This window comes from Muscardinus avellanarius (genome assembly GCF_963383645.1).
Source record: "Muscardinus avellanarius genome assembly, chromosome: X".
Taxonomy (NCBI): domain Eukaryota; kingdom Metazoa; phylum Chordata; class Mammalia; order Rodentia; family Gliridae; genus Muscardinus; species Muscardinus avellanarius.
This window is the reverse complement of record NC_137792.1, coordinates 91,956,465-92,028,553: the sequence shown is the minus strand read 5'-3', so window position 1 is coordinate 92,028,553 and position 72,089 is coordinate 91,956,465.

Here is a 72,089-nt window from a genome sequence, read left to right as displayed (position 1 = left end):
CTATGTATAAAAGAATACTTTTGGAAGAGTCCTTCTGCATTTTTGAGAAGACTTTTGAAAAGTATTCTTCATACTTTTGTAAAACTCATAATTGTCTCTTATCAAAATTCTAGAAACATTGCCTGAATTTCATATTCCAATCTTGCCACTTCCCAAATTTCAGATGGAGAGAAGATTAAAATCTTTTCCTCCCTCCTCACAAGGTTTTTGGTTGACACCCCTATAACAAAAGCTTTTATTGTGTGTGTGTGTGTGTGTGTGTGTGTGTGTGTGTGTGTGTTGTTGCGGTTGAAATGTGTTTGGTGTGTGAGAGGAGAAGTAATTCCCCCACTACAACCACACAAACAGGAAAACAGAGAAAAACCACGGATTCTTGTTCTGAGCTAAGTATGAATACACATTAGCCCGAACTCTTGCTGAAGATTTAAAGAAGTTTGTTAAAAGATGGAAATACAGAGAACAGGAACAGCTCCATACTAGACTGACTAGACTGACATGGAGGGGTGACTCGAATGAGTACACCAAAAGAATTACACATGGACTCGGCCTTTTATACCCATGATCTCCATCTTTTCACGTAATTCTTTTTTTTTTTTTTTTTTTTTTTTTTTTTGGTGGTGCTGGGGTTCCTGGAAGCCCTTCTACCTCAGGGCTACACTCCCAGACCTATTTTATTTTTTGTAGACAGGGTCACCTAAGCCAGTGAAGCTGGCTTCGAACCTGCGCGATCCTCCTGTCTCCGCCTCCCAAGCGCAGGGATTACAAGCGTGCGCCACCACGCCCGGCTTTTCACGTAATTCTGACGTAGTGAATGTCCCTGTAAGGTACCTCCCCTTAACCCTGTAAGGTACCTCCCCCAACCAGGTGTGGCAAGGCCTCTCCTTTCCTGAAGGGCAAGGTCAAACCCTGGCCCATCCTCCCTAGATCATCAGGTAGATCTCTTTAGAAAGCAGAATTCCTAGCTCTCCTCTACTGACTTGTTAATTATTTTGAGCTAGGTTAATTTACATTGGAATAGTTGCCTGTTTTAGACAGAGATCAAGTCCTTGCACAGATCTGCCCTCACCCATGTCTGCCACCATTTTGATACAACTATTTTTGAAATATCAATTATTTTCTTTTGAAATATATTAATAATGAAGGGTCCGAGAATTGCCCACCAACCCAAATATCGAAGGACTCACAAGAGATGTAAAATGCAAGCGAGGTTTCTTGTGCTGCAGCTGTCCCGGCTAGCCAGGGGTCCAGACCAAGACACTATGGCTGAGGTTCGACCCCTCCCCACTCCACGCTCTGAATTTTATAACCCTAGGAGGGAGTGGTTACACACATCAGAGTCCGCCAAAAGTTCGAGCCCGCCAACCTTAGAATACAACCAATCGGATACAAGGACAAATAAGTACAACCAAGAATTTTAAAACATGCATCCACACACGTCAGAGCCTGCTCTGCCTTTCCCACCCACCTTGGCTGGGCCAGGCTTATCTCTGCACTGAATAATCTGCCTGGAGAGCAGATTATCCTGGCCTTGTTTGCTGATCTAGCTCAGAGATATGGGGATGGGGTCCCATTTACAAAGACCTTGGCCAGCAAGCTGGAGATTAGAGGCTTTGACCTTCTGGGTCCCCTGCCCTCGTCCTTGAATCCTGTAACCTGGGCAGCTGGGCTTATGGATCTTCATTCTATTTCCAATCCTACCTTACTTCTATATCTTAACTCTATATTTTAATATCCTATTTCTAATCCTAATATGGAAGAAGACTTCTCTAGTTAACCTCTCATACTGGGGGGAAAGCACTTCTTCCAGCCTGCTTTCCAGCACCCCTACAATAATCAGAGCTTTCCCAAATCTTCCTAGGCCGCTCCCAATACTGGTACATGTGTGGTGCTGGGGATTGAACCCAGGGGCATTCTACCACAGAGCTATACCCCTAGCTCAATTTTTTATCCTTTATTTTTATAAACAGGGTTTCACTAAGTTGTGGAGAGCCTCACTAAGTAGCTGAGACTGGCCACAAACCCAGATCCTCCTGTGTCAGCCTCCGAAATACTAGGATTACAAGTATGCACCACCATGCCCAGATTTAGTTCTATTTTTCTATTATTTTGAAACAGGTTCTCACTAAGTTGATGAGTCTCACTGTTGTGAGTGGAGTTACCACTGCTGATTTCTGATGTCCAAAGATTGGCAAGCCATAACTTCTGTGAGATTCTTGGCTTCCCTGGTGAAAAGAATTTCAACACAAACCAGGCAAAAATAAATGCAGAAGTTTTTTTTGTTTTTTTTTTTTTTTACCAGTATTGGAAACGGCTTAGGAAGATTTGAGAAAGCTCTGATTATTAATATCTTTCAAAAATAATTGTGTCAAAATGGCGGCAGGCCTGGGTAAAGAAAGGACTTGATTTCTGCCTAAAAGTAGGCAGCTATTCCAATGTAAATTAATCTAGCTAACAGTAATTAACAAGTCAATAGAGGAGAGCTAGGGATTCCTCTTCCTAAAGACAGATCTACATGATAGTCTAGGGAGGATGGAGCAGGGGGTTGACCTTTCTACCATAGTGAAAGGAGACACCTTTCCACACCTTGCTGGGGGAGGTACCTTACAGGGATGTTCACTAGGTCAGAATTACATAAACAAGATGGAGGTCATGGGTATAAAAAGTCCTGTCCACATGCTGCATCTTGGGGGTGGTGAATTGGCTCCGACCACCCTCCCAAATGCCATTCTGGCATGGGGCTGTAACTATCTTCTGTATTTCTATCTTTTTAATAAACTTCTTTAAATCTTCAGTAAGTGTTCAAGCTATGTATATGTATTCTTAGCTCAGGACAAGAACCTGCGGTTTTTTTTTGTTTTTCTGTTTATTGGGTTTTGTTGTGGTTTGAGGGAAATTGTGTCCGGGACCCTAACAGGGGTCCTCGGGGACAGTTTCCCCACAACCATATTCTCCGAATCCGTAACAGTTTTAATTCAAGAAAAGTAAAGATACACATTTAGGGAGAACATGGGCCAGCTCGAGAGTGTGAGACACCCTGGCGGTCATTGTGATACTTCCTTTATAGGGGCACAAGACTGGACTAGGGTCTGAACTTTCACCTCCTGGAATTGGTAGGGCCTGGGTGGTATCTGATTTTGTCCCTCTTTTACTAGGCAGTTCAAAAATCATGGGTGGGGAAAAAGGGCCATTTATTAAGGGTGTGGTTTCTTGGAGGCTTCTGCCTAAGAAACACTCTATAGGAGTTATAGAATATGACCTTTCCAGATTTTAAAACTATATTTTCCTTTCCTTCCCAATTTGTCTCCTAATATTTTATTTCTTCTATCCTACCTCTTCACTACTTCCTGAGGCTGTCCTCAAACCTGTGATTTTCCTTTTTCAGCTTTCTATGTACTAAGATTACAAGTATGGGCCACCACACCTGGCTGAAATCTTTCTTTTGGGGTGACAAGAACCAACAGAAACTCCCTGCTGCACTGTAATGATAAGTAAAATAAAAAATTATGCGAGTAAAATAAAAAATAATGTGAGTATAGCGGAGTGTGAAAAACACGAGAGAGGTCTGGTACACGTGGCATGTAAAGTTTTAATTGCACGGGTCTCCTGGGGATCAGGGTGAGGCAATGTGGGGCTATGTGCCTGTCTGAAGCTAGAGGATGAGGATTCTCCTTTCCAAGGTATGCATCTCGCGAGATGGGGGGTTTACTCGCAGGAACGCCCAATTCTCGCAGGGGTTTCAGCCCCCCCTTGCCCGTGCAGAGGTCATGTGATGCAAAGTCACATGAGTGCAGGACCCAACTTATCATGTATGATTTATGATTACTTGTTTATATTGGTAAGCATAGAAAAAACTAAGATGAATAACAGAAAATAGCAGTGACCTTTGAAAATTGAACTCAGATTGAATGGATTAAGGGGTCTGCGTTTTATCTTTGAATTCTGACCAATTGTGCAACTCTGCCTCTAAGGGCGTTAACTCCCTGTTATTGAACAAGATTGTGGAGAGGCCAGATAAATACTTGATAAGAATGTTTCAGATTGAACTCAGCACTAAATGACTTCACAATTCTTTCTTACCAGGTGAATTTCTGCTTGGATAATTCAAATTCACAGCCCATGCCAATAAAAGTTGATTTCTCAGGTGGTATCTCTTTATAAATGGAGGAGTGGAGGGGCTAATGTTTTTCCTTTCTTCTCTTCAATATTCCTTTCCTCCAAGGCCATCTGAGAAGACTCATACTGTAAAACAGTTTAGAAACTAACACCTTTAAAGGTCTCTGGGAATTTGAATAGATTGAAATTGCCTGAGGGAATGTGTTTTCTGAATGGTTTTTGATAAGCCACTCAAAGAAAAGAGTCTTTCAAATGACTCTGTACAAGAAGTTTCCCCTAGATGCAACAAGTATTTGCAGATATTCTTCTTAACCATTTATTGAAGGCCTAATGAAGAAAAAAAATAAAAGAACTTTTAAAAATAGAAAAATAGACTATTATATTTAGAGAACCTGGAAACTACCTCAGGAGAGCTACCAGGAGGATAAAGTGTTTCAGTGTCCCAACAGAATCAAGGAGTTTTTTTTTTGTTGTTGTTACTAGATCGAGAATATGCCAAAATGCATCATTTCTCTATATAGAAAGACAATATTTTTCATAGGCAAATTTTATTGCTCAGAATAACTTCTTAACAATAAACCAATCAAGGAAACAAAATGGAATTTATTTTACTCTTTATATACTATATGTCTGAATAGAGACATCTAAGTGCATCAAAAATCTGCAAATTTGGTTGCCGCAATGCAGCTTGCTATTCCTATTTACTTGTTTTTCTACAGTGCTGAGGATGGAGCCCAGGAATAGTTTCCAACAAAATGGAGGATGGGTCAAACATTAAGTGTTATGGATTGGGAGAATATGGTTTGTGGAAACTGTTTCCCGGGAACCCCTGCGAGGGTCCCGGACACACTTTCCCCCAACCCATAACAAAACCCAAAATGACCCCAAAAAGAAGAAAAACCCTGGATTCTTGTCCTAAGCTAAGAATAAATATGCATAGCTTGGACATTTGCTGAAGATTTAAAGTTTATTAAAAGATGGAAATACAGAAAATAGAAATACAGCCCCATGCCAAAATGGCATGGGAGTGTGACTCGAAATGAATACACCAAATGGCTTACAAGTGGACTCAGCCTTTTATACCCATGACCTCCATCTTGTTTGCATGACTCTGAAGTAGTGAACATCCCTGTAAAGTACCTCCCCTTAACCCTGTAAGGTACCTCCCCCAACCAGGTGTGGGAAGGAGTCTCCTTTCCTGAAGGGCAAGGTCAAACCCTGCCCTATCCTCCCTAGATCATCAAGTAGATCTCTTTAGAAAGCAGAAGTCCTAGCTCTTCTCTATTGACTGGTTAATTACTTTGAGCTAGGTTGATTTACATTGGAATAGCTGCCTGTTTTAGGAAGAAATCAAGTCCTTTCTTTACCCATGTCTGCCGCCATTTTGACAGGACTATTTTGAAATATACCAATTATTTTCTTTTGAAATATATTTAATCAGAGCTTTCCCAAATCTTCCTAGGCCGTTCCCAATACTGGTACATTAAGGAGTAGTTAATTCCCTGTTGTTGAACATGATTATGAGGAGGCCAGAGAAATACCACTCTATGACTGAGCCAAATCCCAGGCCTTGAAATGCAGCCAGCCTTGAAGTCTCATTGTCAAGGTGAGTGCAGTGGTGCACACCTGTAATCTTTATACTTTGAAGACTGAGAAAGGAGGATTACAGATTTTAAGCCAGCCATACCAATTTAGTAAGACCCTATTTCTTTTTTTTATTTTTATTGTAGCATTACATCGTAATGGAGTAGAAAATGGTACAGGCATACATGCACACATCACTTATTTAGCCCTTCTCCAATAAGGAATGTCCCTCTTCCCTACTCAGGTCAATTTACTTGCTTATCTATGGTTTCTCCTTCCTCATCTAGAGTTCCTTCTATGACCCCCTTTCTCCCTAGCTTCTGCATATTAGGAAGAGCATCCAATTTTTTACTTTTTGTGACTGACAAATCTCACTTAGCATAATGTTCTCTTGAGGTTACAACTTGGAGATAGAATGCCCGGGAGTTTAATTTCTAGTTCTCTGTTCTCTCTCTCTCTTTCTCTCTCTCTCTCTCTCTCTCTCTCTCTCTCTCTCTCTCTCTCTCACACACACACACACACACACACACACACACACACACACAAACACACACAAAAAAAAAAGAAAAAAGAAAAAGAAAATCATCACTGAATTCAACCCAAGCAAATTTTCTTTCTTTCTTTGGCACTAGAGGTTGAACCCGAAGGTATTCTACTTTCAAGCTACACTCTGAGCCCTTTTTATTTTTTACTTTGAAACAGGGTCTCACTATGTTACTGAGCTTCCAAGTAAATTGCTGACACTATTCTCAAACCTGTGATCCTTCAATCTCAGCCTTCCAAGTACTGGGATTACAGGTGTGTTTCTGAGAACCAGCTCATGAGCAGTTTTTCAATTGCCTCTAGTTTGGAAGTATATTCATGACTTCTTTTGTCCTAGAGATAGGTATTATTTACTTTCTGCCAATAGCAAGCAAAAAAAAAAAAAAAGTTTAGTATATAGTCAAAATAAGGACCCTGGGTCATATTTCCTGGTATTTGAGAGTCATTTGATTAGTATTCTAGGAAAGAAAACAAATCTTTCATAGATTCAAAGAATTGTTTCCAACATTTTGTCAGTCTCTCTTCTTCCAAAGGCTAAATGTTAGAGTAGGAAGGCTGCCCTTGGGTCATATCATATTATACAATGTTTTTCATTTTCTAACTCTGAAACCTCCTCAGAATTAAGCAGATTTCCAATGGCTGAGAAACAAAAATGAGTGGGACAAAGCGAGCAAGGCTGAGAACCAAGGGGGAAGAGGTGGTAACAGCAGCAGGCAGCAATGCCCTGAGGAAACAGTATCTAACAGGAAATTGCCAATTAAAACCTAAAGTCAGAATTGCAGATTTTTCTAAACAGGTGATATTTTTTCTGACAAGTTTTTGTGGCTGTGCAGAACCAGACTCAAATCTCTGAATTGGATGGCATGTGGGAAAATATAATTTGCAAGGAGAAGTTACATTTGTTTCCCATTTAAAATTTCACAGGACCTGGAAATGATTAGTCCTTTCTTAATGGAAAAAAAGAAAATGAGAAAAATCAAGGCGATGATCCTTAGTGAAATGCTACCCACATTAGTATTCTGTAACCAACCCAGACACAGGTGATTAATCATTAAGGCAATCACTTATTCTTTACTATTTTTAGGAATCTCAAATATTTCATTATAAATGCACAATAATGAAAGCGCCTGTTTAGAAGCAGTTGATTGTGAAACGGTTTACGAGCTAAACAAAATACAAATCAGCTAACATTTTCAATTAACTATCATTTTTCTCTAAAATGAATGCATTGGATATATGTGTGTGTATGTATATATATATATATATATATATATATATATATATATATAGAGAGAGAGAGAGAGAGAGAGAGAGAAAGCTAGGCATCGCTATAAGTAAATGGCTTGTTTCTGTTCAAAATTTAATTGTCTACAGTCATTAAAAGAAGGATAATTTAATTAAAGTAGACAGAGAAATAGACGTGGAAATCAACAGCACTCAAAACTTAGAAAGTAATTCCTAGTACTAGCCATTAGAGAAAAAGATATATTAAAAATCTCAGTGTTTTCTAGTAGTCAAACATTAGAACTTTCAATTCTTAAATATATGGTAGTTACCATTGGGAATATTAGTGAAAAAATGTAAGAGTATTTTACTAGCTCCACTATATGAAGAAATGCTGAGTGATAAATGAAGAATCATAATTACAAGATGGGATTCATGACAGGAAAGGTAAAATTATACACTATTTTATCAAATAGTTCATTTTCACGTGTTTTGTTTCTTCCATGTTCTCATTATAATAATGGAAAAATATATATGGGGGCCATCTAGTGGCCATTGTAATACAGATTTTCCCCTTTGGCCCTGAAGCAAATTGCTGTTTTTCCAGAATTGTATTATATAATTTTTTGCTATCAAAAAAGGGGACAGATGTAATGTTATTTATTTATTTATTTATTTATTTATTTATTTATGGTATTGAGGATTGAACCCAGGGACATTCTCCTCTGAGCTACAACCCCAGCCCTACTTTCTATTTTGAAACAGTCTTGCTAAGTTGCAGAGGATGGCCTTGAACCTGAAATCCTCCTATCTCAGTCTTCCAAGTACTGGGATCACAAGCTTGTAACACTATGCCCAACTATATGTCTTTCATGATAGAAATCTCTTAGTAGATGTTTCCTTCATTGAAGTATTTAATTATTATTATTATTATTATTATTATTATTATTATCATTATCAGTCTTATTATTATTTGGCACTGGGAATTGAACCCAGAGACTTTCTACCTCTGAGGTAAAATCCAAGATCTCTTTTATTTTTATTTTAAAACATGGTATTTCTAAATTTCTGAAGTTCTCTCTAAATTTCTGAGGCTGGCTTTGAACCTGTGATCCTTCTGTATCAGGATTCCAGATACTGGGATTAGAGGCATGTACCACCATGCCATGCTAAGCATGTCTACTTTAATGCCCAGTATATAGCAAGCATCAGTTCATCGCTTGGAATATATTTGTGCTCAATGAATACTTATTGAGTTAATCATGCTATAGTTAATTTAAAAGGAGACCTAAATTTTTACATTTGAATTTAATTGTGATAAGTAGTGCTTACAGTAAGTTAAATCAATTACCATTGTACCCACCAGAACACAGACCATCTCAATTTAAATGTGATTAAATCAGCCTAATATACATACAGTAAAAATTTTAATTGATGGATAATGCAGAGGAAGTGGTATCAGATTATTTTGCCACATCAGTTTTCTTGTACAAATATAGTCTTCCTTAGCTGTGTTATGAATAATAAATTAGCAATGAGATATTACTGTGAAAAATATTGGAAACTGGTTTAAAGTTGCTATAATACTTAATCACAATGGTTATAATTTGGGGGCATTTATTATGTGCCAGTGACTAGGTGGGGTACTTATTTAAAAATCTCATAGTCAAGCTGGGCATGGTGTCACACACTTGTAATCCTAGCAGTTGGGAGGCCGAGACAGGAGGATTATGCAGGTTCAAAACCATCCTCAGCTACTTAGTGAGGTGCTCAGCAACTTAGACCCTGTTTCCAAATAAAATATAAAATAGGTCTGGGGATGTAGCCTGGGGGTAGAAAGCCCCTGAATTCTATCTCCAGTGCCCCCCCACACAAACATAGCCAGATGTGGTGGTATGCACTTGTAATCTCAGTACTTGGGAGGCTAAGACCAGGAGATCACAGGTTCAAGACCAGTCTCAGCAATTTAGAGTGACTCTCAACAACCTAGGGAGACCCTGTTTCAAGACAAAAAGTAAAAAGGGCCATGGTATAGCTCAGAGGTAGATGCCTCTGGGCTCAATCCTCACTATCACACACACACACACACACACACACACACACACACACACACACACATTCAAGCACTATTTAATTCTCAGAAGAATCCTATGAGATTTGCAATTGGTTCCATTTTAAGGATAAAGTAACTGAGGCTTATAGATGTTAAATAGCATTCTCAACCTTAGATATTACAGTAACAAAAGAATTAAAACTTAGATCTATTTTCAAAGACTGTGTTTCTGACTACTATGCAGTTGCACCACAGGATGTCAAACTGGAAAAAACGGGTGGGACAGAGAAGATTTTTTTTCCTTTTTTATGGTATAGTATCTCACTAAATTGCTGAGGATCTCATTAAGTTGCAGAGGCTGGCCTCAGTCTACCATGTAGGTGAGATTATAGGCATACCCCACCATACTTGGCGAAATGTTTTCGTTTAAGAGTCATCAAGTTTAGTAGAAAACTTTAAGAATATAATTGAACTAGTAGTCTTAGGAAGCTTTCAAATGTCAGGCTTATAACATGATACTCCAAATTATGGTGTTTTTGCATACTGAGAACTTTGAAATGAAAGAATTTGAAGGCACCTTAAAAGACTGTTCATTCTCCCCTTTTCTTACCTTCCTTTTCCTGTACCCTTTTTCCTCAAAGACAAGCCATAAAAACTAGAACTCATCTCTCCCAAAGACAACCATAAAATCTAGAAATTAATTTACTCTCCTTTCCCTTCAAGACCCTCATTGCAGAGAGGTCCTGCTGTATCCCTAGGAGAAATGGATGCTACACAGTGAGTTGAAGAAGAATCTAGACAGACAGGCCTTGCTGTGTTTCCCCTCTTAGTCTAATACTGAAACAGACATTTTCCTTACTGGGGTTCTTGTCTCTGAAGTACAACGAATGACCCTTACAAACAACACAAAAGAGAGCAGGGAGTTTATTGGAAAGAGATCTGGAAAGGGAAAAGAGGCAGAACACCCTTGTGGCAATAGGGACCATGGAGTGAGGCATCTGCCTTCTGGACACTACTTGGAAGTATCCAAAGCCTTGTGCCTTCAATTGCAAACTGTTTTCCCCCAAATTCCATGTGATCCACTGAAGAGAGTAGGTACAGGCCACCCCTAGGAACCTTGATCTGTCTTGATGTCCAGCAGGGGTCTTCTACTCACTACCTGGGAGTTGCACAGGCCAAGTGCTCTCAATTACACTCTACTTTCTCCCCAAACCAACGTGACCTGTGAGAAAGAAGAAAGCTCAAAAAATGGAGGGGTTCCCAAGTGGGATAAAATGACTAGAGTGGTTTATCTAGAGGTTTACATACTTCTGAGTCTCCTTTTCCAGTTGGAGTCTCAGAGGCAGTTTCCTGGGATTTGCAGAGTGTATTTGCATAGTGTCTTTCTTTGAGCCTCCTTCTTTCATTTGAGTTCCAGACCCTGTTTCCTGCACTCTCTTGGAAATCTCCTGGGATTGTTCATCAGCAGCAACAATTGGAGTTTTGTGCAGCTCTAGTAACTCTCAGGAGGATGTTGATCTCATTATCACTTGACATTTGGGAGGTCAGGTCTTTTCACGAGTTTTGGAAGTTAGTTAGCCTCTCATGGAATGACATTTTTCCACTGTGGCCCTCTGGCCCTATCTGCCTACTTCTTTCTACCTCCTCATTACCATTAGTTTATACCCTTTTTAGCAATCACATTTCTACCCTGCTGTCTATTTGTCACCAACTTTAAGCAGAAAACCAGTTTTCTCTGGGTGTTGAGATCTTTATTTTTCATGGCTCTGGTGTCACATGCAAGTTTTATTAAGTAAAGCGGTATGCTTTCTCCTCTTTTTTTCAGCGGTAGGGAACTAGAGATTCAACCTTGGGGGTTTCTACTTTAGAAGTATTCCCCCAGCCCTTTTTATTCTTTATTTTGAAATAGGGTCTCAAAAAGTTACTGAAGATCTCGCTAAATTGCTGAGGCTGGCCTTCAGCCTGTGAGTCTCCTGTCTCAGTCAGCTTCCCAAGTACTGGAATAAAACTAAATTTTAGCTTAGGAGCCTATCACCATTTTTCCTTTTTTCTTCCTTCTTTCCTTCCTTCCTTTGTTTCTTTTTCCTTTTTTTTCTTTTCTTTTTTTTTTTTTTTTGCAGTACTGAGGATTGAGAATGGAACTCAGGGACATTCTACCTCTGAGCTACACCTCCAGCCCTGTTTTTTATTATTTATTTTTGAAACAGGGTCACACTGAGTTGAAAAAAAGCCTCACTAAGTAGCTGAGGCTGTTCCCGAACCATGATCCTCCTGTCTCAGCCTCCCAAATGCTGGAATTAGAAGCATGCACCACCATGCCTGGCCTTTTTCTTTTTCGTTTTTTTTATGTTTCATTAAAACCTGGAATTGAGGATACTGAGGAATAATATTGACTTTCCCTGTAAATATGAGTCTTTTTTATGACTGAAACAGGGGTGTCTCCTTTCATAGGGTTCTTGTCCAGTGGATTTTGACAAAGTCTAAGGATAAAAGAAGGGTATAGAAATGTGAAAGTTTAAGTCAAGGAAAAATAGAAGACAATAACAGCTCCCCTGACACACAAAGACAAACACATAGAGAGAGAAGCCCCCAAATGATAGTAACCTCCAAAGTTCTTGAGAGGTGGACTTTTAAACCTTATTGAGGTTTCCTATCTCCTAATGACTGGTGAGAATTGGGCCTTAAGGGACCAGTGTCCTTTGAGCAATTTCAATCTTTAATTTGAATTGCTATGTTATTGTCTGGTGGGCCCTGATCTCCTGGTGCCCATCAGACTCTCACCTCCCTGCTTACTTTCTCCCATCTCACAAGAGGCGATGCAGATGGCCATTTAAATCCCTCCTGTCCCCAGGCCCTCTACCTTGCCTTACTTATATAAAAACATATAAATGTTCTCAACCAAGCCCTTTGCTTTTTCTGCTGTGAATAACGCTGCTTTGCAAATTAACTCCATTGAGTTCTCCTTCTTTGCTGGAAGTAATAATCTCTTTCCACTCCTTTATCTGGTCATACTTGTCAGCTTGACACTCACCAAGATGTGAATCCATTGCCTTCAGTCACTAATAGGTAAAGCAGGCACACGAAACATGGAGATCCAGACTCCAGTGTCTAAACATTTAAGCACTGGATTTCTGTTGCTTTTGAACAACTGAATGCACAAAAATATCTCTAAGAAGCTTGTGTCTTTGTGATACTGGGGGTTAAACCCAGAGGAATTCTACTCTGGGAATTCTACCTCTAAGCTACATACCCAGCCCTTTTTAGTTTTTTTTTTTTTTTTTTTTTTTTTGTTCCTATTACTGAGGATCGATCCTATGGTTATTACACCTCTGAGCTATACTCCCAGCCCTTTCTACATTTTGAGTTGAAACAGGGTTTTACTATGTTAATGTGAATCGCACTACTTGCTGAAGCTGTTCTCAAACTTGCTATCCTCCTGTCTCAGCCTCCAAAATTTTGGAATTACAAGCATGGGTCACCATGCCTAGCTAGTGTTTTTCATTTTAAAACAGGGCCACTCTAAGTTACAGTGTGCTGGCCTGGAACTGTGATTCTTATATCCCAAGTACTGGGATGATAGGTATGTGCCACCACATCTGGTTTCTAAGAAATTTTGAAAGGAGCACTTACAATGATAATTTGAAAGAAGCACTTGCAATGATAGAAAAGGCTACCTCTGTACTGACTGAAAAAACTTAAAAGAAAGAACAACAGGATGTGTAAAGAGAAGCTTTTTATACATATGCATATATTTTCTGTGTGTGTGTGTGTGTGTGTGTGTGTGTGTGTGTGTGTTTTACTGAGATTGAACATAGGGGTATTTTTTTTTCTGTGAGCTACATGACCAGTGCTATTTTATCTTATATTTGGAAACAAAGCCTAAGTTGCAGAGGGCCTTGCTAAGTTGCTTAGGCTGGCCTTGACCCTGTAATTCTCCTGTCTCAGCCTTCCGAGTACTGGAATTACAGGTGTACACCACCATACTTGGCTGAAAAGTAGTATTTGGTATTAGCTACGGAGAAGAAAATGCCATTCCTTACACCCTTCTAGGTTTGTAGGTTGTTCTATGAATTAAATTGACATAAGACAAATTAACAGAAAACATATTTAGTTATAAATATACACTTGGAAATCCCATGTACATATGAGTCTCCAGGAAAGGACAAGATGATAGAAGCATATATAGCATCCTAAGCTACAGGAAGGAGTAGAACTTGGGATTTCTTGGGAGGGAGAATGGGCAAAGAAGCTACGGGCGAATGATAGGTAGACGTAGGATAATTAAAAAAACTTTCTTTTTTATGCAAATAAAAGATGCTTAGGTAATAAGAAGTATTTGTTAGTAGGTCTTTTTCTGTTAGGATATTGCCACTAATGTAAATTTCTCTTATAGTTGTAGATTTCTGTTACCAAACGGCACCATTTTAGAGCCACTCCTCTGCCCTGAAGTTTCTCAAAATAACACCTTAAAAGAAGCAATATATCCCCAAAACATATTTTATTCTCATACAGTCATATTTTTCAGGTGATGTGTCCTGAACACCAAAAAATTAAACATATTCCTCCTGTTGAAATATTTGAATAAGGAGAAATGAAGAACCAGGCAAGGTATTTGTTCTCCAGTGAGGAAAAGTAAAAATTGAAATAACTAATTGTTATCTCAGAAAGGTAGCTAGAGGATATTCAATGAAAAAAGTTAATTTGGCCAGGGAGGTAGTTCAGTGGTAGAGAGCTTGCCTAGCATGCTTGAGACTCAGAGTCTATTCGTAGCACAAAAAGAAAATTAAAAAGAGCCAATTATTTCAATTTGCTACTCAATAAATAATTTATTTTTTTCTTTCATCAAGTACTTATTGAGGACCTACAAAATGCCAGGCATTGTGAAGTTATTGTACTAAATTATATTACACTGTACTCCACTATTGTGTGTGTGTGTGTGTGTGTGTGTGTGTGTGTGTGTATGTATGTGTTGTGTTTTACTCGGGATTAAATTCAGGAGCATTCAAGATATACCCCCATCCCTTTATATTTTCTATTTTAAAGCAGGGTCTTGCTAGGTTGCTGAGATCCTTTCTACATTTGCTGAGGCTGTCCTTGAACTTGTGGTCCATCTGTGTTAGCCTCCCAAGTATTATAGACATGTGCCACCTGGGATGATAGGTGTGTGCCCCATGCCCAGCTTATCATCTATAAATAATGGAAACTACCTCCGTACAGCTCTTTTCATTATATAACACAATTTCATATAAATTCTGCTCCATTAGATTTTCAGAATCAATCTATGAAGTAATTTAAGTAGATACTTTTAATCATCATTGTATAATAAGACTTAAAAGCTGCTTCTGCTGAAAGCACTGATTCTTCACTAGGACCTAAAGATCAATGGATGACTAAAAGCAGAATAAAGTTTGGTATCTTTGCCTTCATCTTGTATCTGTCTTCACATTCCTGCTCAGCCCAGCCTGTAGACATGATCATCATTTAAGGAGTATGTTTCTGTCAGCATTCTCACTGTTGTGACTCAATACCACCAAAAACTTAGAGGACGGAATATTTATTTGTTCACAGTCTTGGAGATTCAGGGTTCAGTCCATGTCAGGTAGCATCTGCAGAGCTCAGAGCATGACAGTGGGGAACAGAGAAAGGGAAGTAGCAAGGACTTTGCTCTCACATCATGAATGCCAGAAGCAAGAAAAGAGCAAGGGGAGGAACTTATATTTATATAATTCTAAGGATTATATAACACGGCTTCCTTGCTTCCATGAAGTATGAGGGACATTCTAAATTCAAAATATAATAGTGTTAATAAAAAAAAAATTGGTAATAGCCGGGCATGGTGGCGCACGCTTGTAATCCCTGCACTTGGGAGGTAGAGGCAGGAGGATCCTGTAGGTTCGAAGCCAGCCGTGCTGGCTTAAGAGGCCCTGTTTCCTAATTTTAAAAAGTATACAAAGTAGGTCTGGTAGTGTAGCCCGGAGGCAGAAGGGCTTCCAGGAACCCCAGTACCACCAAAAAAATTTGGTAATAAAAGATTTACTAGTCCTAAATTTACGTAATCTATCTCATCTTACTTCAAGACTAAGGATGCTGAGATAAAAGTAAAAAAGGTATTTTCAACATTATTAGCAATCAGAGAGATACAAATCAAAACTACCCTGAGATTTCACCTAACTCCAACTAGAATGGCAATCATTCAAAACACAAATAACAAATGCTAGAGAGGATGTGGAGAAGTGTGAACTCTAATACATTGTTGGTGGGATTGCAAATTAGTGCAATCACTTTGGAAAACAGTATGGAGGATCCTCAGAAGAATGGGAACAAATTTACCATTTGATCCAGCAGTACCACTTCTGGGTATCTACTAAAAATAAAGGAAACCAAACTACCAAACTAATGCATGTGTATCTATGTTAATATCTGCACAATGCACAATGCCAAACTATGGAACCAGCCACTATGTTCATCAACATTATCTGGATTATCTTGTAATCCAGATAAATACAAAACTATGGGATATGTACACGATGGAATTTTACTCAGCCATAAAGAAAATATAATTACATCATTTACAAGGAAATGGATGGAATTGGAGAACATTATGCTAAGTGAGATTAGTCAGTCATAAAAAATAAGAAAATAAAATGTGAAATAAAATATGTGAAAGCTAGGGAGAAAATGGGTCAGAGGAAGAACTTTAGATGAAGAAAGAGATACAATAGATTTGCAAACAAGGCAACCTACCTGAGGGGATGGGAGGGAAAAAGAGGGAAATACTCTAATGTACATGATGTACATTCACAGACATATCAAAATCAATCACTAAGCAAACATGAGAAGGAGGAAGGGGGAGGGAATTGGGCGGGAATTGGGTAAGGGCTAATCGGGTGATGTATGCTTTTATGCTTCTACCATCTTGTACTCTATTAAGATGTATAACTGCAATGACCAATAAAAGTTAAAAAAATAATTGCAGGGACTTTTTTGGGCGGGTACTGGGGTTACACCCAGGAGTATTCTACCTCTAAGATACATTCTCAGCTTTTATTTTTGTTTGAAGCAGAATCTCCCTAAATTGCTGAAGTTGGCTTCAAACCTGTTTCCAAATAAAAGATAAAATAGGGCTGGGGGCATAGCTCAGAGATAGAATGCCCCTGGGTTCAATACTCAGTACCAAAACCCAAGCAAACAATAAAATACCCATCGCCAAACATGGTGGCACACGCTTGCAATCCCTGTGCTTGGGATGCTGGATTGCATGAAGCAAACCTCAGCTACTTAGTGAGACAATGTTTCCAAATAATATATAAAATAGGTCTGGTAGTGTAGATGGAGGGGTGGGTAGAAAGCCTCTGGTTTCCATTTCCAGTAACACACACACACACACACACACACACACACACACACACACACACATACACGAAATCAACATAAAGCTTATATCAGAAGTCTGAAGACAGAGTTAAGAAAATTGATCTCACTTTGCATCTCAAAATGAATTTAAAAATCTACCTTTGCATCTAAAAAATATGGAAACATCCTAGATCTCCATCAACAGATGAATGGATTGCAAAGTTATGGAAAATACACACAATGGAATTCTATTCAGCTATAAAGAGGAACAAAATCATGTCATTTGTAAGAAGATGGAAAGTGCTGGAAAGCATTATGTTAAGTGAGATCAGCCAAACACAAAAAGAGATGTCCCCAAACTAGTGAGCATTGGGGATACCAGAGGGACCCCAGATAATGGAAGGGAAATCTCAGCAAAGTTTGAATGGAAAACTAAGAGAGGAAGGAGGCTGAACTTGATTGATGAGGGGCTGCTTCCAAATAGGTGTAAAAGTATGAATATAGCAAGGTTAGCCTGGGTATTAATTGTCGGGAGGTGGGAAGGGAAAATGAGGGGGAGAGGGCACCAAATACAGATTAAATATATAACATTTACTTTCAATAAAAATGTATAAAAATAAAAATGGCTGTACTGATTAAAGTTTATTTCCTGCTTTTCACCATTACATTTTTTCATTCCTTGTTTATTTACAGTGGGTGGCAAGACCTGATTTATTAGAACTCCCAACTCAGGCCTCTGTCCCAGGACTCTGCTAATAATTAGAGGAAAAAAACCCTGAGAATTAACCAGGTTGAATGTCCTATTCAAGTTTGTCTTCATTTTGTTGTTTTTGTTGTTGTTTTGCGGGTCTGGGGATGGAACCCAGGGGCTTTCAACCTCTGAGCTACACCCCCTGCCCTATTTTTTATTCTTTATTTTAAAATAGGGTCTCACTAAGTTGCAGAGGGCCTCACTAAGTAGTAGCTGATGCTGTCCATGAACCACGATCCTCAGGTCTCAGCCTCCTGAAATGCTGGGATTACAAGCATGCGCCACCATGCCTGGCTAAACTTACATCTTTTGTTTCCAGTGTTATGGCTGAGAAAACAATACTCTACAATAAGCCTGTAGGCAACAGAATATGCTACCACAAAATTTATTTTTTAGCATATTTTGAGTTGCTTATTCTTAGAAGCTAGACACAGAAGTAGCCATGTAAAGCTGTTCTTTGTAAAACAAATTTATATCTATAAAGGAAACCTACATCAATGAAATACCTTTATAAGGAAGGGGGCTACTCTTAGAAAAGTTTTATTAACTTCAGAGACTTTTTGTGTATATAACAAGGTAATCTTTAGTACTATTTATTTATTTATTTTTATTTGGTATTGGGGATTGAACTCAGAAACATTCTACTTCTGAGCTACATCTCAAGCCCTTTCTATTTTTATTTTGAAACAAGGTCCCATTAAGATGCTGGGAGCCTCTCTAAGATCTGTCATCTGGCCGTTTTTCAAGTCTTATATTTTGTAAGATTCTTAAACATACATATATAATTAAATATGGTTCCTTTCCTGTTAATATTTCTTATATCAATTTAATTTATAGCTGAACCAAATAATCTAGGAAAATGAACAGAAGTCATTTTATCCTCTTTGACAGTTAATTTTTCTAGCACCTTACTTTTGCCCTTTTAAAACACTTAGATACTTTTAATGTATAAGGCAAAGGTGTTCTGCTAGATGCTAGGAATGTAAAATAGTCTAAGACAGGAGGGTCTATTCATAAAATTTTGGATATTATTGGAGGAACACTATGGCCATTGTTTTTGTGGTACAGGGACTGAACCCAGAGATATTCTCCCTCTGAGCTACACCCCTTGGTTATTTTTATTTTGAAACAGAATCTCACTAGGCTGTCTGGAGTCTTGCTAAATTGATTAGGCTGGCTGCAAACCTGCAATCCTCCTGTCTTAGCTTCCACAGTACTGGGATTATAAGTGTGCACCACCATACCCGACCAATATGGGCACTTCTAAAAATAAAGAAACAAAGTGGTTTATGCCTTATAATTCAAGGATAATACAGGGAATATAAAGTCAGAGAAAGTTAGAGAAGAAAAACATTGTGTCTGAACAGTTTGGGGAAATTGATAAGATTTGAATTAGTCTCTGAAGTAGGGCACAGTTTAGATGTAAGGTAAATAGAGGGGACATATTCAGGAAAAATAGTCTAAAGATATGCTGGCAATTGAAAGGTACATGGCACGTTTTGCAGGATAAAACTTGGGTCAATTCAGGATAGTGACACATTGATAGCAGTAAATTCAAGAAAAGAACAAATCATACTTCAAAAGTTAGAAATATTTTGCTACAAAGTTATTCTAAGCTAAAGCCAGGTCAGCAGTCAACAAAAGATTAAAACATTAATATTGAATCACAGCAACCCCAAGCTCTCTTATCTAATCTATTTTTTGTAGTACTAGAGATTAAGATTGGGGCATTCTACCTCTGAGCTACAACCTCAGTCCTTTTTATTTTTGAAACAGGGTCTGGCTAAGTTGCTGAGGATGGCATCAAACCTGTGATCCACCCAAATACTGGAATTACAGGCATGTGCCACCATATCTGAAAATCTATACCTAATATCATTTTAAGTATTATTGTTATTATATTGGTGATGAATGTGGACCCAGAGATGGTCTACTCTGGATATACCCCAATCACTTTTAACTTTGTCATGTTTGTGTGTGTGTGGCACTGGAAATTAAATGTAGGGTCTCACACATGCCAGGTAAGTTCTCTACCACTGAGCTACGTCCCTAGCCCCTATTTTAATGTTTATTTATTTATTTACTTACTTATTTGCAGTGCTGGGGAACAAACTCAGGACCTAGTACATGCTAGGCAAGCACTAACCGGAGCTACATCACCAGACCTCTATTTTTTATTTGGAAATATAGTTCTCTAAATTGCTTAGGCTGGTGGCCTTGAACCTGTGATCTTCCTGTCTCAGCCTCTCAAGTACTGGGATTAGAGGTGCACACACCCAGCTCTAGTGCCTAGCAATTTAAAGTATTATTTTATGGTCATTTCTCTATGTTCAAGGAATGTACAAATTACTAACTTTTACCACTTTGATATTATAAATTCTTCAGAGGGATCATCCAGTCATCACCCTATTGAATATCATGTACTAAAGTCACTAAGTTGAATAAGACATTCACCTTGTCCTTGAAGAGGATAATCTTTGTGTCTCCCATTCTGAGATGATTTGAATGTGTCCCCAGAGCTCATGTATTGGAAACTCAATCTGCAATGCAGCAGTATGGAGAGGTTAGACTATTAAGAGGTGTTTAGGAGTGTGGTGTGGTAGTGTATACCTATAATTCCGGTACTTGAGAGTCTGAGACAGGAGAATCAAAGTTTTGAGGGCAGCTTCAACAACTTAGTGAGACTCATTAGCAATCTAGCAATGAAGGCTTACTTCTTATTTTGAAATGTCTGACAGACAAAAAAAACCAAAAATTATACAAATAAATATAATATAAAATATAAATATATTTTGTTTTGTTTTGTTGTTTTGTTGTTGTTGGGTTTTTTGTGTGTGGTACTGGGGTTCCTGGAAGCCCTTCTTCTTCCGGGCTACACTCCCAGACCTATTTTATATTTTGAAACAGGGTCTCTTAAACCAGCGCGGTTGGCTTCGAACCTGCGCGATCCTCCTGTCTCCGCCTCCCAAGCGCAGGGATTACAAGCATGCGCAACCACGCCCGGCTTCTACAAATAAATATATAATCCTTACTGAAATTCCTCAGTATTATATATTTACCTTATTGCATTTGTTTACTCTCTAAACACACACACATACACACACATTTTTTCCAGGACCATGTAAGCAAAGTTATTATTATTATTTTTTTTTTTGGTGGTACTGGGAGTGGAACACAGGGGCTTTCTACCTCTGGCTATACTCCCAGACCAATTTTATACTTTATTTGGAAACAGCGTCCCACTAATTTGCTGACAGCCTCACTAAGTAGCTGAGGTTGGCTTTGAACCTGTGCTATCCTCCTGTCTCAGCCTCCCAAGTGCAGGGATTACAGGTGTGCCCAGCTAAAGGTTATTTCTAAATGATCCAACAGTTATTTCCTTAAAACATGTGTATTCCATTACATAAACACAGCATACACACAAAATCAGGACCTCAAAATGATATAAATAGGCAAGGCATGGTGGTACATGCCTCTAATCCCAGTACTTGGGAGGCTAGGACAGGAAGATCACAGGTTTGAGGCCAGCCTCACCACCTTAGCCAGACCCTGTTTCAAAAATAAAATATAAAAAAGGGCTTGGGGTGTAACCTGAAATAGAAAGACCCTGGGTTCAATCTCTAGTACCACAAAAAAAAAAGCATGATAAAAAAGAATATCATGCAATTTTGAGTCCTATTCAATTTTACCAATAATCATACTACTGTTTTCCATATGAAAAGAAAGAAAAACTCTGGTCCAGGGTCCAGTACTGAGATCACATGTTGTCTTTAAGACATTTCTTTCAGTTACTTTTTTTTCACAGCCTTGATATTTTTAAACATTACGGGCCAGTTATTTTGTCAAAAGTCCCTCCGTTTGGTTTGGCCCCATATTTCCTTTTGATTAGATTCAGCTTACACGTTTTTGACAGCATATCACAGAATTAATATCTCTAGTTCTCACAGTACCTCATGAAGTCCACGATGGCAATCTGTCCCATTACTGAGGATGTTCACTTTGATCATTGCTTAAAGGGGTGTCTGCCAGGTTTCTCTCCCACAACGTTACTCATTTTCCCCTTTGGAATTAAGAAGTCTTTTGTGGATAGAAACTTTAAGACTAATTAAATATCTTATTTCCCACCATTCACAACTTTGCTGTCCACTGAAGATTTTTTCCGTAGCAATTATTGCTATGGTAGTAGCTCACTTCTCTCGCATTACTGGCCATTAATTCTCAGGGTCTTTTGCTAACAACTTCCAAGCCTCTATCTCTGTCCTGTTCTATATGAATTCCTTCTTCTATATTATTTCTGTATAGTAATCCACAGGTAACCTAAATCTGTATCCTAACTTTCTGATGAAAGAAGGGAAAACATGAGAAGAGCCTTTCCCCAACTCCATCCTCCCTGCTGTAGGTCACACATATTATTTTCAAATTTACATAGACAATTTTTTTTAGTACTGGGGATTGAACCCAGGGGCATTCTACCTCTGACCTACAACCCTAGCTCGCTTTAATTTGTATTTGGAAACAGGGTCTCACTAGTTTGATGAGAGCCTCATGATTTGGTGAGGCTATCCTCAGACCTGTGTTCCTTCTGTCTCACTTCCCAGGTACTGATATTACAAGAGTGCCCCACCAATACCCCAGCTCTATTTTACTATTTTTATGTTGAAACAGGATCTAAGTTATTGCCAGTCTTGCTGAGTTGCTGAAGCTGGCCTCAGACCAGTGACCTTCCTGTTTTAGTATCCCAAGTACTTTGTGACAATTATGTGGCGTGGGGATCCTCTTCTCCGATCCTGTCTAAAGGGAGTTCTATAAGTTTCCTGGACCTGTGTATTGACCTCTTGCTCTGTGTTTGGAAAATTTTCTACTATTATTTCCTTGAAAAGATTGTTAATCCCTTTGGTTTCACCTTCTTTTCCCTCCTCTATTCCAATTATTCTTAGGTTAGCTCTCTTAAAATGGGCCCATATTGCTTCAATGTCAGATTCCTGCTGTCGGATTTTTTTTCTAAATTAGAAACTATGCGTTCATTTTTTGAATGATCATCTTCTAGGAGCGATATTCTATTGACCATGTGGTCTAATTGGTTGTTTGTACTTTGCATTGAGGCCTTTACTTCATTAATTGCATCCTTTATCTCTCTTTGGCTTTCTCTGAATTCTTTTCGAAACACCTCTATTATTTCTACAGTTATTTTCCTGATTTGATCTTCTAGAAATCTCTGAATTTCTGTTTTATCGGGTTCTGATGTGGGGTTGTGGGCATTCATTGCTCCATTGTTATTCCTCTTTCCCATGATTTTGGAAGTTTGTGACTTCTCTGGGTTCTCCCCTGGGTCACTATGACTTCACTTAAGGTGCTCTAGATCTCAAGTCTATGGTATCTCAGTTCCCACTATTCCTTTACTGGGTTGTATCGCAGAGTCTCAGACCCTGGGAGTCAATCGAGGCTGCTTTAGCCCATGGGGGGTGCCAGATTGGGCGTTCTCCTATGGTGCAATATCTCTGCCACCACCACTCCCCCACGGGGTCAAGTCCCTAGGAGTACAGTACTGGGATTTCTCCTCTAGGGGCCCCAATTTGACTCACTGTTGAGTGCGCAGATGGAGCTGTCGTGGACTCGGTGAATTCGTTGCTGCTGCCGCAGGTAGCAATATGGCACCGCTGCCGCGCCCTTGGCCATGAGGCTGGCGTATTTCTTTTCTGTTTTTGAACTCCACTCTGAGTCCCTTCAGGGTGCGCTGAGCCCAGCCCCTGGGAGCTTTAGATGCTCCCTGCGCCGAGAAATCTACAAATCTCGCCAGGCTGTTCCACAGCGGCTCACCTCTGCTCGCTGTCCACCGCTCCTCTCTGGAGCTTAGTGGGCTGTTGAGTGCGTTGGTCTGGTGCCATCCAGTGAACTCACCGCTACCGCCAGCAGTAAGGCGCTGCTGCCGCGTTCTTGGGCATGAGGCCGGCGTATCTCCTCTCTGGTTTCTGAGCTCCGTTATGAGTTCCCTTCCTCTCTGGAGCCTGGTGCCGCAAGGCAAAAATGACGCCCGCCACTTCATGCCGCGGCTCCAGCTGCAGCACTGCGGTCTGGTTTCTGGTGTCTCATTTTTCCAGCCCTCTTTTTCTCTGTCCCTTAAAATTACATTTTTTATTTCTCTGCTGATGGTGTTTTCTGGCTATGAAAGGCGCTGATTTTGTGGTAATAGAGATTGGTTGTTAGCAGGGCTCGTAAGCCCCGTTTTGCTCCGTCGGCATCTTCCCAGAAGTCCTTCGCACATTTTAAAATAGCTTTTGTTGCCAGGCTCCTTTGTGGTGGCTCATGCTTGTCATCCCAGCACTCAGGAGGCAGAGACTGGAGGATTGTGTTTTGAGGACAGCCTCAGCTACATAGGCCCTTTGCAACTCAGTGAGACACTTTTTTAAAAAGTAAAAGGACTAAAAATAGGACTGGGATATAGCTCAGAAGTAGAATACCACCAGGTTCCATCCCCTGTACCGCAAAAAAAAAAAAAAAAAAAAAAAGCTTTTGTTGTTGAAAACTAGTCATTTTAAATAATATAATGTGGCAGCTCGGGAAATTAGATTTTTTTTTTTTTGGTGGTACTGGGGTTCCTGGAAGCTCTTCTACCCCCGGGCTATACTCCCATACCTATATTTTATATTTTTATTTGGAAACAAGGTCTCTTAAGTCGGCGCCCGAGGCTGGCTTCGAAACTGCGCCATCCTCCTGTCTCTGCCTCCCAAGGGTGGGGATTACAAGTGTGTGCCACCATGCTGGGCAGAAATTAGATTTTCTAATCTCTATAATTTACTGTTGCTCGTGTGTGTGTTGGGGGGGGGATACTGGAAATTGAGCCCAGGGGTATTCTGCCACTGATCTATACCCTCAACCCTTTTTATTTTTTATTCTTAAAGCAGCGTCTTGCTAAGTTGCTGAGGCTGGCTTTGAACTTGCAATTCTCCTCCCTCGGCTTCTCAAATACTGGGATTACAGGTGTATACCACCAGGCCCAGAGAGCATATGCTTTTGATGTTGTTTTTGTGATACTGGGGATTGAACTCAGGGTCATTCTACCTCTGAGTTATACTCCAAGTCCTTTATAATTTTTGTTCAGAAACAGGATCTTGCTAGGTTGCTGAGTCTTAACTATTTGCAGAAGCTAGCCTTGAACCTAACATCGTCCTATTTCAGACTCCCAAGTACTAATATTACAGGAATGTGCCACCACACCCTGTGAAAGTAGACACTTTTAACTACTGATTTACCGTTTTCTTTCCTTCGCAAAGTGAAGCTTAGCTTACAAACCAATTTTTATGACCTTTTTTTCGGTATTGGGGATGGAACCCAGGGACATTCTACCTCCGAGCTATACCCCCAACCCTATTTTTTATTATTTATTTTCAAACAGGGTCTCACTGAGTTGCGAAGGGCCTCACAAAGTAGCTGAGGCTGTCCATGAACTGAGATCCTCCAGTCTCCACCTTCTGAATGCTGGGATTACAAGAATGCGCCACCATGCACGACTGGCCTTCTTATGCCCTACGAAAACATCGTATGTCTTATTTATCTTTAACAATAAGTAAGCAAGCGGGAAGTAGTAGTGCATGCCTAAAATCTTAGTACTTGGGAGGCTGAGACAAGAGGATCGCAGGTTTCAGACTAGCCTTAACAACTTCACAAGACCCAGTCTTTCTTTCTCTCACTTTCCTTCCTTATTTTTTGTATGTGGTACTAGGGATTGAATCCAGGGTAATTTTACCTCCCAACTACACCTTAGTCCTGCTTTATTTTTATTTTGAAACAGGGTCTTGCTAGGTTGATGAGGTCCACCACTTGCTGAGGCTGTCCTTGAACCTTGAACCTTCAATCCTCCTGTTTCAGCCTCCCATGTACTAGGATTACAAACATGAACCACCATGCCTGGCTTCAAGACCCCATTTCAAAATAAAAAGGGGTGGGGTTGTAGCTCGGAGGTAGCATATCCTGGAGTTCAATTCCCAGTATTAAAAAAGGAGAAAGAAACAAAGTAGTAAGTAAGCAGACAGTTGCACTATGATGTGATCTCTCTCCCATGCCTTACACTCTCTTGAGAACAGGGAGCAAAATCTCTCTTGAAATATAACACACTGATGAGGTGAAATGAATGTAGAACAATCTGCTTTATTCTGAATTTTTAAAAGCCATCAGGTAAAAGTAACAAAAGCAAACTTGAAACTGGAAATGAATCAAATTCACTTTCTAAAAACAATTCCCTCAAGAAAAACTCCCATTTCACTTATCCTTGTTACTAAATTAATTGCCATTCTTAATCCTTTTCTAATCCATGCAGAAGGTTCTCAACTGACCCAAAGGCATTTGATTTATTAGCAGATGAGTCATTTGGAAGAATAATAAATATGTGTGAAGTGCTTTATCCTCTCTTGATGATTGCTATGACTATAAAGCAGTGTTTTTCCATAGGCAAACACAACAAATTCATCTCTAATTAAATTTGTTCATACCAGCCTTGTGAAGCAGAAAAAGAGGAAAAATCTTAAAGATGAAGAGTTTCATTCTACCACATCCTTTGTGGGAGAAAATAATTCACAAAAAGCTTTCCTACAACAATAAGAAATATTTCAGATCCTAAACTTTGCTATGAAAATCTCCAGCCTCATCTCCACACTGCTCAGCTAAGTGAAATGTAATAATTGCTCTGCTGTTTCAGCCTGCAAAGCGACCTCCCAGTTCTGTGCTCTCTGCCTTATCTTACTGGTCCTGTTGCTTGCTGTTGAGAACAGCTGGGGAATTTGAAAGAGCTACTTTACAAAAAGAAATTGGGGAAATGTGAAACGCAAAGGGTAAGAAATGACAGGAATAGCTGGGAAGAATGGAAATGATGGTTGGAGAAGGAAAGTGGGGAGTGGTAATTGGGCTATAAAGGTTACAAGGGAAGACAGACACATGAGCTAGATGTGGAATTAGAACTCCCATTTGCTGTTTGTGTCTCAGCAGTCTGAAAGGGGCATTTCTTGTCAGGAAATACTAATTAACATATAATCAAAATAAACCAAGCAACTTTGGTTTGTTTAGATTTTTTTTTCTGTTTGGATTTGCTCTGCTTTTCTACTTTTAATTTGGACATCGTTTTAGAAAATAGCTGGCTTTGAGAAGACAGTTTTATATAGCATTTTGGTTAAAGGTAAAGCCAGTGGAGCCCCCAATTAAATAGAAAATAATTTTGATAATGTTTGTAGTACTAGGCATGGAACCCAGGGGATTTCTACCTTTGAGTAACATTTACAGCCTTATTTTTTATTATTTATTTTGAAATACGGTCTCACTAAGTTGTGGAAGGCCTCACTAAGTAGCTGAGGCTATCAACAAACAGTGATCCTCCTCTCTCAGCCTCCCAAATGCTAGGATTACAAGCGTGTGCCACCACTCCCAGCTCTAAATGTTATAATTTAATAAATCTATAAATATTTCAGTAACTGAAAGCAGCATTTTCTTAAAGGACCAGAAAGGCTAGTTTCCAATTTAGAATAACATATCAATATTCAAGTTGTACCTACCTACTCTGTCAAATTTGTTATTCTATGGCATGGTTCTGTGATTTTGTATCTTGCTTTCTCTCTGTCTAAAATATTTTTCTCCAACCTGGAATACATAAAAGTTTCACAATGCATTCCCCAATACCAAAGAAAACACTTTATGCTTTAAATTTTGTTTCCTTAAAGTTTACTGAGGCTCTTAGCTACTTAATGAGACTCTTCCAAATTAAAAAAATAGGGCTGGGGGTGTAGTTCAAAGGTGGGACGCCCCTGGGTTCATTCCTCGGCACCACAAAATAGTAAAGTTGAACCTGGTGTGGTGGTACACACCTGTAATCCCAATACTTTGGAGGCTGAGACAAGGAGGATATCTGGTTAAAGACTAGCCCCAAGACCCTATTGAGACTCTCAGCAACTTAGCGGGAACTTGTTTCAAAACAATGCCTTTGGGTTCAATTTCTAGTACCAACCAAAATAAAGTAAAATAGTAAGCAAACAAACAAACAAATAAATGTTGATAAGTATGTGTAAACTTTCTGGAGCCAGACTGCCAGCTTTGCTACTTTAAAGACGTGAGAAAGCTAGGAATGGTGGCACATTGCTGTAATCCTAGTACTTGAAAGGCTGAGACACAAAGATAACAGGCTCAAGGTCAGCCCAGGATAACTTAGTGAGACCTGTTTTAAAATAAAAAAATAAAATAAAAAGGGATGGGGTGGAGCTTAGATGTATAATACCCTGTGTTCAATCCCAGCAGGAGCAGCAAAAAAAAAAAAATCTGTGCTTTCAGGCAAGTCACTTAAGCTCTCTGTACCTTAGTCAATGCATCTGTAATATAAGGATGACAGTCCAAATGTTTCTCAGTAAAGAGACTGGGGGCTTACGTTCTATATATGAAATGGTTTGCTATTTGCCTATCACCAACATATATCCTCCTGTATATTTTAAATCACCTTCAGATCACTTATAATACCCAATAAAATGATACACATTACTTGATTTGCATGGGTAAAGGGTAGTATTGTGCACATAGCAAATTCAAGTTTTGCTTCTTGAGACTTTTTGGATCATCTATTTTCATTGGTTGAATCCATGGATGTAAATAAAGCCTATTGGTATAGAGAGCTGACAATCTCTGCTTCAAAATGTACTTTTGTGGGCTTACTAAATAATCACAAGAAGCCTTTATTACTAACTAATTGATTATCCTTTTGGTACTGGAGACTGAATCCAGGAGTATTCTACCTCTGGGCTATACCCCCAGCCTTATGATGTATTTTTCTTTTTGAAACAGGTAATCTCTACATTGCTGAGTCTGGCCTGGAACCTATAGTCCTGTCTCAGCCTCCAAAGTACTAGTATTATGGGCCTGAATGACCTTGTTCCACTCTTTTTTATTAATTTATATTGTGTGAGTGTTAGAGATCAAACCCAGGGCCTTGAGCTTGCTAGCTACTTTTTCTAGCACTGAGCCACCTCCCCAGTACTATGTGAAGCCTTTGAGCATTACTAAGTACCTGTCAAAAGTGCTCTATGGGAACCAGGCACGGTGGCTCAAGCTCGTAATTCCAGTACTTGAGAGGCCAAGACAGGAGGATGGCAGGTTCAAGGACAGTCTCGGCAAGTAATGAAACTCTCATCAACCTAGTGAGATGCTGTATCAAAATGAAAATCAAAATAAAATAGAGTTGCAGATGTAGTTTGGTGGTAGAATGTTCCTGAGTTTAATCTTCAGTGCCACAACAGTGATGTATGGATGTGTCTGCTTTGTCACGAAGGTTTATTATCATATTTATTGCAAGTAGTTGCCAAGACAACTGTTGGACTAACTGTGAGCTTGAGGGCAGAAAAAGTATTTGAGCCATCTTTGTATTCACAACATTTAAAAATGGACCAGATACCCATTGTGTGTTCAAATTACCTTTCCATCTTTCTTTCTGTGATGGCTCCACTTTTTACTGCTCCACTCTTTACTCTAGGCTCCTGAGTCCAGTCTGCTGTCAGCGTGTCTGTCTATACATTAACTCCCTGAGACATGACCGTTCTTTGCGGCTGATAACCGTCCTATTTACTTTCCAGCCACAAATTCCCTCCAACCTTCTGATTGCTGGCTCACTATTACTGCTTGAAACGCTCTCTTCTGAAATGCTGCCACCACCTTAAATAAACTCTGTCCCCAAACTCAACATTGCATCTTCTCCCTGAAACTACCTCTTTTCTGGCCAACGTTGGGATTGAATTGCCGAGGCAAAACTGCTTTCATCAGAGTAAATTATCCTATGCTGGTTTTCATATTGTTGGAGTTCAAAATGCTGGAGATGAGAGATCTGTAGTTCTGAACATCAATACAAATATGCACAGCAAATTATAGATCATTTTTCCTATAATCCAAATAATAAGAAAAATAATATTGATTGAAAATGCAATCACTCAATGCCTAGTTTAGCTCTTACTATAGCTCTCCTCTAATTGTTTAATTTCTTCTTGTTCCAAATCCTTTGCTGTATTTTATTCTCCACTCTGTGTGTGTGTGTGTGTGTGTGTGTGTGTGTGTGTGTGTGTGTGTGTGTGGTATTAGGGCTCGAACCCAGGTGCGTTCTATTTCCTACCTACACCCATCACTTTTTATTTTTTGTTTTCAAACAGTATCTCACTGAGGCTGGCCTTAAAACTGTGATATTCCTGTTTCAACCTCCCAAGTTCTGGCATTACAGTACGATCACACCGAGGTCTTTTTACTTCTCCTTATATCTTCCTAAGTTTTCTTTTCATATTTTGTGACAGCTTTAGCTTCATCTTTTCAATTTGTCTTTTTTATCTTGTTCATTTTCTTGTTTATACAAAGCTTGTTTAAAAAGTTTATATTCCTTCACCTAGCATAACCTTCCTAGCATTCCATTTCCCTACCTCATCCTGCAACATAAAAATAAACATAAGCAATTTAAAGTCAATTTGACATTTCAGGGATGCTTTCTGTGCTTTGTATATGTAGATAAGGGTGAGAAGGATTGTTTTGTTTAGCACAGATAATGAGGTTGAGGTGTAGGAGAAATGGTTTCAAATATTTCAGAGGAGGTAAAGGTCTTTTATGTTAAGCTTAACTGGGAATCTGTATTTTTTTAAAGAACATAAGAAAATGAATGGAGATCACTGCACTTTCTCAATCACTTTGAATGTTGCTATAAGGTTATTCAAGAGATTATTCATACTCAAGTTACTCAAAACTAATTTGACAGATTTCTTTTCTGCAGCCAAGAAACACAATTTAACAAACCAAATCGATGTAGTTATTAGGAAAATTAGCATTGACAGTACTTATTGCATCTGATTCTTAAAATCAGAAAAGATAGTATTATTTAACTAGAATGCCAGAAGAGCTGACATATTTTCTATTTTTCATACATATATAGCTCTCTGGGAGTCCACAAGGCATTCTAGGATTACAAATTCAACCATCAAAATGAGCACAAATTGGATGTGATGGTCTGTAATCCCAGTACTTGAGAGGCTGAGACAAAAGCATTACAGGTTCAGAGATAATCTCAGCCATTTAAGACCCTCTGCAACTTAATGAGACCCTGTTTCAAAATTAAAAAATAAATAGGACTGGGGGTTTTCTCAGAGGTAGAAAACACCTGGATTCAATCCCCAGTACCTCCCCCAAATTAGCACAAGAAATAGTAAGAAAATTTCTGGGGATGACATAGATGAAACTGGTGGTATTCAAACAAGCACATCTGGCGTATTCCTTTCCTTGAAACTCCAGGAAAGGAAGAGAGAGGATTAAGTGCATTGGCCTTCCAGGAGACAGATAAAGAAAGATGGAGAAGAATAGTTCTATAAAGTAGGATTAAGTATTGAAAATCAACCTCAACCAAACTTGAATGGAACTGAGACATCTTTATTATACCAGTCAAGTAGAATAGAAATATGTAGAAGAAATTATTATTAAAGCCTGGTAAACATAGAATTCTAACATTAAGTAGGACATGGTGACACACACCTATGATCCTAATATTTAGGAGGCTGAGACTGTAGAATGGGCAGGTTTCCAAGACAGCCTCAGCAACTTACAAAGATGCTCAGCAACTTAGTGAGTCCATTATTTAAACTAAAAAATAAATAGTGCTGGGGATATAACTCATAGGTAGAATGCTCCTAGCTGGATTTAATCCCAGTACCAACCAACCAACAAATAAAATCTAATATTAATTAAAAACAAATTCCATGGGTCTAGAAATGGATGTGGAGTATATTAATATGTATCATTTAATATATCCAATATATTTTTATTTGGTGGTACTGGGGGTAGAACCCAGGGGCTTTTCTACCTCCAGGATATACTCCCAGACCTATTTTATATTTTATTTGGAAACAGGGTCTCACAAAGTTGCTGAGAGCCTCACTGAGTAGCTGAGGCTGGCTTCGAACCCATGCGATCCTGCTGTCTCAGCCTCCCAAGCGCTGGGATTACAAGTGTGCGCCACTACTCCCTGCTAATATACTCAACATCTTAACATCAAGGAGAGCTTGACATATCCACAGAAATTATGGCTGATACTGATGCAAATAAAAGAAGCAGGGGATCTGACTGCTTCCAGTTAGCTTCCCCACCCAATCTTTTCTATTTCCTCATCACCCTACTATGTTTTCTTTTCTATTTCATACATCCATCCAAATAGTCCCACTAAGTATCATACAGAGGGCCTTTGAGAAAGGCTTTCCTGTTGACTATAATCCTAATGTAGAAAAACACAGGCTGTGAGGAGGGAGGATGCTAGAAAACAATTCCTGACCAATTCTACTGTCTTCTGAATCTCACCAAGCCAGTGTGTGTGTATGCGTGTGTGTACCCGCACACAGGTGAGGCCCATAGCGTTTATGGGGTACATATTGTTACTCTCCAATCATCTTATATTTTTCTTTCTCAAAAGCAACAAGAAAAAAAAATGCAGAAGAGAAAACAAATTTTTCTCTCTTCATGAATGATACCCAGCTCACACAGGCCTCGCATTTTCTTCATGCTGCACCCATGCTTATCCTGCAATAGCAATAGCGTTCTTATCAGTTGTGATGCCCTTGAGAAGCCCACATGTTCTTCTTTTCTTCTGTTGTTTTCAGGGATAATTCAGAAACATACTCAACTGACTATAGAGACCCATTTGGTACTCAGATACATATATCCTGTAGTACTTATAGTATACACTGCACATGTACAAACCAAAATATTTTTAAATGTTGGCTAATATACTCCCAGTCAGTATATCTCTCAGAATACATGGTTATTGGGCATTTATAATTTTTCTGGGCAATTGGAAAATTGTTTCAGAATATGTTCATTTTACCTTTGTGTTACAGAAAGAATATTGAGTCCTTAGGTTCCATTTGTTTTTTGTTTTGTTTTGTGTTTTTGTATTAGGAGTTGAATCCCAGGGGATTTCTACTACTGAGCTATACCCCCAGCCCTAAGTTAGTGAGGCTGTCCTAAATTGCAATCCTCCTGTCTCAGCCTCCCAAGTACTAACATTACAGTCATGTGCCATCACATCTGGCTGAGACCTTAGCTTTTTAAAATAGTTTTTTATTAATTTATTTAAGAGGATGAGAGGCAAACGCTGAAATGACTTTTAGCAAACACTTCTGATTGCAATCAAAACCATTTGTGCTCATTTTCCAATTGCAGAGAGATTAAAATCATAACCATCATACTGGACTTTATTTTTGACAGTTCTTCTAATAAAAGGAGTAAAGCTGATAAGGTGGTATGAAATTTTTTCCCTGAATGCTAGTAAGGTTATGAAGGGTACATTTTTCAAAGACCAGGTTTCGGTGAATAGATTTCAATTAGACTTGTGATACAGAGTTGTCTTATACTGGAGATTAAAGACTCCTTTAACAGAAATGACTTAGAGATCTGGAAGGAAATATAGACCCAATTAATCACATTTTCTTGTGCCAGTGAATCTCTTTCCCCCTTTCAAAGGCAACTTGCCACTTAGATTCTATAGAATTCATAGGAAGCTTCCACTTTGACACTTTTATCTTGGCAAAGAAAAGAGCATGGCGCTGTTTTTGATTGGATCAGATGTGACCAAGATTTAAGGATCTGATACAAATTAAGTCAAGGTGAAAATAAGCAGGCTTTCCTACTTGCGCAGTACTAGTACCTTCTTTTAATTTTCTGTCCCTTTCTGACTGTTCTAGTTCTACATACTGAGAGGAGTCTGCTAAGCACTGCAGAGTTTAGACAAAATTTTCTTTTGTTTTCTTATTCCTTCTGGTTCTGTCTTGGAATTCATTATTAGTATTAGTATTAGTATTAGTATTAGTATTTATTGGAGGAACTAGGGATTGAACCTGAGGTTATTTTACCTCTGACCTAGACCCCAACCCTTTTTTTCTTTGTTGTTGTTGCTTTGTTTTAGGTGCTGGGAATTAAACTCAGAAATTTCTAATTCCAAACTACACCCCAAGCTCTTTCTTCTTTTGAAACAGTCTTGCTAAGTTGTTGAAGGTCTCCCTAAATTGCCAAGGCTGGCTTCCAACCTGAACTCCTTCTGTATCAACTTCCCAAATACAAGGATTATAGGCCTGTGCCACCACATCAGGCTCAGCATGGATTTTTATTCTGGTAGTAGTAGGGGTGGGACCCAGGGGCTTTTCTACCTCCGGGCTATACTTCCAGACCTATTTTTATATTTTATTTGGAAACAGGGTCTCACTAAGTTGCTGAGAGCCTCACTAAGTACCTGAGGCTGGCTTCAAACCTGTGCGATCCTCCTATCTCAGTCCCCCAAGCACACGGGGATTACAAGCGTGTGCCGCCACGTCCGGCTTCAGCATGATTTTTTTTAAGGTGCTGGAAATGGCACCCAGGGCCATGCATATGCCAGTCAAGGAGTCTACCAGTGAGCTCTACCCCTAGAACTTTTTAATTTTTATTTTGAAACAGGTCACCCGAGCTGACCTTGAGTTCTGTCTCCTCAGTGGTTGGGATTACAATGTATTCTGCCATACCTGGCTCAGCATGTTTTTGTTGTTTTAATTGTATACAGATTGAACCCAAGGGCATTCTACCTCTGAGTTACACTTTTTTTTAATTTTGAAACAGGGTCTCACTAAATGGCAGAGGATATTGCTAAGTTGCTGAGGCTGGTCTCTAACCTGCAATTCTCAGCCTCCCAAGTACTAGGATTACAAACATGTGCCACCATACCTAGTTAACATGATTTTTTGTCGGGGCCCGCACGGCTAGACCAGGATGGGGCGGTGGCACAAGATGGCACCTAGGCATGTTGCCAAGTCACGAGGCTCACGAGGCTGGCGGTGCCCTGAGCCTGCGCAGTGAGCCCTATCAGGCGCCCTACGGATGATCAGTGATGCAGCGCCTCGTGCTACCACCAGCCCGCCTATGAGAGGGTTAGAAATGTGCATGCCCTAGCTGTGGGAAGCTTGGGGTTGGTGGAGTGATGAGGGAGGGGTTATGAGACTGATATATATTTGCCTGCTGTGCGCACTGAAGGGGAAGCATTAAAGAGGAAGCATCATCAACAGACTCGGTGTTTGTGTCTTCTTTCCTGGGGCACTACAGGACGGAGCCTTAGGGACGCGACAATTTTTGTTTTTTTTGTTTGTTTTTAAAGAGGAACTATAATTCAATTTACAGCTTTGCTACTAAGTAGTAGAGCTTTGAGTCAGTCAATTAACCTACCAGATCAAAACTGTGGTGTTACTTATTATGTTAATAATTTGCTATTGCTAATGAATAATAATTTGCTATTGAAAATGATAAAGGTGATGATGACAAGGATGACAATGTTTTGTTTTTGTGAGAGTGAAATATTAATGATTGTTACAACATTATTCCCTTAAGCAAACAAGAAATAGCTTTTCCATGAGGACCAAAGGAAGTAGGAAATGCTCTCCTGAGCCAACACAAATTTGATGATTCCTTGAGTTTTAGGAATCATCTCTACTTTAAAACTGTATCAGCCCAAAATGGTGGCACATGTTTTTAATTCCAGCTTTCAAGAGGCAGAGACTGGAGGATCACGGTTTATGGACAACCTCAGCTACTTTGGCCCTTTGCAACTCAGTGTGACCCTGTTCCAAAAAATAAAAAAGACTAAAAAAATAGGACTTGGGGTGTAGCTCAGAGGTAGAATGCCCCTGGGTTCCATCCCCAGTACTGAAAAAAAAACTGTCAAAAAACAGTGATCTAGTGATCTTAACGCAGGTGTGGTACATGCTTTTAATTCCACCATTTGAGAGACTGAGACAGGAGGATCGCAGCTTGCAGACAACCTCAGCTACTTAATGAGGCCCTTTGCAACTCAGACCCTGTTTCAAAATAAAGAATAAAACATAGGGCTACTTGGAGGTAGAATGCCCCTGGGTTCCATCCCCAGTACTGAAAACCAAACACACACACAAAAAACAAAAACAAACAACAGTGATCTTCTCAGAAACCAAAATGGGATGGAAGGTGATGCTGAAGGTGATATTTAGGGCAAGAATAAGGTAGAGATCATTTTTTATTTTTTATTTTTTTGGTGATACCAGGCATCCTACCTTCGAGGTACACCCCTAGTCCCCCCTTCCTTTTTGTAGTTGTTTTTGTTTGATTTTGAAACAAGAGTCTTGCAAGGTTGCTAAGAATCTGGCCAACATGTTGAGGCTGAATTCAAATCTATGATTCTCCTGTTTCAGCCTCCCAAATACTGAGATAACAGGTGTGTGCCACCTTGTCTGGCTTGAGATCTTTAATGCTGAAAATCTCCATTGCTCTAGGATCAGATTCTTGAGACCTGCCATTGTGCAATCAATTATGTCTCACATTCACATTCATTACTAGCAATGCTTAAAGCTTCCAAAATATTTACACTTTAGGTAAAATAAAACAGGCAGATTATCCCCATGGAAATATCATGTCAAATTACACTCTGATGTGTGGGAGGCTATGGGAGATTGTACCCAGAAGCATTCTACCTCTGAGCTACACACCAAGTCCTTTTTAAAATTTACTTTTGTTTTGAAACACGGTCTTGCTAAAGGTCTCACTTCATTGCTGAGCCTGGCCTCATACCTAGAAACCTCTTATCTCAGCTTCTCAAGTAAATGGGCTTCTGATGTGTTTTTATAAATGGGAAGAAAAAAGGGTGAAGTTACAGTTAATAACAGAAAATGTATGTGGTATTTAAAAAACAGGAAAAATTGGTTGAAAGTGATAGGAATACTACTTTAGATATACAGACATTTTCTATTTATTATATTCTACCAATTTAATAAAAAAAAGTTAGAACTTTGAACCCTAGTGCCTTGTATGCAAAAATACTTGCTAATTGTGAAGGGGCTCAGAATATGCCACTCTCAAATATACCACTTTAATATAAAAATTATCATGAGCTGAAAGCAATTGGGAAAAATCAGATACAAGAATTCTTTGAGGCAGGTGCGGTGATGCATGTCTGTAATTCTGATACTATGGAGGCTGAGATAGGAGAATCACAGGTTTGAGGCCAGTCTCAGCAACTTAGTGAAACCCTCATCAACTTAGCAAGACATTGTTCAAAATTAAAAATAAGTTTAAGAAGTTAGGGATGTAGTTTGGAGGTAGAGTACCCATGGTTTCAATGCTCAGCACCACAAAAGTAAAAGTAAAAAAGGATTCTCTACTCTTCGCTTATCTTCCTTAAAAGAAGGGCATACATTGACCTACTAAAGGTGTCCCCCTTTTGTACCAGGAAGAAAACATCCCTTTTCACCAGAGACAAAGAAGGTACCAAGACTACAGAAACAAAACTATATGATCTTTACTGTCTCCCCTATATATAACCCATTTAACTTTTCTCATTTTTTAACTGCCCAACATTGACTGCCTCGAGAAGCCCAAATCTTTTTTCTCTTTGTTTAGTCACTTCTTCACAATTGGTTGTCCTTTGTCAAAATGGCATATAAGTCTCTGTTTCTAATGACTTCTTTGGGTTTCTCCCTTCTTTTCTCTGAAACTCTCATGTATATAAAATGAAATTTTATTTCTAATCTTGTGACTTCAACTTTTTGTCAGTTTAGTTCACAGGTGAGAGCTACAGAACTCGAGAGGGTAGAAGAAAAGGTTTTCCTCCCCTACAATGAACAGAATCCAAAGGCAATCTTGTTTTTATGTCACACCCTATATAAACATCCACTACTAATCTTAATCACGGACAATTTACAAGTATTAAGAGTGCTTTCCTTCTTTGCCATTTGGAAAGGAGAAGACATCATAAAAATTTGATTTTGTGCAGAATTGTATCCTCCTTCACACAAACACTGTCTAAAGAGAAGAGTTCACATGAAAGAATAGATATGGAAAACTATGCTGCTAGCTGTTACTTGAGGACATTATGGAGGGTTCTTCAAGTGTATTCTGTGTTTTATCTTGATGTAGGATAGAAATAAATTGGTAGAAAGGAGACAAACAGGAAGGAAAAGTAAAATATAACTTTAATATAAGAACCAGGAGATGAAGTGTTTCAGCTTTTAGTTAAAGAACTAGTTATTTTTCCCAGGCCTAACTCTCCCCAATTCCTGGAAAACTGTAGATTCTAGAGTTAATTGAAAGTAACTATAACTGCCCTTTACATTGCTAACAAGACAGATATGATATTTCAAGAAACCTATAATTCAGGACACTCCAGCTTATTGTTCAATCAGCTAATGAGACCCCAATCAGCCTGAGGACCCTAAGGTTGACCAGACCACCAGACCACCAGGAAGCACCTTGGGACTACCAGACTAAGATCATCCTCCCTGAAGCTGACCAGACTACCAGACCAGACTGAGATCCTCCTCACACACCTTCTCAAGCCCACCTCTCATTAAAGCCCCCTATAAGAAAAAGCCCTGAACTCCCCAAAATGCCTTCCTCCTCTTGACGTAGGCCATATTTTCTCTTGAATGTGTATTTCCTCCTTTTCCCTCAAATAAACCTCTGTCCATGTCTCTGACTGGCACGTGCTGAAATTCTTTTCCATCATGTTAGCCAAGGACCCTGCAGATCCTGACTTCCTGAGCTTGAGGACTCACCCAGAAAAATCTCAATTCTCTATGAAGTAGATATTTTTAGTAGTCATATGTGTCAGTCACATTTTCCTCGCTATAATCAAAATATCTAATAAGGACAACTTAGATGAGGAAAGCTTCATATGGCTCACAGTTTCAGATGTTCAGTCCATGGTCAGCTGGCTCCCAGGAAGAAACTTCATGGCTGCAGGGTGTAGAAAAAGAAAACTGCTCAGTTCATGGCAGAAGAAAGGAGAGAGAGAGAGAGAGAGAGAGAGAGAGAGAGAGAGAGAGAAGAGAGAGAAGAGAAGAGAAGAGAAGAGAAGAGAAGAGAAGAGAAGAGAAGAGACAGAGAGAGGAGCCTGTAATGCTTCAGATTTAGAATGTATTCCCAGATGTCATGGAAACAAGGCAGCCATGTTGGAGGCAGATCTTGGTTGCTAAGGAAGGGTCTGTGGAGGTGTAGCCTTGGGGATTATATACAGTTCCTCTTCTATTTGCTCACTCTCTTGCTTCTAGTCCCCATGATGTGAAAGTAGAGCTCTTGCCCCCTCTCTGATTCCCACCACCATGTCCTGAGCTCCACAGACACATCCTGACATGGACTAAACTCTTGAAATCCCCCCAACTGTAAGTAAATCTCCCTTCCTCTGAATGGAGTGGTTACTTGTTTGGGATTTCACAAGACTATTGACTGAAACAGGACCTAAGACTCAGAAAGTCCTCAGGGCCGTATCCCCAGTGACCCACTGCCTTCAACTATGGCCTACCTCTGAATCTTGCTGCACTGGGGAATAGGCATTTCACACATGAATTTTCAGGAGGCATTTCAAACCCAAACATAACATCTTGTTTTCTAGATATGAAAACGGAGGCACAAAAAGTCAAATAACCTTCCCAAGACTCAAGTCTTGATTTAAACCTAAGGAAGCCCAACTACAGTACATCTATAATTACCTAGTGCATTTGATTGCACGTGTATGGCAATATTTAGCTACAATAATATGACTGAGGTAAAATATATGTTTAAAATGGAGTCAAGCTGCCATAAGCCTGTAATCCCAGTACTTGGGAAGCTGAGACCTGAGGATCAAAGTTTCAAGGCCAACCTCAGCAACTTTGTGAGACCCTGTTTCACAATTAAAAAAATTTTTAAAAGGGCTGGAGATTTAGCTCGGAAGTAGAATGCCCCTGAGTTTATTCCTGGTACCAAACATAAATAAATAAATAAATAAAATAAATAAATAAATAAATAAATACATAAATACATAAATAAATAAATGCATAAACAAACAAACAAAAATATGAAGTCAAGGAAGATGTCACCTTCTAGAATCATAAGAAAGCTGGGTGTGGTGGCTCATGATTGTAAGCCCAGTGCTTGGGAGGCGGAGACAGGAGGATCATGCAGGTTCGAAGCCAGCCTCACTGGCTTGAGAGACCCTGTTTCCAAATAAATAAAAAAAAAAATGGGGCTGGAAGTGTAGCCCGGAGGTAGAAGGGTTTCCAGGAACCCCAGTACCACCAAAAAAAAATAGAATCATAAGCAGGTGAGAAGGTATAAGAATACTAGGAAAGAAAAGATTTTTATCCCTCTGTGTTCAGGCAAACAATGTGAACTGGGTGATAGAAGACAGAAGGCAAAAAAATCATCTCACTCTCTAAGTTTAAAACAATATGTGTGTGTGTGTGTGTGTGTGTGTGTGTGTATGTATGTTTTATTTGTTGGTACTAAGAGTTCAACTTGGGGCATTATACCTCCAAGCGATACCCTCAGCCCTTTTCCCTTTTAGGTTTTTTTACTTTGAAACAGAGTCTCACTAAATTGCTGAGGCCGATCTCAAAACTGCAATCTTCCTGTCTCAGATTCCCTAGTACTGCGATTACAGGCACACTCCTCCACACCCTGATACACTAATTATGTTAAATACCAATTTTGAGCATTGGTTGGATATAGGGGAAAATGGCAGTATACTCATAATATTTCCTAGGCAGCCCAAGAAGGAAGGATCTATATGGTGAAATAAATGGCCGCCAAGATAGAGATGAATCAAAACTCTGAAGCAAAGGAAAACATGAACAGACACATCATCAGGGCATTTAGAAATGAAACAGGGTGTCTCCTTTTATATGGATCTTGTCCAGTGCATTTGACAAATGAAGTCCAAGTACTAGCAAAGGGTATGGAAATATAAAAGTTTAAGTCAGGAAAAGATAGATGACAGAAACAGCCCCCCACCCCTAAGTGGAGAGTCCTGAAAAGAGAGTAACCACTGATGCTCTTGAGAGGTGGGTTTTTAAACCTGAGGTTCCCAATTTGCTCTTTTATGATTGGTCAGAAATAGGTTTGGGGAAAACAATATCTTTTGCAGAATTCAAACATTTATTTGAATTTTTACCTTGTGGGCTGGTGGGCCCTGGTTTCTTGGCTCCCACCTGCATCTCACTTCCTGCTTACATCCTCCCACCACCTCACAGAAGGTTAGTTCCACTGTCAGAAGCTTCCACTGGCAATGGAATGGCGACAGCAATAAAGGGGAAGGCCAAGGATCTCCCAAGATAGGGACTTACAGAGGGTTTTTAGCTTTGCACACATGAAAATCAGAACTTTCGGCCAAAGAGATTCACATTAATTAAGCACAGCTTATTCTTTTGTTGTTATTGTTGTTTGTTGTTGTTGTTGTTATGATTATTATCTTTATTATTTGTGGTACTGGAGATTGAGCCAAGGGGTATTTTACTTCTGATCTGTACCCCCAGCCCTTTTTTAATTTTTATTTTTTTTGTTTTTGGAAACAGGGATTACCTGGGTTGCTGAGAGCCTTACTAAATTGTTGAATCTGTCCTAGTACCCACAATCCTCCTGTCCTCAGCCTGTCAAGTACTGGGATTATGGGCTTGTGCGACCATGCCTATTTAATTTATTATTTTAATGCTAATTCGACATTTGGAAATATATCTGCCATGAGGGGACAGACTCTGCTTCTCTCCCCACTTAATTTTCTCTCCCATATGTAGGTTATATGAGATAACTAAATATTTTCAAAATTTAATTGGTGAAAAAATATTTAATTATAGGGTTAGGAAATTTGTTTTTCTTCTTGTTACTGGGGATGGAACCCAAGAACATTCTATCTCTGAACTACATACACAGACCTAGACTTTTTTATTTTGTAGTTTCAAACAGAGTCTCAACAAGTTCCTGAGAAACTCCCTAAGTTGCTGAGGCTGTCCTCAAACCTGTGATCCTCCTTTCTCAGCCTCCAAAGTACCAGGATGACAGGCATGTACCACCATGCCCAGATTAGTAGATTCTTGATACTGCTGGTTTAGGATTCTTTTTGCCTGTATTAGGGATGTTCTGTTTCAATTTTTCTGACTGAGCAATTTTTCTAATTTTTTTTTTTGGTGGTACTGGGGTTCCTGGAAGCCCTTCTACCTCCGGGCTATACTCCCAGACCTATTTTTTAATTTTTATTTGGAAACAGGGTCTCTTAAACCAGCCAGGCTGGTTTCAAAACTGTGTGATCCTTCTGTCTCCGCTTCCCAAGTGCGGGGATTACAAGCATGTGCCACAAGCCCGGCATTAATATTCTTTCTTTGGATTTACTAATGATTACAGTCAAGTCACTGTCAAAGGCTAAAAGTCTAGGAGTTGTTTACTTTCAATTTTGTAAATTACTAGGTGTTATTTTATTAATTGACTAGGTATTAATTTTATTTTTTATTAAATTTAGTGATAAAATTATTTACTAATTTATTTTATTATTTTGTTACTTAATTAAGTACGGTAATGGGGATTGAAATTAGGGATGATCTATCTCTGAACTATACCTTCAGCCATGTAAAAAATTTTTGGGACAGATTCTTGCTAAATTGCCCAGGCTGACCTTGAATTTATAATTTCCTGTCCCAGCTTTCCAAACACTGGGATTACAGGCAAGCCTCATTTTAGGTGTTGATTGAGTTTTGTTTTTGGTACTGGATAATAAACCCAGAGGCATTCTACCTTTGACCTACATGCCCAGCTCTATTTTGTGCTTTATTCAGAAATAGGGTGTTATTAAGTTGCAGACAGCCTCACTAAGAGACTGGCCTATAACCTACCATCCTCTTGCCTCAGCCTCCAAAGTACTGGAATTACAAGTGTGCTTTATCACCCAGCTCTCAGATGTTAATTTTAATTTTGTACTGAGGATTGAACCTAGAGGTATTCTATCTTTGAGCTACAACCATAACCCCCCAGCCCTTTTTATATATTTGTTTTGAAACAGGGTTTTGCTAGATTGGTGAATCTTGATAAATTGCTGAGGCTGGCCTTGAACCTGTAATCCTCCTGTTTCAGTCTCCCAAATACTGAGATTACAGTCATGAGCCCGCATGCCCAGCTAGGTGTTAATTTTTAAAACTTCACTTTCAGAGGGCATTTGTGTTTTCCTTATTTCTATATTTCCCTTGATTGGGAAATATGGCACTGTAGCTCTTACTATGAGTGAAATCTTCATTTCACTATCGCTTGTCAACAGCTTTCTTTCAGTTGCTTAAAGATAAGCTCTCTTACAAGTTCAGGATTTCAAGGCATGCATCCCTTTTTCGTATCTATCAAGAAATTCGTTCCTGGTGGGGCATAGTGGTACACTCCTGTAATTACAGTTGACCAGTAAGGCCAGTCTGAGAAACAGTGAGACCATCCGCAACTTAGTGATACTTGTTTCAAAATAAAAAAATAAATAAAGTAGGACTGGAGTGTGTAGCTTGAAGCTTGAAGTTAGAATGCCCCTGGGTTCAATTCCCAGTGCCACACACACACACACACACACACACACACACACACACACACACAGAAGAAGGATAATGAGAAAGAGAAGAAGGAAGAGGGGAAGAAAGAGGAGAAGGAAAAGCAAAGAAAAAATTGTAAGATTGAATGAAAAATGCGGGGTGCCCCACTAGCATAGAGACACGCTGAGATCCATAATAAATTACGAGAGGCTTTATTCGTGGGGGGTCAACCCCCAGCCCCCGCGTGGCCGCGGGGGCCGGTGGCCGGCGGGAGAATACCTCCTTCCCTCTCCGAACTCTGCTCTGAACTCTCTCTTCCGGGGCGGGAGGTCCCCGGAATTGCAGGCTCCACCTCCTAGCTCTCAGCCCTGCCCCCACTTTACATTCCGACCTCTTTGACTCAGGGGTGCAGAAGGGCTTTGACTAAGGGGTTGCAGAAGGGCGTGGTTTTTGCTCATCTAGCGGCTTCATGCTGATATTGGGCGACGTCAATCAAGGGCCCCAGTCAAAGGCCCCAGGTCGGGAGAGGTCGGAATTTGAGCCGCCGGAAGGGAGCAGGTGGCTGTTGGAGTTGGAGGTTGCCCTGGAGAGCTCGGTGGCCGGTTTGCTTTGAGGAGACTAACAGGCAAGGTGCTATTAAAGAAAAAGAAAATTGTGAGAACGGAACCCAGGCTGGGCAGAAGCCTTTTTAGACACAAGGCAGTCACTAGATCTACTAACTTGAATAGCAACATTTTCCTGAGGAGAACGTCTATCGCCCCTTTAGCAGTTTTTTTATTAGATCAGAGTTATTAATAGCAGCAACTCCCGAAGCAGACCCACACCACTCTTTTCAGCATTGAGTGAGTATGGATATGTCTGGTTAAACACCTGTCACTGCCTTGGGAGCATCAGTTACCCATTTTAGAAGTTTAATACTTAGGCAATTTGGCATCCGAGGAGGGAGAGCACCATAGTATGTAAACAAGTGGACCTGCTAAAATATAAACATCAAAGAGAGTTATGTCGAGAGAAACAAAGTTTAGTGGATCCCAACACCGTGCAAGAGAATTTGTCCCTGGAGCTGTTGTAACAGAGCCCTTTTAGATATGGCCTAAGCTGTGGGCAGAGGCTGGAGGGCTTGCCTCATCATCCTGAACCGAGACTTGAGAAGGAAACTAAGGCCTGAAAGATCGAGCAGGCCACCAAAGAGGAAACTGGCTTACCCTGTACCTGCAGTTACCCTGGGCCAGCAAGGAAGATGGAGGAAGGAGGACGAGGAATTCCAGGAGCTGTCAGTCCTTGGTCAGACCAGATAGGGCCAGCGGCGGGTCCTTGTCCAGAAGGGTAGACCCCCTGTAGTGAGGTACCTGAGGTCCACCGCTTTTTAAAGGACATTCGCCTTTCAATGGCCATATACTCCACACCTGAAGCAGGCTCCTGGAGGTGGTTGTCTTTACTGTCGTCCTCTCCTGGGTGGCGCTTGCCACCCGGAGGGCTGACCTTCCTCCTCCGGCCTCAGGGCTGCAATCAGGGCCTGGGACTGTAAGTCCGCCATCTGACGAAGATGGAGAGCACGCTCTGCTTCGGCCTGTTCCTCTCTGGAATTAAAGACTTTAAATGCCATGTTCATCAAGTCTCGAATAGGAGTCTGTGGGCCATCCTCAACTTTTTTTAGCTTTTTTCTTATATCAGGAGCCGCTTGCCCAATGAAATGGGTGGCCAATATGATCGAGCCTGCCTCAGAGGATGGATCTAGACGGGTATAGCGCGTAAGGGCCTCTTGCAACCGATTAAGAAAAACTGCTGGGTTTTCATTTGGACCCTGGGTGATTTCCCTGAGCTTATCATAATTAACCGCCTTATGGGAAGCATCTCGCATACCATCAAGAAGACATTGTATCATATAATTTCTCATTTCTATTCCCTCCTTTACATTATAATTCCAGTGGGGCTCCTCAGATGGAATTGCAGCCGTACCAATAGGAAGCCCTGGATCTGTTAAATGACTCTGGTCAGCCCTCTCTCTGGCTGCCTTCAGGATCCGATCACGTTCGTCTGGAGTTAGAGAAGAGGTTAGAATGACATGCAAATCCCGCCAAGTTAGATCATATGCCTGCACAATATGCTGGAATTCCTTGATAAAACCAGAAGGATTGGAAGAAAAGGACCCCAATCTCTTTTCTAGTTGAGTGAGGTCAGGAAGGGAAAAAGGAACATGGACCCGTATCACCCCTTCTGCTCCAGCCACTTCGCGAAGTGGGGCCAGGAGAGAGGAAGATGGGGCTTGTAACCCAGCTGGGTCAGACCCCGGCCCCCATGTTTTATTGCAAGATGGCTGCTGTGGGTCTGCAGAATTGTAAGCCTGTGACCCAGAATGGCCACCATGTGGCGCCTGTGAGTTGCCACGTGGTGTCCAAGATGGCGGCTGTGACTGGCGGGATACTCCAGCCTGCATGCCCTGGGCAGCAGTAGAGCCGGTAGAGGGAGAAAACAAAAAATGCAGCCGCCAGAAGGGCTGTAAATATTCGAGGTCACACCATTTTGCTGAACGCGTGCAATATTCACTGAGAGCCATCAGCGTCCTAGAGTCTAGCGTGCCCACGGCAGGCCATCGAATGTCATTGGCCAAATTATATGTCGGCCAGATCTTAGTACAAAGAGAAATAAGTCTCTCTGGGGACAGTTCCCCTGAGAATCCCAGAGCCTGCAGATTAGATAACACACGGCCCAGCGGGGATTGAGAATCGATCTCAATCTTAGATGGCTGACTTCCTCCCATGAGTTGTAAGTGGGCGAGCGAGAACAAAGGCAGGAAACTCCAGCGTCCCAGGGCCCTGCCTAGTTCGGTACAGAGTAGGTGTGACCGAGAACAGACGTCTCTTGTCTCTTTCACACCTCGCAACCGTCCTGGATGGTCGGAGAACTGGAGGACACCGGTACCGGATTTTACAGCAGTCAGTCAGTCAGAACCCTCCGAGTTAGGCAGAACCCACTTAGTTCCTTAAGAGGAAGCTTACCGCCGAGAGAGGCTGATGTGGAGATCTGGCCTGAAGATGGCTGCGAAAAGTTTTTTAAAAATGGCCGCCGACTCCTAGGATTGGTTAGGAATGGAAAGTGGGCGGGAATAAAGATGGCGGGGCCTCCAGCGAGGCCATGACGTGGGAGGGGTCAAATATGGCGGGGCCTCCAGTGAGGCCATGAGGGGGGAGGGGTTAAAGAAACATGGCGGCACCTCAGTGATTACACGTGGATCAAAGATGGCGGGCTTTCCCCCACAGTGATGCCCTGTGGGTGCTTACCGAAATGGCCGGGTCCGGGCAGCGGGGTGGGCGGGCAGAGGGTGAAGGGCGCAATCAGCAGAGAGCCGGCGCAGGGGCCTGCGCCGCGTGGCAGGCAGGGGCAGGCGGGTCTAAGCACTCCAGGCGCAGAGAAGGAATGTGCAGCACAGGCTGGAGTTGGCGGGCCGGTGGGAGAGAGGTCCGCGGGGCCGCGGGCCTGCCCCGGTGATGGGAGCGCGCAGGCCGGCAGTGCGGCCTCATCCTGGGTCTGCGGGCGCGGTGGGCGCGGCGCCAGGCGCAGAGAAAGCCAAGGCGCGCCAAGTGGCACAGTGCGGTGGGGTCCGCGGACGCTCGGGGCCGCGGGCGTGCTCGCCTGGGCTGGGGCTGGGATGGCAGAGGCCCGCCCAGGCGCGGTCTTGTCCTGGCGCGCTGCTCGGTGGGTCGGCGCCTAGAAGCGGCGGGCGCCCATTACAGCAGAAGCAGCTCAAGCCGCGGCGTGCCGCGGGCGGGCGGGCTGGCGGCTCGGGGCCGCGGGCGTGCTCGCCGCGCGGCTCGGACCGGGGCGCAGCTCGGCCGGTCGCACAGCCCGGGCTGGGGCGCGGCCGGGGCGGGCGGCGTGAGCGCCCAGAGGCGGCTCGGCGTGCCGCGGGCGGGCGGGCGGGCATCCCGGCCCATCCCAGCGGAGCCGTGTACCTTTTTTAGCAGTTTGCAGAAGTCCGCGGGCCGGGCGGGCGGGCGGCGTGCAGAGAGGGGATGGAAAGTCCGAGTCCAGTAAGCGCAGATTCAAGCCAGGTCCCATAAGTCCGATACGAGTTTCGACACCAAATGTAAGATTGAATGAAAAATGCGGGGTGCCCCACTAGCATAGAGACACGCTGAGATCCATAATAAATTACGAGAGGCTTTATTCGTGGGGGGTCAACCCCCAGCCCCCGCGTGGCCGCGGGGGCCGGTGGCCGGCGGGAGAATACCTCCTTCCCTCTCCGAACTCTGCTCTGAACTCTCTCTTCCGGGGCGGGAGGTCCCCGGAATTGCAGGCTCCACCTCCTAGCTCTCAGCCCTGCCCCCACTTTACAAAAATAATTTCTTTTTATTGGTCAAGATGCATCTATGTGGTGTGTGTGTGTGTGTGTGTGTGTGTGTGTGTGTGTGTGTCACTGGGGATTGAACCCAGAAGCATTTTATCTCAAAGCTATAAATCTATCTTCCCCTCCCTCCATTTTAATTTTTGTGTGTGGGTGGTGTGGTACTGGGGGTGGAAGTAGAGGCTTTCTACCTCCAGGCTATACTGCCAGCCCTATTTTGTTATATTTTATTTGGAAACAGGATTTCACTAATTTGCTGAGCGCCTTACTAAGCTGCTGAGACTAGCTTCGTACCCGCGTGATCTTCCTGTCTCAGCCTCCCAAGCACAAGGATTAAAACCATGCGCCACCATGTCTGGCAAATTTTTTTATTTTTGAAAAAGTCTCACTAGGTTGCCGAGAGTCTCCCTAAATTATTGAGACTGATCTTGAACATGCAATCTTCTTGTCCCCGACTCCCAAATACTTAATTTACACAAATTACAAGCATGAGTCACCATGCCCGGCTCAAGATGGATTGTAAAAAGAACTTTTTTAAGCTCCTTCTTCCTACCTTTAAACCCCTTCTTACTCTTCTTCCTACATTCTTCTTGCTTCCCTACCCCTTCTTCCTATATTCTTTAAACCCCTTTTTCCTAGTCTTTAAATATTAATATCTTAGCTGGCACAATGGCCCATGCCTCTAATCCCAGTACTTGATAGGCTGACACAGGAGGATCACAGATTTGAGGACAGCTTCAGGAACCCAGTGAGATTCTGTTTCAAACTAAAAAATAAAATATGGCTGGAGTTATGCCTCAGAGATAGAACTTCCCTGGATTCAATCCCCAGTACCAAGAATGAATGAATAAATAAATAAATAAATAAATAAATAAATAATATAAAAATATAAAAGATCTAGGGCTGTAACTTGGAGTTAGAATGCCTCTGGTTCAACCCCAGTACCCACCCCCAAAAAAGAAGTTCTTTGGGGAGAAGTCCCTAGACTAGATTAAGGTCCCTTTATTATATTCTCTCACAGCATACTGGCATCGTAGAATTTATAAAGACACACAATTATACATTTATGCAAGTGCTTTTTTGTTTGCTTATCTTTCCCAATGCAATGATAATAGGAAAATACAAATTAAAATAAGGGACTTTAAATTCTCTCTACTGAAAATAAGAGACCTCCCTCCTTTTTTTCACTGATGTTTTCCTCTATCCTTTTTGAAGTGTATGTAAATCTTTTTAAGAGCAAAATAAGCTGCTTGCTGGTCTCCCAACTCAGGAATATTTCCTCAAGGGCTTGAGAGCCATCTCTTTGAAATGTAATCATCAAAGAAGATAACATCTTATCTGCTGGTTGTTTCAGGAGGATATAAACCTAACTTCAGCTGGCACCTGAGTCCAAAACAAGCCTAACTTTAATCATAAAGATAGGGGAAAATTAGCAATTTTATCTGGGAAGAGGAATGTAATGTGTATCCACTGAGTTATATCAAAGAGAGATTTTTTTCTGTCTTTGCAATCTCTTTAGTGGATTGCCTGTGATGTGCATCGAATTCCAACTTATTGCTTATTCAATAAGAAAAGTGTTTTCTTTCTCTGCTACCTTTGCAGAGAGATTTCCTGGGCTGAGAGGAGATTATTTATGTTGTCATTACTGTTGCTCTGGTGCTGGGGATTGAATCCAGAGCCTTGAACCTACTAAGCATGCACTCTACCACTGAACCACACCCTTAGCCCAAAGTTTTCTTTAAATTCTCTGTTCTCAAAAATAATAAGCTCCATGAGAACCACAGAACAGCAACCAGATCTGTTTTTTTTTTTTTAACCACTGTATTACTATTATGCATTAGGTTTGTGATACTGGGGATTAAATACAGGAGCATTCTATCTTTGAGGTACACCCTTATTTATGGTACTAGAGATTGGACCCAGGGTGTTCTACTACTGAGATACACCCCCAAGTCCTATTTTATAGTTAATTTTGAAACAGCATCTCGCTAAGTTGCCAAGGGCTTCGCTAAATAACTGAGGCTGAGGCTGGCCTTGAACCTGCGATTCTCCTGTCTCAGCATTCCAAGCACTGGAATAACAGGTGTGTTCCACCTCCACCTGACCTATTTTTTTTTTTTTTTTGCGGTACTAGGGATTGAACCCAGGACCATTCTACCTCTGAGCTACACTCCTAGCCTAATTTATTTTTCATTTTGAAACAGGATCTCACTGAATGGATGCACAGTGACCTGTTCAAAATATAAGCCAAATAATTGTTTAATGAAAGTATAAATAAAGGATCCATCAGAATCTCAATTTTCTCACTCACTTTGCTAGCAGAGCCACTATGAAAATCAAATGAATCAGACCAATCTGTTTGTGAGCTTTTCTTCTATTGCTTTTTGTGATCAAAGAAGAAGACGCATTGCTTAAATTCTCTGAACTTTTGTTTCCTCATTTATAGAATAGCGAAAATGATAGCAGCTTCCTGAGAAGACAACCATGAAGAAAAATCACTAAAATAAGCAACATGCCACCTGAACAAAGGCAATGATAAATGTAGCTGCTAATAGTTCATTGTAGTTGCTTACTCCAAATGAATAAACATTCTCTTAGGTGCTTAAGGGCCACAAGGATACGAATAGCTGTAGATTAGAAGAGGTATGAAAAATTCCCTTGGCATCTTGGCAGAAGGTTTTGTGATCCTACCACCCCATTAACAGGCTTATTTTATTTCATTTTTTAAGGCTGTCACCATAGGACTGAGGCAATTCTACTAATACCTTTTCCTACCTTTCCTTAGTGTTCCATAAGCAATACCTCACTCAAATAAGAATTCAACAGTTGGGCATGGTGGCACACGCTTGTAATCCCAGCATTAGAGAGGCTGATGAAGAGGGAAAAAGGAAGTAGGCAGATAGGGAAGAGGCCTCTGTAGAAAAAACTTAATTTCCTGAGGGGCGATGAATACTAATTAACTAATTAACTTCCAAGAGATGAGCTCTTCCAAGGTTCAGAGATAAGAATGGCCAAATCATCACAAAACCATCTGTTTACTAATCAACAAACCCAGGAGACATCACTGGAGCAAGTCTGACACTCCTACTGAAAAGAGACCCCTCAAAGGACATGCAAATGCCACTCCTACTGAAAGGAGATCCCTCAAAGGACATGCAAATACCCTATGCAAATTTTGAGAGCTGCTTCCCAAATTCCAAGCAATAGAGGACATGCAGATATATATATAAACCCCTAGCACAGTCACCAGGATGGTAACCCACTCTGGGAACCCCTCCCCATTGGGGAGCTTCTCTCTCTCTTGCAGGTCACGTTAGCTTTGAGAGAAGGTGGAATACAATTGAAGTCACTTGGCCTGGGCTACACTCGAGTAGCGACCTGAAGGCCTCTGCTGGACATCAAGGCCAACCAGGGCCCCTAGGGATGACCTGCACTTCCTTTCTGGCAAATCGTGTGGACTTTGGGAGAAAGCAGCTTGCAACTGAAGGCACTTGGCCCAGGATACACTCGGGTAGTGGCCTGAAGGCAGCTGCTGCTCATCAAAAGTTCCAACAGCCCTTAGGGGTGTTCTGCCACTTTCCCTATTCCTTTCTGGCAGATCGCGTGGACTTTGGGAGAAAGCAGCTTGCAACTGAAGGCACTTAGCCTGGGCTACACTCGGGTAATGACCTGAAGGCAGCTGCTGGACATCAAAAGTTCTGACAGCCCTTAAGGGTGTTCTGCCACTTTTCCCTATTCCCTGCTGTTTCCAATAAACTTCTTACTCCCCTTCCTGCAGTCTGCGGGTGTCATTCTTCGCTCACCGTAGACAAGAACCCAGTAAGGAAACACTGAGTTTCTTCTCAAGAAACTCCATTTCATCTTAAGGAAATGCTGGGTTTCTTCTCAAGAAACCCCCCCATTTCACTGAGACTGGAGGATCGCAGTTCGCGGACAGCCTCAGCTACTTAGTGAGCCCCTCTGCAACTCAGTGAGACCCGGTTTCAAAATAAAGAATAAAAAATAGGGCAGGGGGAGTATCTCGGAGGTTGAATGCCCCTGGGTTCCATCCCCACACCCGCCAAAAAAAAAAAAATTCAGAATGTAAATGTGAGGCATGTGATCACATCTGTTGGCCATAAGCAAGAAACTTATAGATTCTAATCGTTTTCATTTTCTCTCCCAAGCACAAGGTAACATATCTCTATGGATAATCCTCTATTCTCCCATCTCAACTCAGATACAAGAGAATTCTTTTTCTTTTGCTTTTAATAGAGTAAGCCCAATAAGGTTAATTGTGGGTTTATAGTCATTTTAAACATCTTTTTCTAATGGATAACCAGTTTTCCCAATACTATTTATTGAAAAGGCTGTCTTTTCTCCATTCTGAGTGTTTGGTACCTTTATTGAAAACCAAATGGATATCACCCTACACAACAGACAACTAAAGATTTGCAAAACCTGGAAATTAGACCAAAGACTTTGAAATTAGATCCAGTATTCCATCTATATAGGCACAGTAGAAACTTCCTCAATAAGGCCCCCAAAGCTCATGAAATTAAAATAAGAAATAATAAATGAGATGGCATCAAACTAAAAAGCTCCTGCTCATCAAAGGAAATCATCAAGAGTCTAAAGACAGAGCCTCCTGAATGGGAGAAGATCTTTGCCAGATATTCTTCTAATAGAGTACTAATATCTAGAATATATAAAAAACTTAGAAGTCTTTACACTAGAAAAACAAATAACCCAATTAAGAAATGGGCAACTGAATTGAATAGACACTTCACAAAAGAAGAGATACAAATGGCCAATAGATACATAAAAAATGTTCACCAATGCCAGGCGTGGTGGCGCACGCTTGTAATCCCTGCGCTTGTGAGGCGGAGACAGGAGGATCGCGCAGGTTTGAAGCCAGCCCCGCTGGCATAAGAGACCCTGTTTCAAAAATATAAAATTGGTCTGGGAGTATAGCCCGGAGGTAGAAGTGCTTCCAGGAACCCCAGTACCACCCAAAAAAAAATGTTCACCAACATTAGCAATCATAGAGATGCATATCAAAACTACACTGAGATTCCATCTAACCCCAATCAGAATGGCAATCAAGAAGTCAAATAACAATAAAGTTTGGTGAGGATGTGGGGAAATAAGAACTTTTCTATGCTCTTGGTAGGATTGAAAAATAGTTCAGTCACTATGGAGATCAGTGTGGAGATTTTCCAGAAAATTAGGAATTGATCCACCATATGATCCAGCTATACCACTCCTGGGTATCTTTCCAAAGGGGTGAAATCAGAGAACTACAGTAACATATGCATACCTATGTTCATAGCAGCACAATTCGTAATAGCCAAAATATGGAATCAACCTAGATCTCCATCAACAGATGAATGGATTACAAAAGTATGTGTTATATATACATTCAACTCAGCAATAAATAGCAAAACTGTGTTATTTGAAGGAAAACTGACGAACTTGGAGAACAATATTTTAAGTGAAAAGTCAGAAAGTGAAGTTATTTTTTCTCTTATATGCAGGAGCTAAGGAGTGATTGGGATAGATACGAGAGGGAATTTTGATAATGGAGGAGAAACTCCAGTGGGGCCAGGGAGGTGGTCTAGGGAAAGGAAGGGGGGAGGATCAATGAAGGAATCATTTCCACTAAAGTTATGCACATATTCAATGCCAATCTCCATATCATGTAAAAGGAAGAGGGGAGGGGGGAGGGGAATCCTCACCAAGTGCTGTGTGCATGCAGGCCCCTGTCACTATGAACTGCATTATGATGTGAGATTATAATGCACCAATAAAAGTATAAAATTAAAAAATAACATCATTTAACAAATCTAGCATAAATCATGCTATGATTTTACCCTTCCTCTATCCTATATTTCCTCTATCCTCTTAGGCTCAACACTTGGGGATATGTAATGGGAAAAAAAATATATATATATATATACACATTTTGCAGGGAGTACTAAAAATAGAGCACAACAGTGTCCTATCTCTAAGCTACACCCCCAGCCCTATATTTTATTTTGAAAAACAGTCTCACTAAGTTGCTGAGTGCCTCACTAACTTGCTGAGGCTCACATCGAAACTGTGATTCTCCTGCCTCAGCCTTCCAAATACTGAGGTTACAAGTCTCTATCGATGAAGAGGGAAATTAAAAAGGTTAAAGTGTGTGCGGTTCATGGAGATGGTCAGAAAATTGAGAATTATATACTATCATATATTAAACAAAGGAAAAGAGGCTTTGGATCTTAGGGTAGGGGAGAAAAGTTACCAAAAGTTGAGTATGGAAATGTATAATTAAAAAGGGTGATCTAGTCATATTGTTAAGAGGCCTCCAGGCAACAGAATTGTTTTCTTGAAAAGTATCTTTTTTCCTGGTAGGAGGCATCTTTACAAATGGAAATTTCCTTTGTAAATGAAAATTTCCTTCATAAAAGGGAGAATTTATATTTTAATTTTTGGAAGATAGGAGGAGGTAAAGTGCTTTTCCTGCTTCTCTTGGTTCTCAGCTGCCTTTAGCTCAAAATTAATTCATGGTCAGGTGTGATGGCACACACCTGTAATCCCAGTACTTGGGAGACTGAGATAGGAGGATGGCAAGTTGGAGACCAGCTTCAGGAAGTCAGTGAGAACTTGTATCAAAATTAGAAATCAAAAGGGCTGAGGGTGTAGCTCAGTGATAAAATGGCCCAGATTCAACCCCAGTGTTGTGTGTGTATATGGGGGTGCACTTTGTATCAAAGGGGAGTATTTTGGGATGTACCATTCACTTCCCGTATTCCTTGTTAGAAATAGATTTCCATGGTGTCATTAGAAAAGAAAGACATATGTTCAAAAATATCTTGGCAAGGTGTTTTTACTTTTTTGCCAAAAGAATCTTTCCACCAGGGAAGACAGGTATGCAAGCTCATCAAGTGGGAAGTCCCCCCATTTTTCATTCCTAAGACAAATTTTTCACCGTACTCCTGTTGGCGGGAGTGTAATTTTCAGTCTTAATATAGTTTGTCTAGAGCAGAACACTGTGGGGGGGCAGTTGCAACTAACAAACAGGACTTTATATAAAATTGGTGGTTGTTTTAAATTAAGCTAATCCTTTGATAGAAAAGACATTTATATTCTCAGACCCTCATTCCCATACCTCTCTCTGACAATCCTTATTTAGATTCAGCATGGTCAGAACAAGAACCATCACTGCCATGATTTTAAATATTTTAGAAAGGACAGCCAAAGAGTGGTATGTATATAGGTCAAAGAATAGTAGAGAGTTATTAGTGAAAGATCACTGAGCCAAGATTAAGAAAGGGAGCTTTTAACCAGGCATGGTGATATACACCTGTAATCTCAGTACTAGGTTGGCTGAGACAGGAGTGTGAAAATACAATTATATATTTTCTGTTAAAGGAGCAGCTTAATTTAAACCACTATTTTGTAACCTGGAAGGGACTTAAATTCCTTCCAAAAATTATCTCTTACGAGATTCCAGGTGGTGACACTCAACTCCCATCTTTCCCATATAAGACTCACTGGGTTCTTTGTCATGTTTATTCCTGCATACCTGAAAGCACCCATTTTTTTGCAAAAAAGTAAAATGACCTTGCCAAATAATTTTTGAATGTGTGCCTTTTTGACACCATGAAAGTTTATTTCTAACAACAGGATCACAGGTTTGAGGCCAGCCTCAACAACTTAGCGAGAATAAGTTTCAAAAAAAAAAAAAAGGTCTGGGGGTGTAGCTCAGGAGTAGAATGCCCCTGGGTTCAATCTCCAGTAGCACAGGGGAAAAAAGCAAAAGAGCTATTTATGGTTATGCACACCTGAAATCCCAGTACTTGGGAAGCTGAAACAGGAGGATTGCAGGTTGGAGGCCAGCCTCAGCAACTTAGTGCGACTTTCTGCAATTTAGTGAGATCTTGTTTCAAAATAAACTTTAAAATATGGTTGGGGGTATAGCTCAGAGGCAGAATGCACGTTGGTTCAATTTTCACTATTACATAAAAAAGAAAAGAAAAGGAGGAAGAGAGGGAGGGAGGGAAAAGAAGAAAGGGAAAATAGGAAAGAAAGGGCAAACAAGCTGGCTTTCTTGACTGGGACTACTGTGTGTTATTATATGAAGTAAGACTAATGACTTAGTTTCTTAGTTCATTTTTCCCCATTATTAACACTGAAATTGACAATGCTTTTCTGAAAGCTCATTAGCTACATGTGTGCTAGCACCAGGCACAGATAAATCATTCATTAATACCTGCAGGTTAATGGGTTGATCCATTGGATAGCTACATGTGAAAATGAGGGTATTTTAAATCCCTGGGATAAAAGCTTCTATTGCATTTAGTATAATACAGTAGATATCACCATAGTACTGTCCCCAGAAACCCACATTTACAGGATTTTAGTAATGCAACTCTAGGGATGGGAAGCAGATTCTTTTCAACATTTTCATATTTCAGTCTAATATAGAAGCACTGCACTCAGGAGTCAGCTTAGGGAACCTGGGCAAAGAAAATGGGATGCTGAGATGCTTTTATGCTCAGCTGTAAGAACATATCTCACAGTGAGATAAAGGTAATAACAGTGATTTCCTTGTGTGACTCATAAACTCACTCTGAAGGCAGTAGCCAGAAAGAGTTTCACATACGGCTAGCAAAGCTATATTGCTTCCCTAACTACATTTACTGTACCCCAATTCACAGCACATGGTTCAACCAAGGACTTTTTCTGATTTATGGATATCAGTGAAAAGTCTCATATAATTATTCAGATTAAGTAGTTTTTCATTATGTGTTTTGATGAATCACCTTTATTGAGAACACAATCATAAGACATCTGAATTATCTATCCCAAACAATTTAGAACTGAAAATTATCATAGGTACAGCCAAGATGATTATTTTGAAAAGGATGAAAAAAAATCACTGAAATGCAATTGTTTGTATATTTTTTAAAACCCTAGCCTTAGGCCTTTATAGTTATATCCTATATTAATGAATGTAAAATGCCGTAAAAAGAGAATAATAAGATGGGCATGGTGGCACATGCCTATAATCCTAGTACTTGAGAGGCTGAGACAGGAGATTCACAGGTTCAAAGTCAGCCTCAGCAACTTAGCAAGACTCTCAGCAACTTACATATTGTTTCAAATAAAAAAAATAAAAATGGCTAGATGTGTAACTCAGAAATAGAATGCCCCTGGGTTTGATCCCCAATACAACACAATAAATTAAAATAATAAATTAAATTAAATTAAATAATAAAATAAATAAAATAAAACAAAGTTGGGAATGCAGTCTGGAGGTAGAATGTTCCTGGGTTCAATCTCTAGTAACAAAAAATAAAATAACAAAACAGGGCTGAGGGTATAGCTTTGAGGTAGAGTGCCCCTGAATTCAACACCAGCACCAGAAAAATCAAACAAAACAAGAGAGTGAGAGAGAGAGAGAGAGGGAGAGAGAGAAAGAGAGAGAGAGAATAATAACAAAATGACTAAATATGTTATTTTCTTGCCTAGAGTTAATAGATCACTACTGTAGGAAATAATTCTATGTTTCTCTGTATTAGAAAAGGTAATTATAAAAAGATCATGATACAGTTGTTATTCAACCACACCAATATAATCAGACAAAATGGCACAGTGTATATCTATTATTTGACACGATGGTCATCTTTGTTACTGAACTTTCATAAAAGATCAGTCGACTTTTTTTCAGAAAATAGATATCCTGATTTCCCCTTGACATTTACACAGCCATAGGAGACCATTATCCCATATTTCTTTTTTAAACTACCATTATCTTAAAAAATAAATAAAAGCAGCCCCAGTCCTTTTAACTTTCTTATTTTTGAGTCTCCAATTCAGTTTCTTGCTTATTAATAGTATCTTAGATCTTTCTTTCCTGCAAGGAGTATCTTAGATCTTTCTTTCCTGCAAGGAGTCTTGACATCTTCATATGCTTATGTGGTTCCTGTTAGAGTCTCAAATAGAAGTGATCCCATCTTGTGAAAATTTGTCATTTTGTAGGTCTTTTTGCTGAACAGAAAATCCAAAGTCTTATTCAAAGACTCTCAAATTCCCTGCTTCCTGAAATGTCTACATTGTCTTGCCTAAGATGTATCTGACAAACCCCTTGCTTATCCCATCCCTCTGTGTATGGAAAATTTATCATTGTCCTGCTTAAACTCAGCTTTAACAACCCAACTAAATCCCCTTAACAATGCCCCCAGCAATGGCTAACCATCCCTCTCCCTCGCCCTCCCCATAAAATCTCCCCTTAAACAACCTTTATAAGCTTCTAGTCTGTTGTCATGAGCTCCATTCTTTCTTGGAGACCTCCCTATGCAGGTTTTAACTCAATGAAGTCTGTACTGTCATTGAGGTCTTTCCAGTATCCTCCCTCCCTGAACCTTTCAGTCCCAATGTACATTGGACTTCTTATTTTCAGCAGGTTGAAGTCACTGTGGCTCAGTATGCTTCTTTTCTCTGAGCATATTCTAGCCTCAAGCCTGAGGAAGATAGGTCAGGGATGTCTGACCTTTCACAGGCCAGAAGAAATCATCTGGTCCCATTGATGGTCATATTGATGCTGGCCAAATTCACAGGTCCCTAGCAGGGGTTGGGGAAGTTGGGGGTAAAAATGATAATGACAGAATTAGCAGGTTTTTGAGAGTTTTCTCAGATTCACTTTGAATGAGCAACCATTGTTACAAATACACAGCACCTGTGTATTTGTACAGGTGATCAAATAAATTATCCACTCCAGTCTTTGTAAGATTAAAGCTTTTCAATTTGAATCCAAATGATGAGTGTCTTAGAAAACTGATGGATGTAAGTTGGTGAGTGGAAAAAATCAAATTCTTACTAAATTTTTGGCTATTATTTTCCACAGAAACAAAATTGGGAGCCCAAAAAGTCTTTGTGGAAAAGTGAAATAGGAAATTTATTTCATCATCTTACAAACTTAATTTTATGCTGCTTTTATAACCCTGCCAGTCAAATTGAAAACTCAAGTCTTACCTAGTGAGTAGAAATACAATTTCTTTCTCGAAAATCTTTCTTCTGTAATGTTGGGAGAAAGCCAAGGGATGCTCTTGTGGACATGGCTCTATCCTGTTCTAATACTGACCCAACTTTGTGATGTCACAAAGGACCTCTTCATAAAGAGGGAATACTCTGTGTCTGTGTTGATCTATCAGTGATAAGTTGGGTCCTTCTCCTACGTGATCTCGCAGTGGAAGCCAGAAGCAGAGATATCGCGAGACTCCAGGTGCCTGGAGACTCCAAACATCGCGAGACTCTGGATGTTGTGAGAGAATCGGTATGCCTATAAAACAGCCGTGCCTCCGATCCACCACGTGACTCAGTCAGCCGATCAGGACTATTGGCAACTCTCCAGACGCATGACCCCCACGGCCGCCTGACTCTCCGGAGGGGCTGGGTGCCCGGTCCAAATAAATCAGCGGTCTCTGATAACCCAGTTGGTGTTTTTTCTTTTTTTCTTTTTTTGGTAGTACTGGAGGTGGAACCCAGAGGCTTTCTACCTCCGGGCTCTACTCCCAGACCTATTTTATATTTTATTTGGAAACAGGGTCTCACTAAGTTTCTGAGAGCCTCACTAAGTAGCTGAGACTGGCTTCGAACCTGTGCGATCCTCCTGTCTCAGCCTCCCAAGCGCGGGGATTACAAGTGTGCGCCACCACGCCCGGCTCCCCAGTTGGTGTTTTACCTCCCTCCTAAACCTCCTAACTCTATTTTCAACCTAACAGTCAGCTTAAGAATATTTGAAAACAAAAACAAAACAAGATAGGTTTGATGTGTTAGTGAGCATTTATTTACCTGAGGCATTCTACCTCTGAGTTACATCTCTAGTTCTTTTTTGTTTTGTTTTGAAGCAGAGTTCACTAAGTTGTTGAGGCTGTTCTCGAACCTGTGATCCTCTAGTCTCAGCCTCCCAAGTATTGGGGTTACAGGCATGTGCCACCATATCCAGCAGCATTCTGCCTTCGAGCTACAGCCCCAGGCCTTTTTTGTTTGTTTGAAACTGGGCTGAGACAGGAGAAATGCAGTTCGTGGATGGCAGTTCATAGACAGCCTCAGCTACTTCCCCTGCAACTTAGTGAAACCCTGCTTCAAAATAAAGAATAAAAAACAGGGCAGGGGGTGTAGCTCAGAGGTAGAATGCCCCTGGGTTCCATCCCCAGACCTGCAAAAAAAAAAAAAAAAAAAAAAAAAAAAGAAAGAAAAGGAATCTGGGTCTCATTAAGTTGTGAAAAGTCTTGTTAAATTGCTGAGCCTGGTGTCAAACCTGTGATCTTCCCATCTAAGCCTCCCAAATGCTGGGATTACAGATATGCTTCATCACATCTGGCTTGGTGGTCATTTTTGAGGCTTCAAGTGCTTAACTTCAACCTTCACCAGTCTACCAGCTCCATGGATGTTTTGATCAAAATACATTTTCCAGCATAATCTGTAGTTTCGCATACCCTTCTGAAGCTTAATTTATCTTGGTTACGTCCTCATTTGCAAAAAGTTAGTACTGACTAATGGAGTAAAACTGAATAGAGAAATAGTATAAATAAAATTGATTGCTATATAAATACCATACACATCCTAAATATTGTACTTAAGCACAAAATCCTTGATATAAAAATTCTCAGGCTGAACAGTGGTTTTAACCCTGAGACTGTATACAAGACTATCCAAAAATGTTTTGCAAGGTCAAATGACTTTGTAATCCTCCCTAGTTCCATCCAGAGAGTTCAGATTGATAGCCTGGTGGTGCGAGATGGCATCTGAAGGGGAGAACAGAGCTGTAGAAGCAGTGTGGTGTTGTCAAAAGAACAGGGGCTTTTGACTTAAACAGATGGCCTTTGGCAAGTATTTAGAGTGTCTTAGTTCCAGTTTCTTTGCGTGGAAAATGCATATCTCTGCTGCTTCAAAGGGTTACAGGGATTAAAATAGCAAGTGTTTCCAAAATGCCTGGCACACTTGAGGATGATTGAACAGTATGGTGACTACAGATAACGATGATGTACTGTGCATATCAAGAAGCTCAAGGAAAGCGTTCACCTTCAAGAACTGACAAATGCCAAAGAAGACAAATACTGTTCACCTGATTTATCGGTTGCCAGGTAGCTACATGTATGGAAGGCTTCAGAGTAGCCCATTAATATACACAATTTTTGTTTTTGTTTATCAGTTAAAAACAAAAAAAATGTATCCAGCACAGGACTTGAAACATGGTAGGTATTCAAGAGAAGATATTTGTTATATGAAAACCTAAGTTTCAGCACATTTTTAAATGCACTTAGTAAAAATATATGTAATTTTTATTTTCAAAATATGTTCAGGGTACAAATTGTATTTGGTTTTGTAAGAAAGGAAAACAATCTTTTCTATTGAAATTAAAAGATCACATAGAAACAGGCAGGTTTCCATTTTGTAACAGTAGCTTAGGTGTCCATTTTGTAACTTTTGTACAGGTATCTCTCTCTGCTCCAGTCCAGGATGTACTTGTAAAATCTGCACAGGGAAAAACAACCAACCAACCTGATTAGATTGTGAAATCTTAGTCCAGACACTGGAGGATGGTGCATCAGCCTATACCTTAGGGGCATATGGCTGAGCAGACTGCCTGCCCCATGTGCTTGCATCCTTTTGTCCAGAAGTAAATTGCCTTGCCCCATTACTTATGGTTGCATAAGGTTTTATTTGCAGTTTCCCTCAAATCCATTTCTAACAGTATTAGTAACGAATCTCTTACATATGGAATGCACGTATTATAGTTTTATATACACATTACAGAACTTGAGAGCCAACAAAATGCTAGGATTTATCAATAATCATAGTTCATAAATACTTGAATCAAGTTGAAAGAAAATTTATTTATGTCTTAATCATCTAATTAATTAATTGTGGTACTGGAGATTGAACTGAAGGGTATTCTATCTTGGAGCTATGCCCCTAGGCTTTTTATTTTGTGTTTGAAATAAGGCCTTGCTAGGTTCCTGAAAGTCTCGCTACTTGCTGAGGCTGTCCTCAAACCTGTGATCCTCCTGTCTCAGCTTCACAAATACCAGAATGACAGGCATGCGCCACATGCCTACCTGAACATTGATTTATTTAAAGCCAGCTTTGAAGGAAAATAGAGACTTTCTTGTCTTACATATATATCCATTGAGGACTCAAGGACAAGGGCAGCTTTGATTTGATTTATTTATGTGATACTGGGATTGAACCCAGGGGCAGTCTACCTCTACCCCCCCACTCTCAGACCTATTATTTATTATTTATTTTGAAAACATACCCACTAAGTTGCAGAAGGCCTCCCTAAGTAGCTGAGGCTGGCCACAACCTGTGATTCTCCTGTCTCAGCCTCCCAAGTACTGGATTTATAGGTGTGTGCTACCACACTTGGCAATTTTTTTTTCTTTTTTCTTTTTTCTTTTGAAGCAGTGTCTCACTAAGTTGCTGAGAGTCTTGCTATATTGTTGAGGCTGGCCTTGAACCTGCAATACTGTCTCAGCCTCCCAAAGTACTGGGACTATAGAGTTGTGCCAAGAAGCTGGGCAAAGAACGATTTTTATAAGTGAAGAAAAGACAAGGTGAGAAAGAAGGCAGAAAATATGCATATGTAGATTTAGCTCTGCCATGCTGATGAAAACTCCTCAGTCTCAGGTTCCCTGGCACTAGTCTGGGTGTGGGGCAGCCTTTTTCCTTTCCAAATCTCAATATGAGAAAATAGAAGATGCAGAAAAATATCAAGAAGTTGTCCTTAATTTCAAAGGTATTCTGGAGTCTTTCAAAAGAGAGAACCAATTAGAACTGGATAGATCATTTGTTAGTTTTAATTCCCCTGCAGTGTCCTAAGGGCAGTTGATCCTAAGGTGAGTCATTTGGAGACACCTGTATTCTAGTTGTGATGCTAAATGAATAAGAGTGAGGTAAATTGGTCTGCACAAGAAAAGAGAAAACTGGAGGGTGGGATGCACTTGACTTGAGAGACCAAACCCAGAAGGGTGGACCACACATGGGCACTGGGAGCTGAAAGGAAATTTTGGAGAAAAAGCAGAAATGCCTCACTGGTTTCATTATGGTGTTTTTTAATATTTTGCAATGGGTAACACCTGTAATCTCAGTACTTAGGAGGCTGAAACAGAAGGATCACAGGCTGGAGGAGAGCCTCAGTAACATTGTAACACTCTCAGCAATCTAGCAAGACCCTGTTTCAAAATAAAAAATAAAAAGAACTGGAGGTGTAGCTCAGAGGTAGAAGGCCCCCCTGGGTTCAATCTCCAATACCACACACACACACATTTATTTTGTTTGTGGGGTGTGATGAAACCCTAGCCTCCAATCTGCTAACAAATCATTAGCAAACTCAATTTCTTAATAGTGCTAGTAGAGGGCGTTTTCTTTGTCAGGATAAAGAAAATGCCAAGATGCTTCCCAGGGTGAGTTGAATAGTTCTTATCTTCATCCCACAGCAACCATATCTGGGTTATAAAACAATAGATTGCACTCTTTAAACTTTAAAAGATAACCAGGGGAACTTTTTAAGGTCTGCAGATGTTCAGAAACTGTAAATTCTAATCCATACAATGCCCAAGCAGGCGATACAAGGAGGGAGGACAAACTGCGCAGAGGCTACTCGCCTCTTCTATAGGAAACTGCCTCGGCTCCCACCTGACAGATAGAGCAATAAGAAATGAGTATTGCCAAATCGTCAGACACCCCCCCCCAGCAAGTGAGCAAACAAACTGAGGATTTGGACTTCATATGGAAATTTCTGATTCTAAAATATCTACCATATTTTAGAGGCAAAATGAAATAAGTGAGCAAACAGAAAACACTGTGCTGGCCAAACAAAACAATCTGCAGGCTGGATCTGCCTCTGGACCACCTGTTTGTGGCTCCTGCCAACATTCCCAATTCTCCCATATGCTGCAAATGAAATTTGAGAAGTACTGGTGTACAACCACCCTAAACACCGCAGGCTAGGGATTTAATCAGTAATTGTCTAACCCTGGGAAATTACCATATTATCTCTGAATCTTAGGAGTTCTCTCAATTTGGAAATAGAAAAAAATCACTGTCTTCTTATCCTAGGATTCTTTTAACTAATATATATATATATATATATATATGTTATATTTAATATAGTTATATATCATATTAAAGTTATATAATATAGTTTTATATATAACTATTATATGTGTATATATATTTATTCTCTTTACCTCTCCAGCAACAAGTTCTATGACAGTGCCCCACTATAAAATGCTATGGAAGTAATGAAGCTTTTTTCTTCTTTTTTTGTACTTAGGATTGAGCCCCAGGGGCATTCTACCTCTGAGCTACATTCTCAAACCTTTTTATTTTGAAACAGGGTCTCACTAAATTTTGAGAATCACTCTAAGTTGCTGAGACTGGCCTTGAACCTGGGATTCTCCTGTCACAGCTGGCCATGCACTGGGATTACAAGCGTGTGTCCCCATGCCCAACTAAAAGTGAGCTTTTGGTAGGTAACACTTCAATCTCACTATTGTAGTCCTAAAAAGTCTATATTCACTCTTTACCTGCTACTTTAGAATTTTGTTGTTTATGTTTTATTTTTGTTTAAGAAAACAAATGCTTACAAAAATTCAAATAAAACTTAAAATTATGAACATGAATTTTCAAACCAGTGAAACCCTTCCAAGCACATATAACTACCACATTTTACATGCTGTTTAACAATCTGCCATTATCATGTATCACTGAGTTGTTGACTTTTTTCTAGCCAATGATTTTTATTCACTAAATTAAAACAGTGTCACTTATAAACAGCTTTTTAATACTCTCTGATATGAAAGTTCCATGGTTTATTTAACCAAATCTCTATAGATGGGCATTTTGGCATTCTCAATTTTTTTTTTTTTTTTGCTTTTATAAGCAATACAAAGATTGCTGTTCTTATATACGCATTTCTATTTTCCTGGTAAGTTTGTTCCTTCCTTCCTTCCTTCTTCCTCCCTTTTTTTGTGGTATCAGGGGTTAAACCCAGGGGCACTCTACCTCCAAGCTACAATCCCAGCCATATATTTTATTTGAAAACAGAATCTTGCTAAGTTTCTGAGAGCCCCATTAACTTGTTGAGGCTCGTCTCAAATCTGCAATTATCCTGTTTCAGCCTCTCAAGTACTGGAACTACAGATGTATGCCACCATGCTGGATGAAATATTCTATTTCTTAATCTGGCTGGTTGTATGAAAATTGAATAAATTATATAGATTTATGATTTGTATAATTTTATGTACACACATATATAGAGAAATTATAAAAAAGTCTTTTGATATTATTTTTATATTGGTATCTGGTATTGTTGAAAAAATTTAGGAATGGCCAAATTGTATTTTCCCCATGGTAGCTCACTGTAGCAGACACTGGGCCACATATCAATTAGCCAGTTCCATTTTGCCTCCAAATCTCTGTCAGAGTCCATCTGTAGAACACAGAATGAAAATGTCAGGTCCCCATGCCCCCAGCATCTCTTACGGCTAGAAGGTAGAAATATGGCCCAGTTCTAGCTAAAGAGATATAAATAGGATTGCGGTGAAATGTTCTGAGAAAGATTTCCTTCAGAAGAGAGACAAATGAAGAAAACTATCTGTACTACATTATGTCATTCGGAAGACACAATGGCCACATGACCATGAATGAAAAACCTGAGGATGAGGGTGTCCATGCTGAGAGCAATGTGAAGGCATAGAAAGGGCCCAGATTCTTCTAGCTAGTATCTGGCTACTGCATCAACTTGCCAAGAGCCTCTTCCAAGAAAAAGCCTCTTCTAGATTCTATTTTTCTTCTTTTTCTTTTCTCATTTTTTTCTTTTTTCTTTTGTTTTTTTTCTTTTTGAATACTGGAGATGGAACCCAGAGACATTCTACATCCAAGCTACATTCCCATTTTTATTTTTTTTTATTTTCAAACAGGGCCTCACCAAGTTGCAGATGATCTTGCTAAATTGCTGAGGCTGGCCTCCAAAACCATAATCCTTCTGTATCTGCCTCCCAAGTACTGGGATTACAGGACTGCTCCAAAATGACTGGCAGGAACACCTACTTTTAGATGATTTTAAGATGATGATGATGATCATCATCATCATGATCATCATGATGATGATTTATTTGGACTGGAGATTAGACCCAGGGGCATTCTACCTCTGAGTTACACCTTCAGCCCTATTTTATTTTTATTTTTGAAACATGGTATCCCTAGGTTGCTGAGGATGTCCCTACACTGCTGAGGCTGGCTGTGAACCTGCCATCCTCCTACCTCAGCCTCTCAAATACTGAGATTACAGACATGCCCCATCACACCTGCCAATTATGGGATGCTTTTTTATTTTATTTTTTTGGGGTGGAAATTAATCCCACTTTCTCACCCTGCACAAGAGTCAATTCAAGATGGATCAAAGACTTGGAAATGGGCGACCGAGAAAAGCGGGGCTTAAAAGCCCTGCTAACAACTAATCTCCATTACCACAAAATCAGCGCCTTTCATAGCCAGAAAACACCATCACCAGAGAAACAAAAAAGTCACCAGGCTCCAGAGAGAAAGCAGACTGAGAACAGAGCTCAGAGCCACAGAGGAGATATACCGGCCTCACGCCCGAGGCCGCGGCAGCAGCGCCATACTGATGGTGACAGCGGCGACGTCACTGGACGGCAACAGCAGGCCAAGGTGAGCCGCTGTGGAACAGCCAGGCGGGATTTCTCGCCACAGGTAAAATCTAAAGCTCCCAGTGGCTGAGCTCAGCACACGCTGCAGGGATTCAGAGTGGAAATCAAAACCAAGAAGAAATACGCCAGCCTCACGGCCGAGGGCGTAGCAGGGGCGCCATATTGCCACTGGCGGCAGCAGCAGAGAATTCACCGAATCCAGTACAGCTACATCTGCGTACTCAAGAACAGTGAGTCAAATTGCGGGCCACAGAGGAGAAATCCCAGTACTGTACAACCTGGGACTTGACCCAGTGGGGGAGTGGCGGTGGCAGAGATATTACACCAGAGGAGAATGTGCAACCTGGCACCCCCCATAGTCTAAAGCAGCCTCTATCGACTCCCTGGGTCGGAGACTCTGTGATACAACCCAGTAAAGGAGTAGTGGGGTCTGAGATACTACAGACTCGAGATCCAGAGCACCTTAAGCGAAGTCATAGTGACCCAAGGGAAAGAACCCAGAGAAGGCACAAACTTCCTAAATCATGGGAAAGAGGAATAATACTGGAGCAATGAATGCCCACAACCCCACAACATCAGAACCCGATAAAACAGAAAATCAGAGATTTCTAGAAGATCAAATCAGGAAAATAACTGTAGAAATAATAGAGGTGCTTCGAAAAGAACTCAGAGACAGCCAAAAAGAGATAAAGGATGCAATTAATGAAGTAAAGGCCTCAATTCAAAGCACAAACAACCGATTAGATCATATGGAGAACAGAATCTCGCTCTTAGAAGATGATCATTCCAAAAGTGAATGCATAGTTTCTAATCTAGGAAAAAACATCCGACAGCAGGAATCTGATATTGAAGAAATATGGGCCCATTTTAAGAGAGCTAACCTAAGAATAATTGGAATAGAGGAGGGAAAAGAAAGTGAAACCAAAGGGATCAACAATCTCTTCAAGGAAGTAATAGCAGAAAATTTTCCAAACACAGAGCAAGAGGTTGATACGCAGGTCCAGGAAACTTACAGAACTCCCTTTAGACAGGATCAGAGAAGAAGATCCCCACGCCACATAATTGTCAAAATGAACAATGTGGAAGTCAAGCAGATAATCTTAAAGGCAACAAAAACAAAGGGCCAAGTGACATTCAGAGGCAAACCAATTAGAATCACTCCAGACTTCCCAAACCAAGTTATGAGAGCCAGAAGGGCTTGGAGTAACATATTCCAAACTCTGAAAGAAAACAACTTCCAGCCAAAAATTTCCTACCCAGCAAAACTTTCTATCAAATTAGATGGAGAAATAAGAAGCTTCCATGACAAACAGAAACTGAAATAATTTGTCTTCAAAACCAGCGCTAGAGAAAATACTCAAATTGATTAACTACAAAGAAGAAATACGTAACACACACCAGAACCAGAGAAACAAGAGTTTCCATCCAAAGACAACTAAGACTGGTTATCTGTGGAGATTCATTATTTATGTTAGTCTTTTACCTATCTCTAAATGGTATTGTTTGCCTTTATTGTTGTTAATTTTTAGGATTTCTAATTGGAATATTAATATTCTTTCAGATATAGCATTTGGAAATATTTTATCCCATTCTATTAGTAACTGTTAACTCTGTTTACATTGTCTTTGGATATACAATATATTTTTTTTATTTTTAGGGAGTTTGTATACTCTTCTGTTGCCTGTGCCATTGAAATCATAACCAAGAAATCACTGCCAATTTCAATGTTGTGAGGTTTTATGACTCAGATTTTCTCCTAAAAGTTTATAGTCTTAAGATTTATATTTAGGTCTTTTATCTATTTTGAGTTAATATTTGTATATGGGATTAGGTAAGGGTCCAACTTTATTCTTTTCCATGTAATTATTATGTTTCAACAATATTTATTTAAAAGATTATTATTTCCACCACCAAATGTTCGTGGAAACCTTGTCAAAAATAACTTGACAATATAGGGAAGAATTTAGCTCTAGGCTTTTATTTAACTCCAATGGTTTATATATCTGCCTTTAGAATAGTACTACACTGTTTCAATTATTGTAGCTTTATATGGTTTGAAATCAGAAAATATATATCCTCTAGCTTTAAAAAAAGACTTGGAAATTATGGGACGATTTTTAACAAATCAATGTGATTGGAACTCGTGAACAAATGAATACATTGTTCATTTTATATGGTCATCTTGTGAGAACATACACATCCTGTAACAATGTTGACACTGCTGCAAATCTGAATGGATTCTTACTGAGAACGTGTTACAGTACCAGGTGATAATTCACAAAAGAAAATATTTTTCATTGCCTTGTGATTACTCTCCAATTTGAACCCTGTTTCAACCAATAATATGAATTTTTTTCCTAATCTCATTTTCTAGACTTGATTTTTTAAGGTGATTTACACCTTTATGTAGTATGCTTGCCTGTTCTCCTCTGCCATCCAGGCTGCTGATTTTAATCACAAGAGCACATACTGCTTACTATCTATGATGCCCTGGGATTTAATGTAAATCAAAAGTATAAATTTTTAATGTTAAGAATTTTTATGTCTGCACTAATGGTGTCTTACATAGCATAATAAGTAAGTGGATTCATTGAAGAGTTAGTTAGAGAGCAGTGTGGTTTTTAGTTCCAGCTGACAAGCACCACGGAGAGTTCGCATCAAGGGAGAAAATTTCACTGTAGTGTCACAAATTGTAATTTTATGTTCCATTTGAAATATGCTTGTAGATCTAAGCCAAGAAGCCAAACTACTGAGTTTTTCGATGTGTTTAATGAGATCTTCCTTTATTTCTTTCTTCTTTCTTTCCTTTTCTGGGGGGGCTGGAGATTGAATCCAGGGGCATTCATCTTTGAGCTATACTCAACAGCACTTTTTTTTATTTTTAAAACAAGTTCTCACTAAGTTCACGAGTCTCCTAAATTGCTGATGCTGTCCTCAAACCTGTGATTTTCCTACCTAAGCCTCCCAAGTACTAGGATACAAGTGAACACCACTGTACCTGCCTTTCTTTCTTGTTTTTTTAAAGATATCAGTAAAATGCTAGACGTGGTGCCCCATGACTATAATCACAGTACTTAGGAGGCTGAGACGGGAGGATCTCAGGTTTGAGGATAGCCTCAGCAATTTAGTGAGACCCTGTTTCAAAATAAAAGTAAAAAAGGACTTAGGGTTTAGCTCAGAAGTACTTCTTGTTTCCCCCTGGCTCCAGTTCCAGTGGAGAAAAATGAATAAAAAGATTTTGTAAATTTATTAAAGATTTTCCTTGGAAATAATATTATATATAATATTATTGGATTATTATAATTATCCAAGATTTTCCTTGGAAATAATATTATGCCACTATAAATTAAGAAGTTTAATTTGAGATTATGAGCAAAATAAAAATAACATACACATTGGATTGCAAGAGCAGATAGGTATAGTAGAAAATTTGTGTATATGACTAGGAAAACAGCTGGCTATTGATATGAATTGCAGTGACCCAGGAGAGCTCAATTTCAAGGCAAAAGGGGAAGCCAGGCATGGTGGTGGACACCTATAAATCTCCGAACATGGGAAGCAGAGACAGGAGGATTGCAAGTTTGAGGCTGGCCTTAGCAATTTAGGAAGGCACTCCACAACTTACTGAGACCTTGTTTCAAAAACATAGGGCCAGGAGATGTGGCTCAGAGGTACAATGCCCCTAGGTTCAATACCTAGTACCAAAAAAAAAAAAAAAAGCTAGAGGGAAAGGGTAGGGAAGCAGGTACAATAGTGATGTTTTGTCCCGAAAAGCACTTTCAGTAGTTTAAATTGGAATATTCAGTCAAATATGCTTGATCTTTGCTGACAGTCAAGTCCTAAGGAGACTGGTCTACTGTGTACCATCACCAAAACAGGAAGTTTCTGAAACATGGTGTATGGCAATTTCAGTCTATTGCAGCGCTATGTTTCTAAGGCGCTACATTTGATTTTGCGCAAGACTCATGGAACATAAAAGAAATATACACACAGTGGAAATGTAATTTTACTCAGCCATAAAGAAGAATAAAATTACATCATTTGCAGGAACATGGATAGAACTCGGGAATATTATGCTGAACAAGATTAGCCAGTCTCAGAAAGCAAATAGTTGTATGTTTTCTCTTATAGGTGGGAGCTAGGTAGAATATCCTATCAAGGTGACAACTCTATGTTTGCCCCTAAGTCCTCATCTCTTGAGGTTCTCACACAGTTCTCTGATGTCCCTTCCCTCTCTTGCTACTCCCGTTGTATCTTACTACATCAAGACAGCTTTCTCTTTTGAGAACTTTTCTACATTTGTTGTGGTTCTCTGGATTGAACCCAGGGTGTTCTACCTCTTAACTACACCCCCTGCCCTATTTTTTTTACTTCTATTTCAAAACAGAGTTTCATGAAGTTATCACTCACTAGTGCTGGCCTCAACCCTGTTATCCTTTTGTCTTAGCCTCCATCTTTATACATTTTTCTTCTCATTCCATTGTCATTAATATCTCAGGATAGTCCTTCCCTGAACGGTATCAATAAATTAATAAGAAAACACATCATTACTGCTGCGATTACTATACTGACTCCAGTCAAAAGTTTCTTAACAAAATTCGTAAAAATTGATGTAAATGGTCTTGGACTTTTCAGGAAGGTGGAAGTGAGATTGGAGACAAAGGAACCTTCGCAGTGTTTCAAAGCACAGCTTGTAGACAGCTACCTATTCTACAGGACTGGAAATGACAGGTATACCTGAATGGAAATTTAAACATCAAGGAAACGTATCTGCTTGACTTGTTTTTGGTTATATCAAATATATATATATATATATATATATATATATATATTATGACGGAGATGAAAACTAGTAAATAGTTTATTATGTTTCTATAAATAATAGCATCAACTTCTCAATGGAAAGAAACAGAACTTTCTTCCTCTTTGGCATTTATGAAAAATGAATATATTCTATATATGCCAATATTTTTATAGGTTACCTTCGGCCATCCATGGATAGCTAATTAGACTATTGTCACTAATGCTATTATCACAGGCTAATGTGTCATTATCTCTCTTAATGGGAATCAAGAAACAAGAAAAAATATCAGTCTAATTAGTATGGAGCTTTTACATTTTTTAATACCTGTCCATTTCTATAACTTCACTCTCTTTTTGAAACAACTCTGCCAGTTGAAGGAGAACAAGTATGATTCACACTTTATTGATGAGGAAATTGGAGTGTGGAAGCCAGCTGTGACTTGCGCGTGAACACACAGCTAATTAGTTGCAGAGCAAGAACGGGTGCTTCTTTATATTGCTGTTTTTTACTGGGCTGTTTCTGGTATATACACAAGTAAAGCCAAAGGGGAAATCATAAGAGATATGTAATGATTTTTATTTTCTCCTTCCATCTAAAATCATAGCAGCCATCATTATAATATAACTAGTCAGCATATTTTGGCTAGTCTTATCTATCCAGAAGTAAGAACATATTAAAAACCCACTGTTTGTCTAACACAGCTTACAGATTCTGGCTAACTGGTGACCAAAAAAAGTTCAGCATCTCTTTCTAACAGCCTCATTTACTTTCATAGAGTAACTAGGCATGGGAAGAATAGATAATTATCCAATACTAAGATAATTGGGCTTTTCTTCAAAGTAGTTCTAATTGTCACAACAAAGTTTCCACTTTGCAGAGACTAAAAATAGCAGTTAATATTAAGTTGTTACACAGTGGGGGTGTTTTAATTTAAATATAATTTATACTGACATTATATACATATGTGAGAATACCATTGTCAATCTCAATATCGGGAGCCAGGGGTGGTGGAGCACACTTGTAATCCCCACGCTTGGGAGGCGGAGACAGGAGGATTGCTCAGGTTTGAAGCCAGCCATGCTGGCCTAAGAGACCCTGTTTCCAAATTTAAAAAAAAGTATAAAAATAGGTCTGGGAATGTAGCCCGGAGGTAGAAGACTTTCCAGGAACCCCAGTACGACCAAAGAAAAAAAAAAAAAAAAAAGAGGAGGGACTGGGGAGGGAGCCCAGGGAAAATTCTCCAGGTGCTATATGCATGTATGTCCTTATCAC